We start from the raw sequence: 72,089 nt of genomic DNA on the forward strand, positions 1-72,089 counted from the left end.
CTCGACCATATACAGTACCCCAACCCCCTAGTCTTTTCATGACTTGAAGACAAGTAAAGAGCTTCAGTAAAATAGTAGTAGTTGGTTCTTAACTAACTTGTAAAACCATGATGTCGGTATTTGGTAATTGTCTTATGGAGTTTTGCAAAGAAACTTTGTATCTTTGGTTGTAACCTTACACATATAATAGCCCTCTACCTCGAAGAACATAACAACAAAGAGGTTTGAATGATTTGATATAAGGCCTGACTAGGAAGTTGTCTTTTGTTTGATACTCATCTCCTTCCTTTTACCTTTTCCCTTTTAACTTTTATAACTTATTTTTTGACTTATGAATATGTAGTCGAGCATAACCTTGATTTTGTACAATTCCTTTAGTAACTATTGGAAAAAAATCACTTAAAGATACTATGTTTTTCCAACTATGTTTAAGTCAGAATTCTGCATGAAGATATTAACCACTAGATGCATAAAAAAAATAAACCTAGCACTTCAACTTGATGTAGGGAAAATAAAATCAGAACTGGTTGGCATTTTATAAGCTCAATAATGCATATCAAAATAAGAAGAAATGAGGAAAAGTCTAGAATTGTATGATGATGCAAATTTTCTACTTTGACCTAATGCATGCAAATGAAATTAAGGATGCAAGGGATAATGCATATTTTACAATTCAAATGAATGTAACAATAAATGGGATTAAAGAACCTATATTATATAGTGGAGAAAAGATGAAAAAAAATAAAGAAAACATTCATGAATTACTAGATATATGCCTAAAATTACTGCATATTAACAAGAATTCAAAGAATCTAAAGTCACTAAGAAATCACTGCTCACTAAACAAACAAGTTGTAGAGACAACTATCAAAAGAACATGTGTAGAATTCGAAAAGCAATGACAACAAATGAAACTTCAATATTGCCAAGTTACTAGTTAACAAACTAGATATGATTAAGTTAACCTTGAGTCGTATCCCAACAAATACAAAAATTATTTTCAACAATTGATTTTTATAAAATTTTGCACGTATGGTTAATAAAACAAAATGCAAATACTAAAAGATAAAAATAAAAATATAACCTAATGGGATTAATGTTTAAGATTAATATGAAAAAAGATATAAATGTGAATTTGATAGCAATAAATGAAATATCAAATTAATAAAAGACTTTAAAATGATTATAGTAAAATAAGCTAATTCCACTGCTTTTCAAAAATAAATTCATCATCATTTTTTACTAATTATTGTTCAATTGGTTATTATTTTTTATTTCAAATTAATTAAATTAAATCTTAATAGATGAAGGTGTCTCCAAAGTATACCAAAACCCTAAAATGCTATCTTGCAACAAACCCTAAAAATCCTATCTTAGTTGAAGGAGAGCTTGACATGAGACACTCTAACTTTTAGAAAAACTCTTCACTCCTAAAGTGCCATGTGGAAAACCACTTTAGCAAAAGTTTCCCACTAGGAAAATAACACATAGCCACTAACTTTGTAAGAAAACTCTTTACAAAGAGCTTATCATGTAGAAAACTAGTTTAACAAAAGTTCCCCACTAGAAAAAGGACGCATGGCCACTACATTTGTAAGAAAATTCTCCACTAAGATCTTACCTTGTGGAAAGTCACTTTAGCAAAAGTTCTCCACTAGGAAAATGATATGTGAACACTACCTTTCTTAGTGAAATATCTTCACTAAGAGCTTGCCATGTGACCTATAAAACCCGGGAAAAGATTAAGAATATTTATAAATAATATTTGTATGAATTTACCATAGGTTAAATGTGTTGGGTGAATGCATGTAATACTATATAAGTGATTGTTAAATTTTATGATGTCGGAGAGTTACCAAAAGAATTAAAAAAGGGTTATATATTAGTTTTTGCGATATATATTGGTTTGAGGCGCCCTGGCCTAATGGTGGAAGCACTGGTCCAGGACTCCATGTGTGGAGACCCACTATTCAAACCCTGCTTGGAACACTTTAGCAATTTGGGATTTTATTTGTCAGTTTTGCGTTGCTAGACCTGTTTGGTCCATGGCTTGGGCCAATGTAGTAGGGTTTTGCATAGTTCGTTTATGTAAGGTGGGAAGTGGTCCAAAACATTAAAAATAAGTTATTTTTTTTTTTAGGCTCAATATGGTGAGCATCATTAAGTGCGTGTACTTTTAGGCTCATGGGCCAAAAGATGACAAATTTAGGCCTAGTTAGATGTATAAATACTAAATTTTTGAGGGTTAGTTTCATAATTAAAACCTTGCCACCTTGAGGGAATTTTCATAGAAAGAGAAAGGGCTTTTAGGTTTTTCATGCTAAGGTCAAGAAGTTGAAGGGGTTGGAGGTTAAGTGTGGATAAAGGTTTGCTTGGAGTAAAGGTAAGGGGAGCTAGCCCTTAATGTCTATATTTGAGAAATTATGTGTGAGTGCATTTCTCTTTTATATGGTGTGTCTGCTGTGAAGGGGATGATATGCATCATGTGAGTCATGTTAATTGTTTTCACCAAATGTCATTGTGTTACATGTGTTTTGTGGAGTTATGTTCATCCTTGTATTCGTAAATTATGATGAAAGATTTTAGGGTTTTTAAGTTAGTATAAGATATTTTATAGGGTTGTCGGGTTGTGTATGTGTAATGCGATGTTGATATATATCTTATTATAGTTGATTTTCATGCATCTTATGTTGTTGTAATGATGTTTTATGACTGAATTGTTCAAGATGCTTTTTTATAGGATGACTTCATATATTATGAGATGTTCTTGATGTTTAAGGTGTTCTTTTACAAGCTGGCTGAGTTGTCCATGGTGTTTGGCCCAACTGGCTACGTTATTCATGACCGAGATGTTTTGGACCTTAGTTTTGAGGTCTTAGAGCTCAAATTTGAATGTTTTTGATGTTGCTAAGTTGTTTGAGGTGTTGGCTGGGTTGTTTGTGGTTTGGCCGAGCTGTTTGTTTGAGTTGTTTGGGACCTCAGTTTCGAGGTTCTAGAGCTTAAATTAGGACATTTTTAGAGTTGTTTTGGGGGTTCTAGATGTTGGCCGACCTCCTAGAGATATTGGTCGAGCTGTTTGATGTGTTGTTTGAATTTTTTGTGTTTTGTTCTATTTTTATCGTAAACTTGGGAGAACATTAACATGGACTTTGTCATGCGTCCTTAGTGGGTTCCACTTTAATCTCAACAAGATTACAACTAAGTATTAGCACCACTCTTGGAACACCGAGTCATTCTTGGTAACACCTCTTATGCTGACTAGTTGAGTTGTCTAAACAACTCCTGGTAACCCTAGTCAATCTTGGTAACACTTGTTACATTGACTAGTATGAGTTTCACCAACTCCCGGTTTCCACTAGAAATATTCAACCTAGTTAAGTTTCATCCTGATGGCAACTCCTTTAAGGATTTTCCATCCAAAGAAGTAACAACTTAAACTAAGACTAAAGAAAGGGAAGTGGAATAAGAATTCTAAAGTTCTTTCCTTATCTAAGTCTTAGATGGATTTGCTTTGCTAAATAACATTTACATTGTTTTGTATGTCACAAATAAAGGTTGGAAACCATGCCTATGCATCCTAGGAGGCTTGCTAAGCTAAAGGAAGCAAAGGAGGTCAAAAATGGAGAAGAAAACATCATTTCCGGATTGCATCCAGTGGCTTCCAGATTGAGACTGCAAGGCAAAATTGCCTTCCGGATTGTGCAGGGCGCCTAGCCACAGCCTTCCTAAGCTCAACCATTTTTGACAGCTTTTACACTTTTAAACACGTTTTTAATGTGTTTCGTTTGAGACTGGTAGCCTGAGCTCTGAAGCGTACCTAACACTCTTCTTTTGTGATTAGAGAAGCTTAGCAAGGCCTGAAATGGAGTCCTCTCTTCACCTATAAAAGAGAGGCTCTCCCCTTTGTAATTTCCAACTTTGAATTTGATAAAGAAATGTGTTGAGAATTCTCTAGGTTTATCTTTCAGAGTTCACTTCTTTGTGCTTATTCTGCACTCCTCCTCTAGCTTCCTTCCCTTTTGGAAGACTTTCTGAGCTTGAAAAACCTCATACACTCACCAAACCTTCGCTGAACCTTTCATCAAACACATGGCGTGCACCTCCTTTTCCTTCATCAATTCATTCTGTTGTGTCACTTTGAGTCATGGAGCTGCTTGAGCTTGGCGCTTGGAGCTTGGAGCTTGGAGCTGCTTTCATCATTTGGTAGTCAGAGCCAACACGTCCACGCTTGTCTATAGAGTTAAGTCACGTTTTACTTAGTTCTTCATTTCTGTCTTGTGTTGTTCAACATTGTTTATGTTTTGATTTTTTTTTCTCACTTCTGTTTCGACTTAAGTTCGTGTTGTTATTGTTGTGTGTGTGCTTTCACCTTTCCTTAGTGATTTTTGTGCAGTTTTCAAGTCTGTCATTACGTGTTTGATTCTGTTCAGCTTTCATTTTTCGTTTTAATTCGTGTTCAGTGCATTTGCTAGCTATATATTGATCATATAAAGCAATGAAACATTGTCTAGCTTTGATCAAATAAGCTTAGAGCATTGATCGAGAGTTTCCAGTTTGCAAAACCTGCATCGAATTTTTCTCAGAATAGACACAACGGAATGAAGGAGTGAAGAATGTTTGTGGTAGTCATCAGTATGACTACAATCAACAGCCACCTAGAAGACACCACAATCATAGGGATCATCATATGGAGCCTAAGCTTGATCTTTCCCCCTTTTATAGCCGAGACAATGTAGAGGAATATTTTGAGTGGGAGATGAAGGTGGAACAAATTTTTTACTACTACCACATTGATGATGCTAGAAGGGTTACCTTAGCAACTTTGACCTTCCAAGGCGCAACTTTATATTGGTGGACATCTTTGATCAGAGAACAAAAGATGCGACAAGAATACACCATCCATTATTGGAATGAACTAAAGGTGGCCTTGCATCGAAGACATGTTCCAGCATATTATGCTTGGGAGATCATGGACAAGCTCCATAGACTCCAACAAAGAAACATGAGTGTCGAGGAATATCGACAAAAGATGGAGTTACTCATGTTACGGGCTGAAATTAAGGAAGAAGAAAGATTCACCATAGCTAGGTTTCAAAGTGGTCTCAACTATGAGATTCGTGATAAGGTAGAACTCTTACCTTACTTCAATCTGAATGAATTTGTTCAACTATGTGTGAGAGTGGAAGAGTAAAATAGAAGAAAAGCTTCCACTAAAAGGAATTACCTACCACCTCATCTGAGTATAAGAAAGATCCTAAGAGGGAGGGTAGTCAAATGAGGTATGAAGAACCTCGAGAAAAAGAAAGAGAAAAAGAGAAAGAGAGGGAAAGAGGAAAAGAAAGAGAGAAAGAAAGAAATACCTCTCACAAAGAATCTTCAAGGGAAAAAAAGGGGTAGAGAGACCAAATGTTTTAAGTGTGGAGAGAGGACATTATTCATCTGAGTGTCCTAACAAAAGGTCTACTTATCTCTTAGAACATCAAAGTGAAGATGAGGATTCTTCTATTGACTCAGATACTTCCATATCTGAGGAACAAGCCTTGCCTGGAGAATTGTTATTAGTAAGAAGACTTGTTGGAAGTCAATCTAAAGAACTAGAACAATCACAATGGGAGAACCTATTCTGAACAAGATGCAAAATTTTTGAAAACCCTTGTTCATTAGTTGTGGATAGTTGTTCTTCTTGCAATTGTTGTAGTTCTAGAGTGGTAGATAAATTGGCCTTACCTACTATTCCTAATCCTAAGCCTTACAAGCTTCAGTGGATCAAAGAGGATGAAGAAATAATAGTTAAAACATAAGTAACCATACCAGTATCCATTAGTAACTATGAAGAAAATGTTTTATGTGATGTTGTTCCAATGGATGCTGGGCATGTATTACTTGGTAGGCCATGGCAATATGATCATAACTTCAATCATGATAGTTACACCAACAAAATAACTTTTCTCCACAAAGGAAATAAAATCACATTGATTCCTCTTACACCTGAACAAGTGAAAGAGGATGAAATAAAAATGAAAATTGAAAAGGAAAGAAAAGAAGAACATAGGTTGGAAAAGCAACCTTCTCAAGAGAAGAAACATGTATACATTTTGTTAAATTCTTCATTAACAGATAAATACCTTGACTCTTCTTTTCAAAACCATCACTTTTTTTTATTTCATCATGGGGAATGTTCAAAACAAAGTGAAACCAAAAATAAATTAAAGGCCAAGACTCTTTCTAATAAAATTTTTTTCAAAAGGCTTTCATCTTGTCTACTTATCTTTGCATACATATTCTTAATCATACAAATTTTTGCTATCTTTTGTAGATATAATTTTGATTCAGGAGGAAAACAAAAACCAGAGTTGTGCTTCTTTCTTTCTTCCCGATTTGAGGACAAATCGTTTTTAAAAAGGGAGGGAATGATGACAACTCCTTTAAGGACTTTCCATCCAAGAAGTAACAACTTAAACTAAGACTAAAGAAAGGGAAGTGGAATAAGGATTTCTAAAGTTCTTTTCTTATTAAGTCTTAGATGGATTTGCTTTGCTAAAAAATATTTACATTGTTTTGTAGGTCACAAATAAAGGTTGGAAACCATGCCTATGCATCCTAAGAGGCTTGCTAAGCTAAAGGAAGCAAAGGAGGTCAAAAATGGAGAAGAAAACATCATTTTCAGATTGCATCCAGTGGCTTCCGGATTGAGATTGCAAAGCAAAATTGCCTTCTGGATTATGCAGGGCGCCTAGCCACAACCTTCCTGAGCTCAACCATTTTTGACAACTTTTACACTTTTAAACACGTTTTTAATGTGTTTCGTTTAAGACTTGCAGCCCAAGCTCTGCAGCGGACCTAGTACTCTTCTTTTGTGATTAGAGAAGCTTAGCAAGGCCTGAAATGGAGTGCTATCTTCACCTATAAAAGAGAGACTCTCCCATTTGTAATTTCCAACTTTGCATTTGATAAAGAAATGTTGTTGAGAATTCTCCAAGTTTATCTTTCAGAGTTCACTTCTTTGTGCTTATTCTACACTCCCTCCTCTAGCTTCCTTTCCTTTTGGAAGACTTTCTGAGCTTGAGAAACATCATACACTCACCAAACCTTTGTTGAACCTTTCATCAAACACATGGCGTGCACCTCCTTTTCCTTCATCAATTCATTTTGCAGCGTCACTTTGAGTCATGGAGTTGCTTGAGCTTGGAGCTTGGAGTTGCTTTCATCACACCCACTCCTGGTTTCCACTAGACAATCCTAGTAACATCTGTTACATTGTCTAGTAGGCGTTTAACTCAACTGAGTTAATCACCAAGTGTTTGAATTCTCTTCATTCACTCCTCTCACGAGCTGATGCATCTCAAATCACATTTCATTTTCATTCACAGTCTCGAGACCTCAACATCTTCTCTCAAGAGTTCCTCCGTTCGCGAACCACTTCGTCATCATAATAGCACCAAAACCCACCTTTGCAAAGCTTTCACTACCTCGCGAGTCTTCAACCTTCGTACCTAGGGTTTCTATTATCCACTAGGTTTTCCACCGGTCCATTAGTCAATCGTAAATCCTCTGCTAGGGTTTCTTCCTTCTTTCTCCTTTTACTTCGTTTTTAACCGATTAAATCCACCTTTGCCCCAATTAAACGCCTTTCATCCGTTTGTTCCTCATCTCTACCAGTTAATTTTACTTTTTCCACCTATTAATCAGTTTACCTAGGGTTCCTTCATCATTTAAGGTTTTGCACCGTTTATTTTGTCTCCAACCACCAAACCTTGATCTTACTCCAAACAAACTTCGAGCTAGGGTTTTCTACTGTGTTCCTTCGAATCCGCTCTCTATCTAGAGCTCTCATTTTTTTCACTGCGTTCTTTGTTGAGGAAGCTTCTAAGAGCCTCAATCCAGCTCACGTAGCTCTAATCAACCTCTTCTTCGAGTGTTCTTCCATCACTTCAGAATGTATAATCATTCAGATTATTTATAAGTCTTAGACGATAACTCTCACAAAGATGATGTTTTTACAATACAACTCAATGTAATCGACATTGTAGGATTCTCTCTCTTATTACAATTGTAAGCTTATGACTCCATGAAGCTTCGAAGTATATTCTTAGCGAATTTTTTTCTTACACGAGTAAGAGTTTTTCTTTGACCTTTTCAGTTTTCGTGTGTTTATCCTTCTTGTTCTTCTTTCCAAGGATTCTTCTATTTATAGGCTTCATAGGAAAAGTTCTGTTGGACAATGCTTGTCTTTAAACCTCGGATCTTCATAGCATTTTTATAGATAGCAGCCATAGGTTGATGTCAATGTGTTAAAGCTGACATGTTTTTTGCAGTACTTTATCCAAAGTAGATTGTACGATCTCCTTTGCACGACTTTTTATTGAGAGAACATTCCATGAATGTTGATCATGATGGATCAGGTGGATACTCGTAATAGGCATATGCACAAAGTAGAGTAGAAATGTGTGCTACCAGATATGTCCTTTTTCTTATTACTATTTTTTTTGAAATGTTGTGCATTTAATGCTTTACATTGCATGTTGAAAAACAACTTTGTAAATTGTTTAAGCAGTTTTGACAAAATACCAAGTATTGATTCATAAGGATTTCATCGTTTAGCCTTTACCAAACGTTTACTTGACAATGCTTCATTTAGTAATCTTTCTTTAGTGTGAGAGCGCATTTAAGAAAGTTTTTTTCAACATAATGTTTTTAGAGCATTGTTTACAATTTTAGCGTGTTTACCAAAAACATTGTGTATCACATGTTGGATTATTTTGCAAGCTATTGAAGGAGTGCATTTAGCAAAGATATCATTTAATAATGCGTTTGTTGTCATGATAGCACATTTACTAAAAAAGCATTTGATAACGCATTTATTGAATTATCATGCATTGACCTTCTCATAGTAATACATCTTTTAATAGTATGTCTACTATTAATAGGATCATTTGGTCCTAGCGCGTTTACTGAAACTTTTTCTTTGTTTAGTAAGATGTTGTAACACATGTTTCATACATGTCTTTCATTCAACAATACTATTTTTATAGGAATTACAATTTGTCAAATACTCATTTCGCTTATCATTGTTTGTTAAACTTCAAAAAGTGTTAGGCGGTGTCTTATAAACGATCTTGTCTTAACAAATCTAAATTTGCAAGAACAAGAGAATTAAAGATGCTAGAAAATAAACCGCACAAGAAAACTTAAAAGAATGAACATTTCAAATAATTGAATAAAAAACTAAAAAAGATAGATTTTTTTTTCAAATAAGAGGAGTGTATAGTGAACATGTTCGAAGAATTGAAATTAAGTACAAGGAATATTACTCAAAGAACCTTTCCGGTCTCTTTGTGATCTTGGAGGCAAATTGCGCAATCTTCTTGTACCCAATAAAATCCACCTTCTCTTAGTCGCTTTGTGTTGACGATGCTGAGAAGAATCTACCTTGTTCTTGAACTTCTTCAAGACCTTTTGAGGAGAAGAGATGAAGACGAACAAAAGAAAACTAAACTCGCTCCAAACCCTTCTTCTCCTCTACTCTAAGAATGAGGAAAAATTACAAAAAAAAAGGAAGAAAAAGGTAAATAAAGATGTTGCTTGTGGTCCCAACTCTATGTCCAAAACACCTCATTTTTTTATGGAATTAGAAAATAAGGAAATCTCTATCTCCAAAACGCCCCCTTTTTTTATGGAATTAGAAAATATGGAAATCTTAAGCGTAGGTCGTGACTTCAAGCCAATGAACATGTTCAATGCTTTTGATTTGGTTGGTTTTGTCTAACACCACTTGTAGCTAGCTCAAGACCTCCAAGCATCATGGGTCCGCGTTGCATGTTTCACTATGTTTAATTAGGTTTCCAATAGTTGTGTGTTGTGGGCTCAAGAGCACATGGGTCAACACCTTGAATTTGCCCAAATAAGCCTCCTTGACTAGGGGCCTATTTGCAAGAATTAAAAATTAGAGAAAAGTTAAAGTCTAAATTGTAAAACATGGAACTTATCTACACAAAACTCAATTTACTCTATATTTTTATTTTTCAAAAAGAAACAAGAATTATAATTTAATTGAAATTTCACAACTTTTTAATTCAAATTTTAGAAAACTCAAATATTTATACAAAATCTAAAATCTAACATAATTCTAGAAATTTACAAACTAATTTAAACTAAAATGAGATTTTTATGAAGGAAAAAAGAGAAAAAGAAGAGTGTTAACGGTCTACCCACCACTTGTAAATGGTTGAAGATTTGAATAGTAAATTTATATGCTTTAACCATTTTGGGTTAAGATAACTTAGATTGTTCTTGAGCTGCCAAGCATTATCTTGAACTAAGGTTCCAGTGGCGACACCACCACTTATCTTGGGTTGCTTATTATCCCAAGTGGTGCGACCACCTTGTGTAACACCCCGTAGAGGATGCTACCAAATTCAACCATTCTCGAGCTAAGATAGCTTAGAGTGTTCTTAAGCTCCAAAGTCTTATCTTGAACCAAGGTTTAAGTGGTGACAACACCACTTATGTTTGGTGACTTAGTAGCCCAAGTGGTGCAATGTTAAATCTCTAAATTTGCCTATTTTTCTTTGTTTAGAAGGTAATTTTAGTTTCTTTTAATTTCTTATTTTCTAGAATTAGGATAATTTTTAGATTTTTCTTTAATTTTAGAGTTTTGTAAAAATAGTGTTTTTTTCCTTTTTAGTTAAATAAAATAGGTTTTTAAATAATTAGGCAATTTCTCTTTTATAAAAATATTCAGAAAAAAATAAATAATTTTTTAGGCTTTTATCTTTTCTTTTTGTTGTTTAAAATCCTATTTTTTTCTACAGAACAAGTCTTCGGCTGATTGGGCTGAAATGGAGCAAAGTGGGCTCGCAGTGGCTGAATAAGGCTTGGCGTTGGAATGGGCTGAAGCCCTTTTAGAGTGAAGTTTAATGAAACGCAACGTTTCACACTGCTACAAAGAGGCAAAGCTGACGGGGTTTTCTTTCTCGAGTTCATTCTACGCAGGGAGGCTTAAATCAATTTGGGGCTTTCTCCCAACTCTTTCACTCATGGCCAGGGTTCTTGCGAAAAGAGAAGAAGTAGAGCAGAACCAGACGCAAGCTCCAAGGCCCAACGGAAGTAGGCCCAGAAACTGATCGGACCAGAATGCTGATCGGATTGAGAAGCGGTTGACGGTTAAAGAGAAGAGAGGTTAGAGTCAGTTGAAGATTGATTCGAGAAGCTTCCAAAGTTGTAACTGATTCTTCCCCCTTTCTTTCTTTTCTTTTTCTGCCTTTGAACTTTCCCTATAAAATGGAGGTTTTGTAACTTTGTAAAGCACGAGTGGTGGGTGACAGGCACCATTCTTAGGTTTAGACATGTAGTGGGTGACAGACACTATACTTAGACTAGGTTTTTACAAATTCTCGCTTTAGTTTTAGATTTACTGTTTTCATAGAAGTAGAAACTTTGATATTTGCTTCGCTGGGGTTCTTTGATCTCTCAATTGGGTGACAGACGATGGAATCTTTGACTCTGGTATCTGTACTTTTGATTTCCAGTTCTTAATGAAAATTGCTCTTTCTAATTTCTTTTCAATTTACGTTTCTCTCTGCACCTTTAAATTTCCAACACTGCTATTGTTTGATTTTTATCTCTTACCTTTATGTTTCTCGCATCTATTTTGTTCAATTTGATTTACTTTTCTGAATTTACGTTTTGCTTTGATATGTTCATTGAGTTTTGGTTGTTCTTGTTGAACGTGGTATAGGATATTTTCATTTGGGTTGTGTATTGTAGATAGGTTCTAATATCTCTGGTTAAAGCTGTAATTCTGAGTTAGATGTGCATAGAATTGGATGATTGAATGAGCATTACCACTGTAAGTTCTATGAACTAAAAAGACCCCAAAGAGGGCTTAACTTTTTAGAATGTCTTTCTGAGAGTAATTGAGATTCTTTGTCCAGTCTAATGCACATTTGCTCCGGAATTTTGCTTTTATGTTCTTAGTTTTGTTTCCATTTGAATTTCTTTGTATCACTGTTGAGTAGATGTTAGGTTAGTTTGAATGTTGATATCCCTTGTTTCCTTTTAATTGGTTCTGTTATATAAAGTTTTATATTTGTTAAATTGAGTTCTTTTGATTTCTAGATCATGTATATAGATAGTGTGCATTTAGCATTTATGTTCTGTTTGCATCTATTCCTAGTTTTCCATTTTAGTTTCTTTTGCTTATTTTAGTCATTCATAGATTTAGGTTTGGATTCTGTCATTGAATTGCACGAGTAGCAGTTTTCATTAGTTTAGTTTTCTTTTTATTAGTTGCTTAGTAGTTTAGTTTCCGTTTCATCATAGTCATTGCTTCATTGGCATTGCATTTTAATTGATACACATATTATTCCTTCATTCCAGCTTAGGTTCACATCTGTATTATGCATCAATCTATATTAATTATCATGCATTGCTTAGTCTTTTAGTTTCTTTCTTTAGATTTAATTTTTTCCCCCACCTAGTTTTAGATAGTTTTAGTAAATAAATAAAATAGGCTTAATTCTACAATTCTAGCTTAACAAGTACCAAGTCCACGGATTAGACCCTAGGTTGCCCCTATACTACATTAGTGGGGAATTTAGGTTTGTTGAGATTTTAGGTGACAAAAATTTGTTCAACATGGAACCACCTTTTTGTAACACCCCATAGAGAATGCTACTAAATTCCTTTGTAAAATTCATGAATTTCAAAAACTTTTAATTCACAACTCTTATAACAACATTAAAGTGTAACGTAACACTTAACTGAAACAAATATATTTATTGAATCCTTCAAAATAAGTTCCAGAATACATAATCTGATTTATTATCAAATAAAGAAAACATTATCTTCCCACTACGACCTTATGCTTCTCACTTCTGTGCATCCAAACCTTCATTTGCACTAACATATGCTCCCATAAAAAATATGATCATCGTAGTCACATACACACATACGCAAGGTTTTTAGCTAATCATAAACAAAACACCAACTTTCAATAAAATTAAAACAAATTGGATACTATCTCTCTCAAGATATTACAACCCAAGACATTATATCATATATTAATTCACAAACTTGGTTATCTCATACCAAAAATCGCATGCTCCTATGTGGTCTCAACGCTGGATACCAACAACAACAAATTTCTCGCATGTAGTTTACCACCCAAGCCAGCTCACCCTAAAGCCAAACTAACTCTTCCTTCATTCTTCCTTCATACTCCTTGGAGTCTTTGAATAGAGTATACTTCGCATTACTCTTATTTTAGTAATTCAGTGAAGTCTAACCTGGTATAGCTTCACCATGTCAACCATTCTCCAACACTCTCCCAGAGAATTTACATGTGAGATCTATAAGGTTTGCCCAAGCTTACACCTAAAGACTTCAAGGGATCCGTCCCTTCTTCTTGAGACACACACACTTCCAATGCAATAATCACATATTACCTAATTTAATCTTATCCAATCATCCACATATATTACCATCATACCATAAAACATTGCATAGATTATACCATTTAAATAACTCTCAATATTGGATTTAATTTATTTTACGTTCATATCTATTCATATATTTATATTTTGTTTTTATATTTATATTTCATTTTTATATTGTTTTACACAACTATATATATAAATTGTACTCTCCTTATTATTGAATAAGATATACAATTTTCATCCTTTCTTTTCTCATAACATGATATTAGAAGAAAATCAATTATTGATCACGTTCTTCCCTAACCAATTTTGTTACTGTCAAGATCTTCATCTTCTACCTTTCAATCTTGGCTTTCCTACAATTTCTTCTCCTTCTATGGCTACTCCTTTGTTACTCTCGCATCGTTATGTTTCATGTTTGGACTTTACTTTCTAGGGTTTTCAATAAGAAACAATTGGGTGCTTTAATCACTCGTAGCCCTAGATTGATTTTGAGGAATTTGGAGGAGTTTCTAGAGGTTCGAGTTGTGCAATTTTTGTTCAATTTGAGGTTGTAAAATTCAATGGCTTCTGCAGTTGTTTCTGTTAGGATATTTATCCTATTTTATCATCATTATAGTGTGTCAAGGGTTACCCTATTTATCATGATTATATTGTGTCTAGGATTACCCTATTTATCATGATTATATTGTGTCTAGGGTTACCCTATTTATCATGTACTTGTGTATCAATTTATTCTAATAAATAGAAGATTGTGAGAGGGATCAATCAAGCCCTCAAAAATTATTTCTTTTCAATCTTAAGTTGGTATCAGAGCGGGTCGATCCTGGTTTCTGTCTCGTAATATATATCTGTCCGGCACCACAGTTCTTCGTCGCCCGTCGCTGCCTGCCGTCGGCCATCGTCAACCGTCGGCCACCGTCTTCCGTCGCCGGCCACCGTCCGGCCACCGTCGCCGCCGGCCACCGTCGTCCGTCGCCGGCCACTGCCCGCCGTTGCCGGCCACCGTCGTTCATCACTGTCACAGTTTCCTTCGTCTAAACCCTTAGGGTTTTCTTGTTCCTTGCTAGTACTATTTGTCTTCTTCAAAAATGGCGTCTTGTAGTACTCTTTCCTTCTCTAGAAGTCCATCAATTACCTCCGAAAAGCTAAATGGAAAAAATTATCTATCATGGTCTGCTGCCGTTGAAATGTGGCTCCTTGGCCAAGGGCATTATGACCACCTTGAGCGAGATGGAAGCCATGTGCCTACTGAAAAAGCTGATCAATGGAAACAAGCAGATTTCCAGTTGTGTGCCTTGTTATGGCAATCAGTGGAACTCAAACTTTTTGTATCTTTGAGGGCTTTCAAAACTTGTCACTCCTTTTGGAAGAAAGCCCAAAGCATTTATGCCAACGATATTCAACGTCTCTATGACACTACGAACAAACTTGCATCTCTTAAAATGGCAGACCATGATATGGTGTCCTTCATGGCTGAAGCCCAATCTGCTGTCGAAGAACTTAGGATGTTTTTGGAAGTAGATCCATTAGAGGATATAAAAAAGAAACTAGACAAATTTTACATGGTGTTGCTCCTTCGTGCCCTACATCCCGATTTTGATCATCTCAGAGATCAAATTCTAACTAGTCATGAGGTCCCCTCTATGGAAACATTGACCACTCGCCTTCTGCGTGTCCTGGTATCTCAAACTCAAGAAGCGCATGAACTAGTGGAACCATTTGTCATGGTTGCCACACGAGGAAGAGGAGGACGTGGCACTAGAGGAGGAGGACGAGGAGGTCGGGGACGTACTCAATGCACATATTGTAAAAGAATGGGTCATACTCAAGAGATTTGCTACTCCTTACATGGTTTCCCTTCCAAAACCGCCAATATTTCGAAGACTGAAACTTCAACTTCGAAAACTGAAACCTCCACTTCTATGTTTTCTGAGGAAGAATATCAAGAGTATTTAAGGTTAAAGTCTAACAGCTTGGCACCATCATCTCAATCTCCCAATACATCAACAGCCTGCGTTTCTCAATCTCTGGAATGTCAAAATTCATGGGTAATTGACTCAGGTGCTTCTGATCACATTTCTGGTAATACCTCTTTGTTCTCATCTATTTCCTTTCGAGAAAAACCTCATTTCATAACCCTTGCAAATGGATCTAAAACTTCTTCCAAAGGAGTCGGTCATGTTTCTTTGTCTCCCTCCCTCAATCTCAACTCAGTCCTTTTTGTTCATAATTGTTCTTTTAATTTAATTTCCTTAATTTAATTTCCTTAAGCCAGTTGACTAAAATGTTAAATTGTTCAATAACCTTTGATCATAAATCTTTTGTTATACAGGAGTGTGGTTCGGGGAGACAGATTGGAGAAGGATATGAAGCTGGCGGATTATACCATTTTGGATCTCGTCCAAGGGTGTCGTGTGTTGCTGCTCCTAATCCTAAAGTGCTACATGATCGACTTGGCCATCCTCATTTGTCCAAATTAAAAAAGATGTGTCCTGAACTTAGTGGTCTCCAAACCTTAGAATGTGAGTCATGTCAATTAGGAAAACATGTTAGATCTTCCTTTCCTAAAAGGTCTCAATCAATATGTAATTCTCGTTTTTCCATCATCCATTTTGATATATGGGGACCTAGTCGTATCTCCTCCTTTGGTTTTAGATATTTTGTTACCTTTATTGATGAATATTCAAGATGTACTTGGGTTTATCTTATGAAAAATCGTTCTGAATTGTTAGCTATCTTTACATCCTTTTTGAATGAAATCAAGAATCAATTTGGTCAAGTAATAAAAATATTAAGAAGTGATAATGCAAAAGAGTATTTCTCATCCTCCTTTTCTGCCATCTTGAGTTCCCATGGTATCTTACATCAGTCTACTTGCCCTCATACACGACAACAAAATGGTATAGCAGAACGAAAAAATAGACACTTGGTTGAAACTGCTCGTACCCTTTTGCTTGATGCCCATATTCCTGTCCATCACTAGGGGATGCCATTTTAACTGCATGTTATCTTATTAATAGGATGCCCTCCTCCTCTCTTGATAATAAAGTCCCTTTCTCCATTTTGTTTCCTAATGATCCTCTCTTTCATACATCTCCCCGAGTGTTTGGCTGTGTATGTTTTGTTCATGACATGTCTCCAGGTCTAGACAAAATCTCTGCTCGCGCTCTCAAATGTGTCTTCTTAGGCTATTCTCGACTTCAAAAAGGATATCGGTGTTACTCTCCTGAAACTAAGAAGTATTACATGTCTGCCAATGTCACATTCTTTGAACAGACTCCTTACTTCTCTCCATCTGTTCAGGATGTTTCTATCCTCCAGCAGGTCCTTCCTATTCCAATGGCTGAGTCAAATAGCTTCACTGTCTCTGTCATTCCAAGTCTTGATCACAATCCTTCTACACATGTTTCTTCACATACTGAGATCATCCCACATAGGGCCCCAATGGATAGTCCACCTCCCCAAGACAATGGTGAATCTCCTACTTTAGATTCTTCTCCCTCGTCACCTCCTCCCACGCCTCCTGGTGCAAATGATTTAGCATGACCTATTGCCCTCAGAAAAGGTACTCGTTTCACTCGGAACCCTCATCCCATTTATAATTTTCTAAGCTATCATCGATTGTCGTCCTCCTATTTTTCTCTTTTATCCTCAGTGTCCTCTGTTGTTATACCCAAGAATGTGAAAGAAGCACTACATAATCCTGGATGGCGACAAGCTATGATTGTAGAAATGCAGGCTCTTGACCACAGTAATACTTGGGAGTTGGTGCCCCTTCCCCCAGGAAAAAAGGCGGTTGGTTGTCGATGGGTGTATGTAGTTAAAGTTGGCCCTGATGGTGAAATTGATCGGCTCAAAGCTCGACTTGTTGCAAAAGGTTACACTCAGGTTTATGGTCTTGATTATTGTGACACTTTCTCTCCTGTAGCCAAGATGACTACTATTCGTCTCTTCTTTGCCATGGCAGCAATTCGTCACTAGCCACTTCATCAATTGGATATCAAGAATGCCTTCCTACATGGTGATCTTGAGGAAGAAGTTTATATGGAGCAACCTCCTGGGTTTGTTGCTCAGGGGGAGTCTGGTATGGTATGCAAATTGCATCCATCTCTATATGGCCTCAAGCAATCCCCACGTGCTTGGTTTGGAAAGTTTAGCTCAATTGTTCAAAAATTTGGGCTAAAACGCAGTGAAGCAGACCATTCAGTTTTTTATTGTCATTCTTCTCTCGGGAAATGTGTTTACTTAATAGTATATGTTGATGATATTGTCATTACAGGAAATGATGCTGTTGGAATATCTCAACTAAAAGAGTACTTGTGTAGACATTTTCAAACCAAGGATCTTGGAAGTCTCAAATACTTCTTAGGCATTGAAGTAGCGCAATCAAAAGATGGAGTTGTAATCTCCCAAAGGAAGTATGCTCTTGATATATTACAAGAAACAGGCATGATTGATTGTAGACCGGTAGACAGTCCCATGGACCCAAACCAGAAATTAAGGACAGAAGAAGGTGAATTATTCTCCGATCCAGAGAGGTATAGGAGGCTAGTTGGCAAACTGATTTATCTCACTATTACAAGGCCAGATCTATCCTTTGCAGTTGGAGTGGTTAGTCAGTTCATGCAGGCTCCATGTGTTGACCATTGGAATGCTTTCATTCGCATTCTAAGATATGTAAAGAAGGCTCTCGGGCAAGGATTGTTATATGAAGATAAAGGAAGCATTCATGTCTCTGGATATTGTGATACAGATTGGGCAGGGTCACCTATTGATAGACGGTCTACAACAGGATATTGTGTTTTTCTGGGAGGAAACATTATTTCATGGAAAAGTAAGAAACAGAATGTAGTAGCCCGATCAACCGCGGAAGCCGAGTATAGGGCAATGACATCATTAACATGTGAACTTATATGGGTGAACCAATTCCTTCAAGAGGTTAAATTTTGTGACATCCATACTATGAAGATGTATTGCGACAATCAAGCTGCTCTCCACATTGCATCAAATCCAGTGTTTCACGAGAGGACTAAACATATAGAAATTGATTGTCATTTTGTTCGTGAAAAGTTGTTGACCAAAGAAATATGTACTGAGTTTATTGGGTCAAACGATCAACTCGCAGATGTATTGACCAAATCATTAAGGGGTCCTCGGATTGAGTTTATTTGTTTCAAGCTTGGTACATACAATTTGTATGCTCCAGCTTGAGGGGAAGTGTTAGGATATTTATCCTATTTTATCATCATTATAGTGTGTCAAGGGTTACCCTATTTATCATGATTATATTGTGTCTAGGATTACCTTATTTATCATGATTATATTGTGTCTAGGGTTACCCTATTTATCATGTACTTGTGTATCAATTTATTCTAATAAATAGAAGATTGTGAGAGGGATCAATCAAGCCCTCAAGAATTATTTCTTTTCAATCTTAAGTGCTTCTTCTTCTAATAATTCTCAGGTAAGTCACATTCTTCAACTCTAGGACTTTCTCAAGAGCAAATTCATGGTCTATTGACACTTCTTCCTCAATCTAATCTCATAGTCACACATTCTACCGGTATAGTGAGTTCTCATAATGTTTTCACTTCTTGTCAGGATCAAGGTAATATCTATTCCCAATGGATTCTAGACACAGGTGCTACTGATCATATATCCAGTTCTTTGTCTCGTTTTATTTCTTATCATAGAATTTCACCAATTACAATATCACTACCCAACAAGAACTTTTCATTTGCTCTTTTTTCTGGCACAGTTTCTCTTGGCCCACACCTTACTTTACCTAATGTCTTGTTTGTTCCTAATTTTTCGGTCAATCTTATTTCGGTCACAAAGTTAACTAAATCTCCATCTCGTAAAATTACCATTTCTGAATTTTCATGTGAAATACAGGACAAGTCAACCCTGCAGATGATTAGGAAAGCTGAAAAAAGAGATGGCTTGTATATCATGATAGTTCTTGCATCCACATCCCTTGGTTCACCAACTTATATTACTCTTGAGAATTATATTGCTTGGTCTACAATAAGACCTAACTCTATAGATATTTGGCACTCTAGACTAGGGCATCCTTCTTTTTCTTGTTATATCAAATTACGTAACATGTATGCCACTTTACCTGATACAAAATACACTCACTGTGATACTTGTCACTGTTCTAAGCAAAGAAAATTACCTTTTCAATTAAGTACTACTATTTCAAAAGCTCCTTTTGATTTAATTCATGTTGATATTTGGGGGCCCTATTGTATCTCTTCTGTTGGTTTCAAATATTTCTTAACTATAGTGGATGATATGTTTAGATATACATGGATTAATACAAGATCACAACTTATTCTCTTTGTTTCTTATATCAAAACACAATTTGGCATTGATGTAAAAGCTATTAGATCAGATAATGGTAATGAGTTTGCAATGACAAATTTTTATAGACAAAAAGGGATAAACATCAATTATCTTGTGTTCAAACACCTCAACAAAATGGAGTCGTTAAGAGAAAACATCAACACATTCTCAATGTTGCTAGATCTTTAATGTTTCAATCTCATTTGCCCATAATTTTCAGGTCTTTCACTGTTTGTTATTATGTGGAACTCATTAATATTTTACCTTCCAAAGTTTTGATATATTTTTCTTCATCTCAGCTGTTACACAATGTTAAATCTGACATTACTTACGAGTTTTTGGCTCATTTTGCTATGCTTCAACTCTTGAAGCTCATAAAACAAAATTTCAACTGCATACAAGAAAATGTGTTTTACTTGATTTTAAAAAAGGAGTGAAAGACTACCTTTTGTTAGATTTCAACTCTATGGAAATTTTTCTGTCAAGGAATGTAATATTTTATGAAAACATATTTTCTTTTCTTACTAGTGACAACACTCACCTATTGATACACAAAATTCTTTAGATTTTGTCACCAAAATTTTTTTATCTCCATCATCTCTTTTCTCAAAAGTTATTGATCAACCCTCTTTACCACCTACATCTTCTCCTTCTATTGTTTCTGACCCTGTTATTTTTTCTTCTCAACCTGTTTTTGTTGAACCTGCCACTGCTATTCTACAAAGGAAATCAACCAGGCCAAAACATAAACCATCTTATTTGCAGGACTATCATTGCAACATGTTATCTACTTCTTCCACCACTCAGTCATCTATGGGTACCTTATATCTTATCTCTTCATATCTCTCATATGATGCATTATCATGTCCTCATAAATCATATGTCATTAATCTTTCCCAAGTTAGTGAACCTAAAACCTATAACCAAGCCATCAAACATGATTGTTGGAGAAATGCCATGGATCAAGAAATTGCAGCTTTAGAAAATGCCAAAACTTGGGTTTTGACTAATCTTCCTTATGGAAAGCAACCTATCGTATGTAAATGGGTATACAAAATAAAGAGGCATGTTGATGGGAGTATTGAACGATACAAGGTAAGGTTAGTAGCCAAAGGCTACACACAACAACAAGGCTTAGATTACCTTGAGAATTTTTCACCTGTTGTCAAACTCACAACAGTAAGATTGGTTCTGGCTTTAGCAGCTTCAAAAAATTGGTATTTACATCAATTAGATGTAAATAATGTCTTTTTACATGGGGATCTAGATGAAGAAGTATACATGTCTCTTCCTCTTGGCTACAAAACTGAAAAACCAAGGCAAGTTTGCAAGTTGTTGAAGTCTTTATATGGACTCAAACAGGCCTCTAAACAATTGAATTACAAGTTAACAACTACTTTACTCTTTTTGGGCTACATACAATCAAAACCAGATTATTCACTTTTTGTCAAAAGTGATTCTGCTTATATTACCATCTTACTTGTTTATGTAAATGATATAGTCTTGGCAGGTGATGACATCCAGGAAATTCAAACTGTGAAGACTCTGTTGAATGCAAAGTTTAATATTAAAGACCTAGGCCAACTCAAGTATTTTGTAGGCTTAGAAATTGCAAGATCTCAACAGGGCATTAATTTGTCACAAAGGAAGTATGCACTAGAGTTACTAAAAGATGCAGGATTGTTGGGATGTCAACCTGTTTCTACTCCCATACAGCTAGGCACAAAATTTTCCAAGACAAAAGGGAAACCCTATTCAGATGTACATGCCTATAGAAGACTTCTTGACAGGTTACTATATTTAACTAACACAAGACCATATTTATGTTTCGTTATTACTCTCAATCAATTTCTTTCCAATCCTTTGGAAGATCACTATGCAACAGCAATAAGGATCTTGAGATATATCAAGAATAATCCAGGACAAGGATTATTCTTTCCCTCCAACACAGAACATGATCTCAAGGCTTTTAATGATTCTGATTGGGCTGCTTGCCATAACACTAGAAGGTCTGTGGCTGGTTTTAATGTGTTCTATGGTGTATCATTAATCAGATGAAAATCCAAGAAGCAAGGTACTATATCTAGATCATCAACCGAAGCAGAATATAGAGCCTTAGCTTCCACAATATGTGAAATTCAATGGCTTTTGTATTTGCTCCATGATTTGAAACAACCTCTACCACAATCAGTTCCTCTGTTTTGTGATAATCAATCTGTTATACAAATTGCACAGAATCCAGCCATGCATGAGAGGACAAAGCATATTGAAATTGATTGTCATCTCATAAGGGATAAAGTTCAAGCTGGTGTAATTAAACTCCTGCCCATTTCTACTTCAGCGCAACTTGCAGACATTCATACTAAAGCTTTGCATCCAGCACAATTTCAATCTTTGTTGTCCAAGCTAAGCATTAAGGATATATATGCTGCCGCTTGAGGGGGTATTGGATTTAATTTATTTTACATTCATATTTGTTCATATATTTATATTATGTTTTTATATTTATATTCCATTTTTATATTGTTTTAAACAACTATATATATAATTTGTACTCTCTCTTTATTATTGAATAAGATATACAATTTTCATCCTTTATTTTCTCATAACACTCAATGCCTCTAACTTAACACACAATTGTACCAAAATTTCCAAACAAATTTATCATCATAAATAAAAAATAGTAATCATCCATAACATATCTCTAAGTACATATCTTCAATCAACGATCCCACATATCAAACTAAAGAATTATATGTTACATATTAGTTATCAAAACTTCAACATAATCTAATAGTTAACAAGAAACTCAAACTTATCAAAGTTGTCCAACGTTACAAAAATTTGTAGTCATCCGACGATTAGTTTTTTCTCTTCCAGCGAAAATCAGATAAAAATCACCATTTTCTTGTCTCTGAATGACAAAAGCCCTCGCACTAGTGTAGAAAAGGCCTTTAATGTCACTCTTTGGACGTCCGACCCTCGAATATCCCACGTTAAAAATGACTGGTGGCACTTCTATAAATAAGTTAATGTTGTTGACGTCCGACCGGGGTGGTCCCCAACGTCTTATCTCTTTATAGACGTTCGGGCCCCTATGTCGTATGTTTGATGGTGGCAAAGAATACCAAAAGTTCGCAGCGTAGACGTCCGGGCCCCTATGTTGGACGTCTGATGTCTTTATAGACGTTCGGGCCCCGACACCTAAAGACGTGAAAGGTAGGTGAAAAGGTACCCTGTTCCATTTATTTTAGACGTTCGGACCCCTATGTCGGACGTCTGATGGTGGCAAAGAATACCAAAAGTAATTTTATTTCGCAGTATAGACGTTCGGGCCCCTATGTCGTACGTCTGATGTCTCTATAGACGTCTGGGCCCCTATGTCAGACGCCTAATGACCTGATAGGTAGGTGAAAAGTTGCCATGTTCCATTGCTTTAGACGTTCGGGCCCCTATGTCGGACGTCTGATGTCCCTACAGACGTCCGGGCCCCATATATCGGACGTATATAGCCTCCGCCAAAATTATTTTTTAAATACACATAGATGTTCGGGCCCCATATGTCTGACGTTTGATGTCTCTATATACGTATGATGGGGGAGGGCCCCGACGTCTAAGGCTGTTTTATTACATTTGCGCGAACTCAGGACAGTTATGCACACTATTCATCATCTTCCTCCTCGCAATTTGTCTCGTGGCTTTGCATTTTCAGGTTCGTTTATTCTCTTTTGGACCGTTTAAACTTACTTTTACTCCGATTAAATTAGTCTTTGATGGATTATCTTCCATTTGAACCGATTAAAATGAGTTTTCGCTATGTTTTGGTGCAGTTTTGCTCGTTTCCTTAGACGACGATTTCTTGCGTTTTGGGCAGCGTTTGTTTGCGTTTTCCACTCCTCCAATTCCAATTCCTCCATTACGTTTGTAATCCGTTAAGAAGGTTAGCATTGTTGTTTAAAAGTTTGTCTATGCGTTTTATTGGCTTTTCGGTATGTTTGTTTTTGGCATTTAGATATGTATGTTATTAACTTTTGAATATGATATTATTAGCTTTCGAATTTGCATGTTGTTGACTTTTGAATTCACATGTTGTTGGCTTTTGAATATATACATGTTATTGACTTTTGTGTATATATATATCAATCTTTATATTCCGAGTTGAAGTATGAAATTTTATATTTAATGACAATACAAGTGATAATCTCTAAAGTTGTCAATCTTTATATTTCAGAAAAATCTCAAAAAATAAAAAAATTAAGAATTATTGGAAAGTTGAATAGAATATTTTCTACCATCAGATATATGTTAAATAATATTTAAATTAATTTAAAAGTATATGAAATTATTGTTATAACCGCTAACAAATACGGAGGCAGTACAAACCGACCGGAGTAATTCAGATAACCTATTATTTACGGGAGTTGCTCCCTCCACCACCATCAACCACTCCCTGCACCTCTCCATACCTAATTTGTCCTTCTATAAAACGGATGTCAACATTCGTCTCACCTTCAACGGATGTTGACATCCGTTAATAGATGTGCCACATCCGTTTAATAAATTTTTAAAAAGTATTTTATTTATTATTTAAATAATAATATATACATTAAATTAATAATAATTATTTTATTAAATAAAATAAAATTAATTTATAAATAATTAAATAATAATTTTTAAAAAATTAAATAACATATATATATATATATTAATTTAAAATATAAAAAATTAAAAACAAAAAAACAAAAAAAAGACAACGGATGTTGCCACATCCGTTTAATATATTTATAACAAATTTTTTAATTATTATTTAAATAATAATACATAAATTAAATTTAATAATAATTATTTGGGTTAAATATGTTTTTAGTCCCTAAACTATTGGCCGTTTCTGGTTTTCGTCCCTCTTTCAAAGTAAGGTACAATTTGGTCCTCATTCTTTTCGAAAACGTTCGTTTTAGTCCTCGAAAACTAATACCGTTTAAGAATTTGGTCCTCATTTAGCAACAAAACGAGGACTAAAACCAAAGTTCTGAGGACTAAAACGAACGTTTCGAAAAGAATGAGAACCAAATTGTACCTTACTTTGAAAGAGGGACGAAAACCAGAAATGACCAATAGTTTAGGGACTAAAAACATATTTAACCCTAATTATTTTATTAAATAAAATAAAATTAATTTATAAATAATTAAGTAATAATTTTAAAATAATTAAATAATATTTATACATTAATTTAAAATAAAAAAATAAAAAAAAAACTAAAAACCAAAAAAAAAATGCAACGGATGTCGCCGTTAATGGACGTGGCACATCCGTTTTAATATATTTATAACAAATTTTTTAATTATTATTTAAATAATAATACATAAATTAAAATTAATAATAATTATTTTATTAAATAAAATAAAATTAATTTATAAATAATTAAGTAATAATTTAAAAAAAATTAAATAATATTTATATATTAATTTAAAATACAATAAATTAAAAAAATAAAAATTAAAAAAAAAAAAACTCAACGGATGTGGTACATCCGTTAAAGAATTTTTTCTTCAACAGATGTTGACATCCGTTGAAGAAAAGAGGTGGGGGTGTAGGATATTTTAAAATATAAAGGATAGTTTTGAAATTTTATAAAAATGTAGTGGTACAGGAAGCAAAGTGGGGTGGTGTAGGGAGTAACACCCGTTATTTACGAGGGAAGCCCACATTGAATACTTGCATGCATGTTGGACAACAGCCAAACCCAAACTTGGCACTTGTTTGCCTCTAACGCGCACAACACACCAACTCTCTGCACCACACCTGCACGCCTTAAACTTTCAACATTGCTTACTTCTTTTCATCTTACAATATAATTTTCACTCTATCTCGTAACCTACTCTGTTTGAAGTTGAATTGCATTTTTTATAATTATACGTTATCTGTAATAAATTTCTCAATTTTCATATTAAATTATGTGATACATGGGCTAAAAATTTGATGATCACGATGAATTAATGGTATTAGCTGAAGTCAAACTCTTAGAACTTTAAAGACCAGATAGAAGATCAAATTGGTCACTTTCAAAAATGTATACTGAAATTTAAAATATGGGAAACAAATTTATCCCAATTATATTTAAGGGTGAAAATAAAATTAAACTAAAATATGAAAATGAAAATTAAATTGTCATAGTTATATAAGTTGTAAGAAAAATAATATTATTCTTGTCATTGTTTGTCAGTATTTATGCGCTGGACAGTCGAGGGCAGAATGAAACCTGTTCCTCATGCAAAACCTCTACGCACCATGTATCATGTACGTGTCAAGAAAAGCAGCCCTCACTTTTCTCTATAAGACCACCTCTGACACTGTCTCTCTCTCTCTCTCAGTAACGCGAATACGCAAGTCCTAATCTTTCTCTAGAAAGACTTATTATTCCTGATCTTTTGCATCTTCTTCATTGTTACTCAAAACTTCACCATCCATCATGAGTGTTCGCACACAAGCACCCCACCATGTCCAGGTCCACACCACAACCCAAAGCTACGAAGCTGGTGTCGTTCCTGGACCTCGATATGAGCGTGCTGGTGTTCCCCCACAGTTTTATGAATCTGGAGGTAAGACTGGTTCTTACCCTGCCGAGAGAGTTCCCTCCGCCTCCCAGATCCTCGCTGTTGTCTTCGGCCTTCCGGTCGGTGGCGTCCTCCTTCTTCTGGCCGGACTTACTCTGGCAGGAACTTTAACTGGGCTGGCGGTGGCGATCCCGCTTTTCATTCTGTTCAGCCCAATTCTGGTTCCAGCCACCATGGTAATCGGGCTGGCAGTGGCGGGGTTTTTGACGGCGGGAGCTTTCGAGCTGACGGCTGTGTCGTCGTTCTCGTGGATCTTGAATTACATCCGGGAGAGCCAGGGGCCAGTGCCGGTGAACCTGGCGGTAGCGGCGAAGCATCAGCTGGCGGATGCTGCAGAATACGTGGGGCAGAAGGCAAAGGAAGTGGGGCAGAAGACAAAGGAAGTTGGGCAGGATATACAGAACAAGGCTCAGGATGCAAAGGAAAAGAGTCTGCAGGAAGCAAAAGATGCAAAGGAGATGAAGAGAACACCACTAACAGCAACAGCCACAACAGACTTAGTAATGTGATATGATGCGGTTTATGTTCGGAAATAATAATGTACCTCTTGGTTTGCACTTGTCAGTGCTGTGTCTTCAGTTATTGTATGTAGGTCTGTTTTTTGTTGTCTGGCTTGGTTTGTAGTTTTTGTTGTCTAGCTTGGTTTGTAGAGGGATGTACTTTGGTTCATGCCATATAAAGGGGTACTACTAGTTGCCATTCTGGTGTATATGGACGCTGGAAATGTGTTCTGTAGTTCTTCACTTCACTGTTGAGTTCAATGTGAAATTTGTTTTGCCTTGGTTATCGCTTTCTTTCTTCTAAAACAACGATAATTTTAAACAGATTTGTTAATTATTTTAGCATAATAAAAATCAAAGCACGTACAGATTCCACCTAAGAAAGTTTTCTTAACTGCATAGCACTTTAACCAGAAACCCTTTAGATTTGCCACCAACATCTTTTCAGCACAAGCTTTGAGATGCAGAAATATCAATTATTATCCGGTCAACCTTGAACTAACAACCATAATCTAAGACTGATGACTTTTCGGGCTGAGTTTTCAGGCCGAACTTTTTCTGGACCCATTATTTCAGGCTGTGACTGATCACCCTGACCGGCCGAGACGTTGGACATTTCCCCGTGACTCACCATTCTGATATGACCGAACGATCGATCATCTTGACTAAACGGTAACAAAAAGACTGTTAATGCTTATTAAAATATGGTTGGGCCATGTTAACCTTCCATTTTTCTTTTTTTTTCTTTAATAAAATTTCTTTTTCAGTTTTAATTAGTTTCTAAATTTTTAGAATTAGGTTTTTACTTTTTTATAAATATTTGAGTTTTCTGAAAAATCATTTAAAAAGTTGTTTTTAGTACTGTTTTGATATATATAATAATCTTTATTCCATTTAGAAAAATAAAAATTGGAAATATAAAAAGTTTTTTAGATAGGTTCCACCAATGGCTCGGATGGACTTCAGTCTAGGAAAATGTCTCTATCCAGACCAATAAAATAATAAAAATATAAAATAATGACACATCGTCTGTTGTCAAAAAATTATTAAAAAAAGTTGTTAAAATATCATAATCCAATTTTCTATAGGTTAACTCTCAAGCAGACCAATCAATCCTTGGTACAGATTCTCAGCTCCTTAAAACAAAAACATTTTGACACCCATTGTAAGACCCGAGAACGAGAGAAGAAACCTTATGGCAACCACAAGGAGTATGGCAGAGTAACCAGATCCAGCAAAGTTAGTTCGAGAGATGCAGAAACAAATGCTAGAAATACAAAGAAGGTACAGTACAAAAACACTAAAAATAGAGCATACTGTTGGGCAGAGAGAACAATCCACCCGGTAGTCAATATCACTTACTCATGATCCTAGAGGGAGAATGGTCAGATAGAAGAGTAAGGCAAAACAGGGTAGGAAGCAAGTAGTGTTGTAACTAGGACCACCTGTTCGGTCCAAGAAAATCAGGCAAAGGGTTTGCACCGTTCACGACTATGATAATGGAGGCACCAATGCTAAAAAAGATGCCCCCGTGTTTGAGAAATATGACAAATTAACCGATCCGAACGAGCATATTTAATCCTTTGTAAATGCAATAGTTTTTTACTCATCCAGCAACACGGTATGGTGCAAGGCATTTTCTGTCTCTAAAATGGAAGGCATTGGCATGGTGTATACATTACCACTAAATACATTGAATTACTTCAACACCATACGAAATCTGTTTAGCCAATAGTATGCGTCCAGACAAGTTCAAAGCCTTACTTATCTTACATTGATAAACATTAAGCAAGGTAAGGATGAATCGCTAAAAGACTTTACAGACCGTTACAACAAGACCGTTCAACAGGTAAATGAGGTGAGTAAGGAATTTGTACTGAATAGTTTGTTAATAGCCTTGAGGGCTGACCCATTTGTCGATAGTATGTGTGCCAGACCCCCAAAAACCATGTGAGTTGTAAGAAAGGGCAGTTTAATTCATACGTATAGAGGAGATGCACATTTTTCGCAAGGGGCAACAAGACAAGGCAATTGCTTCATCCGTGTAGAGGGAACGAAGGGAAGGTAAGAAGTCGTTCAACCAAGGAGATGTAGGAGGTGGTCTAAAGCCTAGGGATCTTCCCAAGGAACCCAAGTTTAACTGGTATACACCGCTAATCACTTCAAGGGCCAAGATTTTGGAAGACCGCTAAGTAAGAATCCAACCCTAAGAAATGCTAACAGTAGGAAGTATTGACGGTACCATCAAAACCTTGACATACTATCAGGCAGGACATTTGAGGAAGTACGTGAAGATGAGCAGATGAGCGAGTGGAGAAAAATCCTCCCAAGTAAGGTATGTTAAAGACAAAATCATTTACAAGCCAAAAAGCTTTGATGCTTTGAAGTTTAATCAAAAGCTTAAAAGATCTTCCACGCAAGATCCGCCACAAGAGTTAATGTTTTAAACTTTAAAAAAATTCTTCCGGATAGTGATAAAAAGCAGCCCTAACGGACAAAACTTAGCCACGTTAGCTTGTTAAAACGTGTTTAAAATGTGAAAGACCCTAGAGTGTTCTAGGAAAAAAATGTCTAATCAAAGAACATTCAATGTAGTTAAGACATTAAACAAAATAAATTGCATTCAGTGATGGAATTTACAATGGGCGACATCCTCAAGCATCACAAAATTTTCAAGAAAGGAAACCAGACTAGAAAGCTTACGAAATTAACAAGGCCGTAGTTGATTTCTTGATACAACAGCCAAACAAAATTGTCGCGGGGTGGGAGAGGAAGGAAATATTCAGTTCAATGAAGAAGTGTTTGGGGTTGAGATCCAGCTTCAGCGTCATTACCACCATTATCAGTTTTCAACTTTGAATCATTATTAGGTATCCAAAACGTGAGAACACTTGAAGCTGCAGCGAACATGGCTCTGCGAGGCGCCCACTTCAAGCACGAAGGCACGCCAATAGAGCTGCTCCAACTTGCCACCTGCATGGAAGAAAACCAGATGCTTGTCATATTTCGCGCTAATACATTGATAAAATATAAAATACTGGTTTAAAGTGACTTCTTTTTTATTCACAAATTATGTACCCTGCCAAATAATGTTGTTTTGAAGTTTATTAAAGATAGAGAATTTACTTTTTTTACAATGCAAAACAAATGTATAAATAGTTTACCTACTTGTGACTTAGGACTTTTACTGATAATTTTTATGTATAAATAAATGTGATCTTCAATATTACATATTTTTATTTTCTTAGTATACTTTGATTTGATCCCTTCATTATTGTATTTGTTTTTCTTTTGAATTTTATCAAAAATATTGGTACAAATTGCAATCTCTTAATTTTAAGCTCAATCTTTTATTCTCATCTATTTTTATTGGAACATTACCCTAAACCATAAAATTGTAATCTCTTAATTTAAGCTTATTTTATTTTCTCGTCTACTTTTTATTGGAACATTACCCTAAACCATAAAATTGTAATCTCTTAATTTAAGCTCATTTTATTTTCTCGTCTACTTTTTATTGGAACATTGCTATGTGTTGTACTTATGAATTGAATTTAGAACTCTAGTTTTGTCCTTTGACTTTACACTTACGGTAGTAAGTATAATATGATACTATACGATACGAATCTTCACCTACACGATACGAATCGCTTGAAGACTCGTTTTGGCTCCTGTATCGTGTTCGTATAGTACGATTCGATCTCCAAATTGCATGAATCGCCCCGAATCGTAGCATTCATTGGTAGAGATGTTACTCGTTGTGGCACCGCTCACGGCTCTCTTGCTGTAGCGACTCTCGCGACGGCGCCTCTCGCGGTGACCTCTCGCTGCCTAGCGGTGCAATTCCTCCAGTGATGAGCGAGAAGAAGCCGAAAGACATTGCGACAACAATGCGTCCCTCGGTGGCTACTCACGGCGACGACTCTTATGTCATCAACGTATCTGGCGCTGTGGCAGGACCTCAACGTTAGTCTCGTGTGTGTACGTGAGCAAGGATAGACAACCCTACGACTTTTAGTGGGTTGGAATTTGAACCCGTTCTTAACCTAAAATTTTAGCCCATTTTGTTTAAGACATTTTAAAGCCCAATTAGTAAATGGTGACTAGCTCTAAAATTACTAATACACAAAAAAAAAGGGTGACTCTGGAAATTATGAGCACCTAACAAAATTAAAAAAGGAAACTCTAAAAACTGCCACTACACTAAAAACTGTCATCTTTCTTACTCTCTTTGGCACAAATATTTATCAACACATTCTTCTTCTTTTTTCATTTAACAGAAGAGTTGGGTCATGCATCCTGACCCAATCCCGTTAGACGTAATTAACTGATACAAATTTGTAAAAAATTAATAGTTACATATTTTAAAAAAATTAAGACGATTGATTCCTGATTATTAAGTATAAATTTATATAATTGATTATATAAATTAATATAAATAAATATTGTGCGGTATGCAATAGACCTACAATACATTCAACAAATATACCTTTCTATATGGTACTATATGGTATCATAACCACATTAGAGTTTCGATCTTCAATATCCAGTTTTCTTTTTCTTTTTCATTTTTTTCGGATCACTACAGAACCAGTATTATGCCTTCCAGATTTCGAAAAAGAATACGTTGGAGTATGACACGTCAGGAGTTGGAATTGGGGCAATTTTAATGCAAGATGGAAGACCTGTATCGTATTTCAACAAAGCCTTGAGCTTTAGAACGTATCAAGGTCATCATATGAAAGGGAGTTAATGGTTGTTGCTTTAGCCATTCAACATTGGAGGCACTACTTAATATGGAGGAAATTTAAGGTTTACGACCAAAAGAGTCTTAAACAGTTTTTGCAGCAGCGAATTACAAATAAAATTCAACAAAATTCCGTCACAAACTTTTGGATTTTAATTTCGAGATAGTGTACAAACCTAGAAATAAGAATAAAGTGTTGATGCTTTGTCAAGAAAAGTTGAGGAATCAGAATTGAAGAGTATGATATATACCCCTGTTTGGTTGGACTGCCAATAGCTGGTGACAAAAGTGCATGAAGATAATAAGTGGAGGAAAGTGATAGAGGAGTTGCAACAAGGAAACAATGATAAGGTCTCCACTGGGCTAATGTACAAGTGTGAAGTTCTTCTATACAAGAGAAGATTGGAGCTTGCTTAGAATTCCTATTGGATCCCAAATCTGTTAGAAGAGTTTCATGCCTCCCCCCAAGCAGGGCACTCAGTTTCACACATTTCACGTATAAGTGTGGAGTTTCTCAAATTTGTCCAAGCCTGTGATACTTGTCAAAGGCAAAAATACATCTCTACATCCCCGGGAGGACTATTGTAGCCATTCCCAATTCCGGAGACTTAAGCATGGACTTCATTACAAGATTACCGAGATCTAGTGGATTTGAAGCTATATTGGTAGTTGTAGACTGTTTAACTAAATACACCCGTTTTGTGCAATTGAAGCATTCTTACAGTGCTGTGATGATTGCTGAAGCTTTTGTGGAAGTAGTGAGGCTCCATGGCATTCCTAATTTAGTGGTGAGTGATAGGGACCCGATGTTCATGAGCTCATTTCGGAAGGAGTTTTTCAAAATGCAGGGTACTTCACTGAAAATGAGTACAACATATCATCCTCGATAAAATGGACAGACAGAAGTGACTAAAAGATGCCTTGAAACTTATTTGCAATTTTTTATTACGACATGGATACCATGGGCAGAATTTTGGTTCAACACCGCATTTCATGACTCAATAGGTACAGTGCCATTTGAAGTTGTTTATCGGCATCAACCCCAAAAATAGTGCAAGTTGTACCAAGGGAAGTAAGAGTAGAAGTTGTTAAAAGAGAGCTCATGGATAAAGGTGAAAAGGTGAAGCTTTGAGACAATTGAAGAAGCTTTTTTCGAGGGCACAACTTAGAATGAGGTTGCAGGCCAATAAACATTGTACAGAGAAGAGTTTTCAAGCATCTGCCGAGGGCACAACTTATTAATCTTGCTATTATAGGACATGATCTATCTTTTTAAAGTTGTTTGTTAGTTAGGTCATACATCATCCTTTGTATTGATCATTGGAATATTATCATTCAAATTCTAAGATATTTTAAAAAGACCTCAGGACAAGGTTGCACTATGATGTTAAAGGAAATATCCAAATCTCCAAGCATTGTGATGCTGATTAGACAAGATCCACCATTGACAATTTCTACTACATGATATTGTGTTTTTCTTGGAGAAAATATTATTTCTTGAAAAAACAAGTAACACAATGTAGTTTCTCTATCAATTGCTTAAGATGAATGTAGGCCAATGACATCTCTTATTTGTGAACTTATATGGATGAAACAATTTCTTCGACAACTAAACTTATGTAAGATTTAGCATCCATGAGAACTAAAAACAAAAATTCACTACCACTCTATAAGACGACAAAACATTGTTTCATTCCATTTAAGAAAAGTTGTTGTCCAAGGAAATTTGTACGAAGTTTGACGAATCCAATGATCAAATTGTAGATGCGTTAATAAAATCATTAAAAGGACCTCAAATTGAATTTATTTGTTGCAAGCTTGGTACATGAAATTTCTATGCTCATGCTTGAAGGACACTGTTAGAATAGGTTTTAAATAGATTTTATTGGAAAATTGTTGTGATGTACCTATGAGTTGTACATATCTATGCATCTAAGACTCTAGTTTTGTCTTTTGATTTTCAGTCTTCCCTCCACTCATTGTATCAAAATTCTATTAATATAAATGAGAACATAAGAGAGGTTATTCAAAGTCTCGCACCTTGGAATAGAAAATTTGTGTTTGTGACATTTTATAGAACTTACTTATCTCCTTTAGGCCATAGTCGACCCATCTGCCAACGAGGCAACCCGTCAGCCTTAGCCGACTAAGCTTAAGAGAAGGTAGATTTATTCAATAGGCTTCTTCTGTATCTGCAATCATTAAGTAAGCCCTGAGCAAAATGTCACATCACTTTGAAGATCTGGACACATGACTGAATAGGATACACACACTTTATGCACCTTTGGAGAAGCCAAAATCAATGAAGAGTCGTGGCATTCATTGAACCATTATGTCTTTGAAAAGGTTGGATTTTTTTTTCCTATCTTGATTTCACATTTGCATTCTGAAGCTTTCCATACCTTAAATCCACTTGTTCTTCGAATTACTCGTTAGTATACACAGATGATCAATTTTTTGCGTGTTGGCTTTATTCATGTAGAGAAGAGAAGTATATAGCAAAGGCTTCTGCATCTTGTCATTTTATTTGGCTAAAAAAGTTCCTTAAAGAACTAAGACTTGAGGAAGTAACAAAGATATCTCATTTGTGATAACCATGTTGCTCGTCATATTCCCTTAAACCCAGTATTTCACAAGAAGAAACATATTAAGATAGATTGCCACTTAATTCGAGATAAAATTATATCTAGAGACATTATGCCTCGATTTGTTAACCTCAATGATCAATTAGAAAATATCGTCACTAAACCATTATGGGGTCCTAGGATTGATTATATATGTACCAAGCTTGGTGCATATGATTTACATGCTCAAACTTGAAAGGGAGTGTTATATACATTTTGTATGAGCTTGGGTCGTTATCATCAAGCTGAAGAGAAAAAGTTTTGATGATGTCTCAAAGTCAAGTCTCAAATGCTCTTGTTGCAAGAAGATCTTCATGAAGACTTGTTTTGTATTAAAGCTTTTGTAATTTAGTAGATTTATGTATAGGATGTGGTTTATCTTTGATTCTATGTATTGTTTGCCTTAGGTTGCGTTAAAATTCGTTTTGAATCAGAAAACCTCGTTTTATACTCAAGATAATCGATTATCAACTTGTCATAATCGATTATCAATAATCAATTATGACTTGCCATAATCGATTATCACGAGCAATTATGAGAAATTTTTAAGCAAGTTTTTGACTGTTGCGCATTCACTAACTACATAATCGATTACAATAGGTGGATAATCGGTTATCACACATTAATTAGCTGACAAAGGATTTTTAAAAGTATCTTAAGTGAGATCTCTATAAATTGGATTGGAACTCTCATTCTAAAATACAAAATACGTTGTATTCAAAATTCTTATATGTTATGTGCTATGATAAGTGTTCTAGGGTTTGTGTAACCCTTGTGCTTGTGGCTTTGAGAACTTGGTGCTAGCATAGAGCAAGAACTTTAGCAGGAGTTGTGATTGAGTGTTGTTGTTACAATTGAGTTAAAGCCTGTCATCTTTTGTGAAGATTCAAAGGAGGTGCTCATCCTTCGTGAAACATTCGGAGAAGGTGTTCATACCTTGTGGGTTTCAGGGAAAGTGAGTTTGATTTCTTGTAGTAACAAAAGAGGTGTTCTAAACTTACACTGTTATTTTCTTTGTGATTATAACCATTTGTTGGTTTGTGATAGTGCAGCGTTAATTCTCGTTTGAGATTAACAACTGGACGTAGGATCTGTGTGATCTGAACCAGTATAAAAATCACTTGTGCATTCTCTCTTCCTTACTCTTTTATTTGTTTAAATTGTTATTAAGAAATTTATATTTTCGAGAAAATTATTAAAGGTATTATTTGCAATAAGAAACCAATTCATCCCCTCTTGGTTTGTTGTACATGCTAATCATTCCACTGCACCACTCTAACAATTGGTATCTGAGTTTGCTTTGATAGTTATTCAATTTTTTTTTTTCGAAAATGTCTAAACAATATCAAACATTTGCACAGGATGCTTCAATTTACAGGCCGCTTCTTTTTGTTGGGAAAAATTATACTTTTTGGATAAGAATGCAAATATTTTTAGAGTATGTCAATATAGGTATTTGGGATACTGTTGAAAATGGTCCATATGTTCCTACTATTATTGTTAATAACGTGCAGTAACCTAAGCCCTATGCCCAATGGACTCTTGGTGAGAAAAAGAGGACTCAATATGATGTTAGGGCCAGAAATATTATTTCATCTGCTTTAACCCTTCATGAATTTTATAGGATTTCTGTTTGTAAAAGGAAACGTAGAAATTTTAAGAGTAACTCATGAAGGCAAGCAGAAGTTAAGCGTGCTCGAAAGAACTCTTTAGTCAAAGAATATGAGATGTTCTGGATGAAACACTAACAAACAATCCACAATGTTCAGAATCGTTTTACACACATTGTCAATCAACTATCCGGTTTAGGTAAGAATTTTGACATTGAAGATCTAAATATTAAAATTCTAAAATCTTTGAACAGGACATGGCAACCAAAAGTCACGACCATCACAGAGTCACAAAATCTTGCAACCATGTCTATGGCAGCTCTGTTTGGTAAATTAAGAGAACACGAGATTGCACTTGAAAGGTTGAAAGAAGAAGAGGATCAAGGAATAAAAAGAAATATTGCTTTTAAATTTGAGGTTTGCAATAGCAAAAGCGTTAAAGACAATGATGATTCTGATTGCGAAGATCTAGACTAATTGATAAAAATGCACACAAAGTTCATGAAGAACAAAGAAAAATACAAAGATCGCAAAAAGAAGAATCAAGGATCCTCCTCAAAATTTAGGTGTTACGGTTGCAGAGAATTAGGACATATCAAAGCAAATTGTCCAAATAAAGATAGAAAATTCTCCAAAATAAAGGACTGGGAAAAGTATAATTCAAGCTTTTCATCAAGCTCCGCATCAAGCATTTACAACTTTAATAAACAAGCAAATATTTGTTTAGTGGACGACGATATAGCTAGAAGCCAAGTAAGTACCTCTAGCGATTCTGATGATTCTGATGATATAGATTTTTACAAAGATGAATTGCATGGTATATTTAAGGAATTAGTGCGAGAATCAAAAAAACTAGATCTTGCTCATAAGAAATTAAAAATTGACTAAAGAATTAAAATCAAAATTTGAACATATGCTTGAAAAAAATGAAAATTTGAAAAATAAAATTTTCTATTTAGAAAAAGAAAAATTTGTTAGTAATGATGAATGTACATCTTGCATAAATTTGAATAAATTACAAGAAACAACCCATGCTGAAAGTAGTAAAAATAATTCAAACCTTAAAAAGATGGTTACAAATGTTCCTAAATATAATTATAATTATTACGATTATAATTATAATAATAAAATTAAAAATGTTCCCAAATATAATTATAATTATCATGATTATAATTATAAAAATAAAATCAAGTATGTTCCAAAATATAATCAAAATTATTATGATTATAATTATAAAAATATAAATAAAATTAAATATAGAAGAACCCGTAGAGTTTGGATAAAGAAAAGAACTACTTATAAGAATCCAAATGTTGTTACTTGTTTCTATTACATGAAAAATGGTCATACATCAAATAAATGTAGAATAAAACGTTATGGTGTTCCAAATGGAATATATACATGGATTTCTATTATAAAATAACCTGTCTCTAACTTTAAAGGACCCAAATAAGTATGTTTAGGAACCAACATATTATTTTTCTGTTTTGTAGGTTATTTCAAAATTAAGGAAGAAGCTTTTGGGTGTACACCAAAACTTTGGTAAAGTATGGTTTGTCAAATTAAGGGAGAGTTTTTAACATGAAAAGAAAAATTTGATAATTTTTTTTAAACTACTTCTCTTTCTTCCTTAAGGTTTCAAATTTAGGGACAATTTAATTTTGCTTAAGTTATTTAATAAGGAGGATTACTTCTTTAGACTCTTTTTATTTATTTGTTATGATTTTTAAATTTTATGTATTTACTATATTTTGAATTATGCCTCCTGGTTTCCCTTTATAGTAAGGGGAGAAAATATTTAATCATACATAGTGCTTTTTAATAATGATAAAAAAGAAGGAGAAATATGTATTAAAAGACTTAATTTAATTATATTTATCTCTTGTCTGCTAATCATTTTTCTTTAAGTTATGTATGAGGTACATATTAGTATAGGTTACAAAAGAATGTAAATCAAAGAGTTTCTGATCATCATCAAAAAGAATGAGATTGTTAGCATAAAGCTGAAGAAAAGAAGTTTTGAGGATATCTCAAAGTCAAGTCTCAAGTGTTCTTATTGCAACAAAATCTTCATGAAGACTTGTTTTGTGTTAAAGCTTTTTTAATTTAGTATATTTATGTATAGGATGTGGTTTATCTTTGATTCTATGTATTGTTTGCCTTAGGTTGCGTTAAAATTCATTTTGAATCAGAAAACCTCATTTTATACTGTTGATAATCGATTATCAACTTGTCATAATCGATTATCAATAATCAATTATAACTTGCCATAATCGATTATCACGAGAAATTATGAGAATTTTTAAACAAGTGTTTTACTATTGTGCATTCACTAAATACATAATCGATTACCATAAGTGGATAATCGGTTATCATACGTTAATTAGCTGACAAAGGATTTTTAAAAGTATCCTTGAGTGAGATCTCTATAAATTGGATTGGAACTCTCTATAAATTGGATTTTTAAAAGTTTGTCATCCTTTTTGAAGATTCAAAGGAGGTGTTCATCCTTCGTGAAACATTCGGAGGAGGTGTTCATCCCTTGTGGGTTTCAGGGGAAGTGAGTTTCATCTCTTGTGGTAATAAGAGAGGTGTCCTAACTTAAATTGTGTTATTTTCTTTGTGATTGCAAGAGTTTGTTGGTTTGTGATAGTGAAGCATTAATTCTCGTTTGAGATTAACAACTGGACGTAAGGTTTCTGTGATCCAAACCAGTATAAAAGTCACCTGTGCTATTTTTTCTCTTCCTTACTCTTTTATTTGTTTAAATTATTATTAAGGAATTTATATTTTATGAGAAAATTATTAAAGGTATTATTTATGATAAGAAACTAATGCACTCCCTCTTGGTTTTAGTTGCAAATGGTTTTAGTTGCCCATCAATAAAGCAGTTCCGTTTACCAATTTGAAAATTTTGAGGGTAAATTATAGGGAGCTAAATATAAGGTCTATTTTTGTGTATATTTTACCAATTTTAAATTTATATGTGCATGTTTATGACAATATAGAATGAAAACATATTCAATGGGCATACTTAAGAAATGCTCAAAACCGAACCGCAGACATTTGGTATCTATGCATCATGTTGGGCCTACAACACCATCAGTTCAATTATTCCATTAATGCAACAATAACATGTCTACATTTTTTAATTATAGATGAGGGTTCAAACATCTCAAATTGAAACCATCGTTTTAGAATTAAATAAAAAATTATGTATACCAGAATCATATAATAGTAGAAAATAGGGAATACCTCATTCTTCGTCTGAATACTCCAAGCATGCATGGTTCCACCTCCTGAGCCTAAGACATCAAAAATAAGAAATTTTATATTCTTTATAACTCAAGGAAAATGTTAATGGTAGAAGAAACGTAACTTAATGTAGATGCAGAGTATCCATTATATATGAATCGACAATAATTGACAATAATTTCGTTTAAGAACCATGTATGATATATTACAGATCACATTTCTTATGGACTACTCTTGAGCTCAACAAAATTCAATAAGAAAATATAAAAGGAAAGCATAATTGAAAATAAAATGACATTTCTCATTTACTGATCTAACAACTTCTGCAGTTTGACCAGTCATCAACCTGATATTAATCATAAATTTCTCTTATCAATTGCCTATAATCACTTGAGAACGAAAATGAGAAAGAATGCTCAAGAGACTAATTCATCTCTTAGCTGATTCATGTATTTATAAGAGTCCTTACTCAAAAAATATCTGAAAAGACTACACAGGAGACAGAAAGTATTAAAAGAATAAGCTAAACCATTCTAATAAATTAACCTATCTAATCAAGTTGAAAAATTCTAACAGTTCTCCTCTAGTTGGATCATTAGATTTGTAGGTCAAATTTGAGCAGACCATCAATATGTGTTTTGATTAGCATAAACAAATATTAATTAATAATCTTAAACTAAAAAACAGAATCTATTGTATCATCTGAGCATGCATCATGCTTAACATATATATGTTGTACAATTACATAGTTTGTCCGGTCTTTCCTTCCTTTTAATTTTAAGACCAGACTTTGCATATGATAAACTTCGAAACTTGTCAGAAACATGACTTGTTAATGCATCTGTCTCAATATTTAATTTAAAGGATATAACACCTGATATATTTATTCGTCTATGCCAGGATTTAAAGAGAAATGAGTGTCAAGACATCACTATATTAATCACATGCAACATTTCAAAATATCATAAAAGAAAGAAGAAAATACAAAATAGTGGAGGACCAAACCTTAGCCACTAATTCTTAACCCTTTAAAGGGTAGTTAAATGTAACTCTTACAAAGACAAACGACACGAACAAGAATATTTGCAGTCAAATCTTGAAGTTAGAAAACATCTCTCAAGTCTACACATCAAAAGGTACAACCCAGAAAATATGAAAGCTCTAAAAAGCTTGTTCAGTCAGTGCTACCCATTTTCTGCTACAACAATGAAGTGAATAAAGCGGAAAAAAGGTAAGCAGGTGCCCTGCCAAGACTACTTAGGGGCATAGTCTATCAAAAAAAGGATCAAGTGGAACAGAATTTAATGTTCATCTTCAAACTCAAGCAAAGCACTTAATACATGTTGGAGATCCTAGATCAACTAGGAATAAGGCAAAATTATAATATATAAATAGAGTACAATCATCACCTTACAAGCAGGTCTTGTGAGGTTCAATTAAGCATAAACTCACTAAGATGGTGTCAAAACCTGTCCTAGTCAAGTTCTTTGGGCTATTATGTTATTGCTATCAGACTCCTATTAGACCATTCATAGATGTCTAATCTCACACTTGAAATGTTCCTTTCTTGGGGTGAGGGGGTTTGTTGGAGATCTAAATCGACAAGTGATATGCCAAAATCATAATATATAAGTAAGATGCAAACCTCTCCTTACAAACTAGTTTTGACAAGATGAGTTAGGCTTAAACTTACTTTTTAATATGATATTAAAGTATATCCTAGTGAGGTTTTTCGAGCCTATCATACCACCCCGCTTTCAAGGCACTGTCACACTACCCATAGATCTCTACATCAACACTCAAGATGTTCAGTCTTCAATGTGGAAATCCTACATCATCTTATATAAATGGAGGCAAAATGACTTTAGTCAATTAGTGTTGTATGATAAAACTCTTTCATTGGCCAGTTGGGGTTGAGAATTGCAACACCGTGATCTAACTCCTAATTCCCTTTTTTTCATGTTATTAAGCCTTTTTAGAATTTTATTCTTATATGACCAACTAAGAATAATTTTACAAAAAGATCTTTTGTCCATGACCAAAAGTGATGGAATATTACTTTATGTACTTCCAGTAAGGTAATGAGGTGGAATCAAACCAAAGTCAATTTAGAGGCTTTGAGTTAGTGAAAGCACAACCCTAGGTGTTCCTCATGAGTGTTTTTTTTTCAAATTTCTTGTTGTGAAGCCTATTTATGAATTTGTCTCAACCTTTGAAGATTGTGAATTCTTGGTGCCGGTTAAGAAGTGGACTTTAAGCTTAACTCAACCCCACAAAACTGACTTTTAAGATGAGGTTTATACTCACTTATATACTATATATTTACCTTATCTCTAGTCAATGTGGGATTCCAACACACCCCTCACGACGAGGTATATACATCTCGAGCGTGAAACTAGACATTAATGGGTGATCCAATAACAGTCCGATAGCGAGTGGAAAATAACGCCCAACAAACAATAAATATCGTTAGGATAGGATCTAACCTAGCTCTGATATCAAGTTAAGAAGTGGACTTTAAGCCTAACTTTCAATATTTTTTTCCTCAAAAGAACATTAGGCTTTAAACAAAGAAACATTGATGCCTACTTAATTTAGAGTATATATGTGGTTAATTTAGAGTATATATTTGGGTGGTGTTAGGATATTTATCCTATTTTATCATCATTATAGTGTGTCAAGGGTTGTTAGATATTAAGATGTGTGTTTTTGTTATTTGGGCTTAGTCTATTCTGTATTAGGGCATTGGCCCATATCTTACAATATAAATAAACTACCCTATGTGTATGCTAAACACAAAAGGGATATTTTCTCCCAATCTTCTCTATTTCTCATATGGTATCTAGAGCACAGGAATAGTTCCAGTCAACTCCACGGTCTCCGGCACCTATCACTGTCGCCGTCGTCACCGCCGCCGCCGTCGCAGCCGCCGTCGCCGCCGCCGCCGGAGTTCCAGAATCGACCGGCGACCACACCATCGGGATCGTCTCGGCCGGGCGACCACCGTCGCACGAAGATCGCGGCGATCGGAGCACCCACGCGCCGCCACGCGCCGCCGCAAGATTCGCCGCTGCCGCCGCTGCCGCCGCGCGTGCCGGCGCGTCGCCGGAGCTTTCCGCCGCCGATCAGCACCGCCGTGATCGCCTCCTCGCCCTCTTTCCGGATCTGTGGTCGTTGCGTCAATCGGAGCACTTTGAATTTTTAGGGTTTCTCCCTCTCTATGGCGTCTTCCTCGTCTACAAACACCTCTGTTGGTGGCTCATCTTCTGATCCCTCAATATATACCAATTATGTGAATGTACACTTGTCCATTGACAAGTTAGATGGCACAAATTATGCAACATGGGCGTCCGACATCAAACTTTGGTTGAAGAGTCAGGGGTACTTAGATCATCTTACTCAAAATGTGACTATTGCTCCCATAGATGACACTTCCCGCTGGATGAAAATTGATGCTCAGTTATGTATTGTTATAAAGTCCACCATTCACTCCTCACTGAAACAAATGTTTCGATCCTATGAAACATGTTCAGAAGTATGGGCACAAGCGAAGTTGTTATACACCAATGACACTCAGCGTCTTTATGGTGTTTGTCAGGACCTATTAACTGTTATTGGTCCGCGCAATCCTGGTCCCATGGCAGATTATTTGGGTAAAATTCATGCCCTTCTTCATGACTTTAATGATATATTACCTCCTGCTTCCACTCCTGCTGAAGAATTGGAACAACGATCAAAGTTCTTCATGTTGTTGGCATTATACGGACTCTCTGATGATGTTTCTCATGTCCGTGATCAGATTTTGGGTTCTCCTGTCATACCCAACTTTACTTCTACTTGTTCTGCTCTTTTGCGTATACCGAGCAAACCCGTCACTGAGACATCCTCCCATACTGATGATTCCTCTGTTATGGCTGCTCAACGTGATGATCGAAGTCGGTCTCGCAAGCCAAGTAAAGGACGTCCAAAATGTGACCATTGTGGCAAGTTAGGCCACAAGATTGATAAATGTTATGCTCTCCATGGACGTCCTCCTCGATCTGTAGCAATGGCAAATTCTGATCCACCTCCCCGATCACCGTCTGCAGACCATCCTACTTCATCTAATACCATAGACAAACCTGCACTCTTCAACGAATTTCTCAGATGGTATGAGGATCATCAGCACTCTGGTTCCACTACATCTGCATCTGTTGCACGTACAGGTACACCTTTTGTTGGTCTAACTCACTCTCTCGGACCTTGGGTCCTTGACTCAGGCGCCACTGATCACATCACCGGTAACAAGTCTTTGTTTTCTTCCTTGTCATGTCCTGATAATTTACCCTTGGTAACAATGGCTGATGGGTCTAGAGTCTCATCTCATGGTATTGGTACTGTTAATATTTTTCCATCCATATCCATTGATCATGTACTTTATGTCCCTGGGTCTCCCTTCAACTTACTGTCCATTAGTCGTTTAACTCGCACTCTTAATTGTGTTATTTCATTTACTAAAGATTCTGTTTGGTTGCAGGACCGGAGTTCGAAACACATGATTGGCACAGGATGTGAGTCTCATGGCCTTTATCATCTTCGTCCTTCTCCACATGTTGGCGTAGTCATGGAGTCACCATCCCTTCTTCATGCTCAGTTCGGTCATCCTAGTCTTGCCAAACTACAACAACTTGTCCCGAGGTTGTCCACATTATCAAGTTTGTCGTGTGAGTCTTGTCAGTTAGGGAAGCATACTCGTAGTTCCTTTCCTCGTAGTGTCTCACAACGGGCGTCGTCTCCCTTTTCATTGGTTCATTCTGACATTTGGGGACCTAGTCGTGTTAAGTCCATTTTAGGTTTTCAGTATTTTGTTACTTTTATTGATGACTATTCCAGATGTACTTGGTTGTTTTTAATGAAGAATCGTTCTGAGTTGTTTTCTATTTTCCAATCTTTTTTCAATGAAATAAAAACACAGTTTGGGGTTTCTATTCGACATTTACGTAGTGATAATGGCCGTGAATACCTTTCTCAACAGTTTAAACAGTTTATGGCTTCTCATGGCATTCTTCACCAAACCTCATGTGCTTATACCCCTCAACAAAATGGGGTGGCTGAGCGCAAGAATAGACACCTTATTGAAACAACTCGTACACTTCTGATACACGGTCAAGTACCCTCACGCTTTTGGGGTGATGCAGTTCTCACAGCATGTTATCTTATCAACCGCATGCCATCTTCCGTCCTAGATAACAAAATCCCTCATTCTATCTTATTTCCTCAAGACCCTCTGCATCCATTACCTCTTCGAGTTTTTGGGTCTACATGTTTTGTTCATGATTTTAGTCCTGGTCTTGATAAGTTGTCTCCTAGATCTCACAAATGTGTCTTCTTAGGATTTCCCCGGTCACAAAAGGGCTATAAGTGTTTTTCCCCATCTCTCAATCGTCATTTTATCTCTGCTGATGTCACTTTTGATGAGTCTTCTTTTTACTTTTCACATCTATCTTCTAGTTCTGTACCTCTCCCTGTTACTGTTGATATTCCTCTTGTCTGTGATCCTCCTGGTGATACTCCACCCCTTTTGTCTTCTCCTTCTTTAGACTCTCATTCACCACAGGCTCATCCTTCACCTCCACCACTTCAGGTTTATAGTCGCCGTAATTGCCTACCTCATGACTCACTTCCGGTGCCGCCTCATGTGTCTCCTCCGGCTCCAGCAACTGAGTCTGACTTGCCTATTGCCCTCCGTAAAGGTATACGCTCTACCCGTAACCCTTCCCCCCATTATACTGTTCTTAATTACCACAGATTATCTCCATCATTTTATACTTGTCTCTCATCCATTTCTTCTGTGTCAATTCCCAAATCTGTGGGTGATGCCTTAACTCATCCTGGTTGGCGTCAAGCTATGATGGATGAATTAAGTGCCTTACAGGAAAGTGGAACTTGGGAGCTTGTCCAATTACCATCTGGAAAGTCTGTTGTTGGTTGCAGGTGGGTGTATGCTATCAAGGTTGGTCCTGATGGTACAATTGATCGTCTGAAAGCTCGACTGGTTGCCAAAGGCTACACACAGATTTTTGGTTTGGATTATGGTGATACTTTTTCTCCAGTGGCAAAGATGACCTCTGTTCGCCTATTCATTGCCATGGCCGCTCTTCGACAATGGCCTCTTTACCAACTTGATGTCAAAAATGCTTTTCTCAATGGTGATTTGCATGAAGAAATTTATATGGAGCAACCGCCTGGCTTTGTTGCTCAGGGGGAGTCATCTGGATTGGTATGTCGTCTTCGCAAATCCTTATATGGCCTAAAACAGTCTCCTCGGGCCTGGTTTGGTAAATTCAGTTGTGTTGTTCAACAATTTGGTATGTCTCGCAGTGAAGCGGATCATTCAGTGTTCTATCGCCACTCGAGTGCTGGATGTATCTACTTAATAGTGTATGTCGATGATATTGTTCTCACAGGAAGCGACTATCTTGGCATCTCTCAGATGAAACAACACCTTTGTCATCATTTTCAAACCAAAGATCTTGGCAAACTTCGGTATTTTTTGGGTATTGAAGTAGCACAATCCAGTGATGGTATTGTCATATCTCAGAGGAAGTATGCGTTAGACATCTTGGAGGAAACAGGGTTAATGAACTGTAAATCTGTTGAGACACCTATGGACCCTAACATCAAACTCCTACCAAATCAGGGGGAGCCTTTCTCAGATCCTGAACGGTACAGAAGACTAGTTGGTAAATTAAACTATCTTACTGTTACGCGTCCTGACATTTCCTTCGCAGTTAGTGTGGTGAGTCAATTTCTAAACTCCCCATGTGAAGACCATTGGGATGCAGTTGTTCGCATACTGAAGTATATTAAAAGATCACCTGGGAAAGGTTTGCTATATGGCCCTAACAACGATACAAAAATCGTTTGTTATTCAGATGCTGATTGGGCTGGTTCCCCTTCTGATAGGAGGTCTACTTCTGGATATTGTGTCTCTATTGGTGGCAACCTGATATCTTGGAAAAGTAAGAAGCAAAGTGTTGTGGCAAGGTCCAGTGCAGAAGCAGAATATAGAGCTATGGCATCAGCTACTTGCGAGCTTGTGTGGCTTAAACAATTGTTGAGTGAATTGAAATTTGGAGATGTCACTCACATGATACTTATATGTGATAATCAAGCTGCTCTCCATATTAGCTCTAATCCTGTCTTCCATGAGAGAACCAAACACATTGAAGTTGATTGCCATTTCATTCGAGAAAAAATCATATCCGGAGATATCAAGACTGAGTTTGTTAATTCAAGCAACCAGTTGGCAGACATATTCACTAAGTCCTTACGAGGACCTAGAATTGATTATCTTTGTAACAAGCTTGGAACATATGATTTATATGCTCCAGCTTGAGGGGGAGTGTTAGATATTAAGATGTGTGTTTTTGTTATTTGGGCTTAGTCTATTCTGTATTAGGGCATTGGCCCATATCTTACAATATAAATAAACTACCCTATGTGTATGCTAAACACAAAAGGGATATTTTCTCCCAATCTTCTCTATTTCTCATAAGGGTTACCCTATTTATCATGATTATATTGTGTCTAGGATTACCCTATTTATCATGATTATAGTGTGTCTAGGGTTACCCTATTTATCATGTATTTGTGTATCAATTTATTCTTATAAATAGAAGATTGTGAGAGGGATCAATTAAGCCCTCAAGAATTATTTCTTTTCAATCTTAAGTTGGTATCAGAGCGGGTCGATCCCGCTCTGGTTTCTGTCTCGTAATATATATCTGTCCGGCGCCATAGTTCTTCGTCGCCCGCCGCTGCCCGCCGCTGCCCGCCGCCGGCCACCGTCCGGCCACCGTCAACCGCCGGTCACCGTCGCCGCCGCCGGCCACCGTCTGGCCACCGTCGCCGCCGGCCACCGTCGTCCGTCGCCGGCCGCCGTTCACCGCCCGCCGTTGCCGGCCACCGTCGTCCATCACTGTCACAGTTTCCTTCGTCTAAACCCTTAGGGTTTTTTTTTTGTTCCTCGCTAGTACTATTTGTCTTCTTCAGAGATGGCGTCTGGCAGTACTCTTTCCTTCTCTGGAAGTCCATCAATTACCTCCGAGAAGCTAAATGGAAAAAATTATCTATCATGGTCTGCTGCTGTTGAAATGTGGTTCCTTGGCCAAGGGCATTATGACCACCTTGAGCGAGATGGAAGCCATGTGCCTACTGAAAAAGCTGATCAGTGGAAACAAGCAGATTTCCAGTTGTGTACCCTGTTATGGCAATCAGTGGAACCCAAACTTCTTGTATCTTTGAGGGCTTTCAAAACTTGTCACTCCTTTTGGAAGAAAGCCCAAAGCATTTATGCCAACGATATTCAACGTCTCTATGACACTACGAACAAGCTTGCATCTCTTAAAATGGCAGACCATGATATGGTGTCCTTCATGGCTGAAGCCCAATCTGCTGTCGAAGAACTTAGGATGTTTTTGGAAGTAGATCCATTAGAGGATATCAAAAAGAAACTAGACAAATTTTACATGGTGTTGATCCTTCGTGCCCTACATCCCGATTTTGATCATCTCAGAGATCAACTTCTAACTAGTCATGAGGTTCCCTCTATGGAAACATTGACCACTCGCCTTCTGCGTGTCCCGGTATCTCAAACTCAAGAAGCGCATGAACTAGTGGAACCATCTGTCATGGTTGCCACACGAGGAAGAGGAGGACGTGGCACTAGAGGAGGAGGACGAGGAGGTCGGGGACGTACTCAATGCACATATTGTAAAAGGATGGGTCATACTCAAGAGAATTGCTACTCCTTACATGGTTTCCCTTCCAAAACCGCCAATATTTCGAAGACTGAAACTTCCACTTCGAAAACTGAAACCTCCACTTCTATGTTTTCTGAGGATGAATATCAAGAGTATTTAAGGTTAAAGTCTAACAGCTTGGCACAACCATCTCAATCTCCCAATACATCAACAGCCTGCGTTTCTCAATCTATGGAATGTCAAAATTCATGGGTAATTGACTCAGGTGCTTCTGATCACATTTCTGGTAATACCTCTTTGTTCTCATCTATTTCCTTTCGAGAAAAACCTCATTTCATAACCCTTGCAAATGGATCTAAAACTTCTTCCAAAGGAGTCGGTCATGTTTCTTTGTCTCCCTCCCTCAATCTCAACTCAGTCCTTTTTGTCCCTAATTGTCCTTTTAATTTAATTTCCTTAAGCCAGTTGACTAAAATGTTAAATTGTTCAATAACCTTTGATCATAAATCTTTTGTTATACAGGAGCGTGGTTCGGGGAGACAGATTGGAGAAGGATATGAAGCTGGCGGATTATACCATTTTGGATCTCGTCCAAGGGTGTCTTGTGTTGCTGCTCCTAATCCTAAAGTGCTACATGATCGACTTGGCCATCCTCATTTGTCCAAATTAAAAAAGATGTGTCCTGAACTTAGTGGTCTCCAAACTTTAGAATGTGAGTCATGTCAATTAGGAAAACATGTTAGATCTTCCTTTCCTAAAAGGTCTCAATCAATATGTAATTCTAGTTTTTCCATCATCCATTCTGATATATGGGGACCTAGTCGTATCTCCTCCTTTGGTTTTAGATATTTTGTTACCTTTATTGATGAATATTCAAGATGTACTTGGGTTTATCTTATGAAAAATCGTTCTGAATTGTTAGTTATCTTTACATCCTTTTTAAATGAAATCAAGAATCAATTTGGTCAAGTAATCAAAATATTAAGAACTGATAATGCAAAAGAGTATTTCTCATCCTCCTTTTCTGCCATCTTGAGTTCCCATGGTATCTTACATCAGTCTACTTGTCCTCATACACCACAACAAAATGGTATAGCAGAACGAAAAAATAGACACTTGGTTGAAACTGCTCGTACCCTTTTGCTTGGTGCCCATATTCCTGTCCATCACTGGGGGGATGCCATCTTAACTTCATGTTATCTTATTAATAGGATGCCCTCCTCCTCTCTTGATAATAAAGTCCCTTTCTCCATTTTGTTTCCTAATGATCCTCTCTTTCATACATCTCCCCGAGTGTTTGGCTGTGTATGTTTTGTTCATGACATGTCTCCAGGTCTAGACAAACTCTCCGCTCGCGCTCTCAAATGTGTCTTCTTAGGCTATTCTCGACTTCAAAAAGGATATCGGTGTTACTCTCCTGAAACTAAGAAGTATTACATGTCTGCCAATGTCACATTCTTTGAACAGACTCCTTACTTCTCTCCATCTGTTCAGGATGTTTCTATCCTCCAGCAAGTCCTTCCTATTCCAATGGCTGAGTCAAATAGCTCCACTGTCTCTGTCATTCCAAGTCTTGATCACAATCCTTCTACACCTGTTTCTCCACATACTGAGATCATCCCACACAGGGCCTCAATGGATAGTCCACCTCCCCAAGACAATGGTGAATCTCCTACTTCAGATTCTTCTCCCTCGTCACCTCCTCCCACGCCTCCTGGTGCAAATGATTCAGCATGGCCTATTGCCCTTAGAAAAGGTACTCGTTCCACTCGGAACCCTCATCCCATTTATAATTTTCTAAGCTATCATCGATTGTCGCCCTCCTATTTTTCTCTTTTATCCTCAGTGTCCTCTGTTGTTATACCCAAGAATGTGAAAGAAGCACTTGATCATCCTGGATGGCGACAAGCTATGATTGCAGAAATGCAGGCTCTTGACCACAGTAATACTTGGGAGCTGGTGCCCCTTCCCCCAGGAAAAAAGGCGGTTGGTTGTCGATGGGTGTATGCAGTTAAAGTTGGCCCTGATGGTGAAATTGATCGGCTCAAAGCTCGGCTTGTTGCCAAAGGTTACACTCAGGTTTATGGTCTTGATTATTGTGACACTTTCTCTCCTGTAGCCAAGATGACTACTATTCGTCTCTTCTTTGCCATGGCAGCCATTCGTCACTGGCCACTTCATCAATTGGATATCAAGAATGCCTTCCTACATGGTGATCTTGAGGAAGAAGTTTATATGGAGCAACCTCCTGGGTTTGTTGCTCAGGGGGAGTCTGGTATGGTATGCAAATTGCATCGATCTCTATATGGCCTTAAGCAATCCCCACGTGCTTGGTTTGGAAAGTTTAGCTCCATTGTTCAAAAATTTGGGCTAAAACGCAGTGAAGCAGACCATTCAGTTTTTTATTGTCATTCTTCTCTCGGGAAATGTGTTTACTTAATAGTATATGTTGATGATATTGTCATTACAGGAAATGATGCTGTTGGAATATCTCAACTAAAAGAGTACTTGTGTAGACATTTTCAAACCAAGGATCTTGGAAGTCTCAAATACTTTTTAGGCATTGAAGTAGCGCAATCAAAAGATGGAGTTGTAATCTCCCAAAGGAAGTATGCTCTTGATATATTACAAGAAACAGGCATGATTGATTGTAGACCGGTAGACAGTCCCATGGACCCAAACCAGAAATTAAGGACAGAAGAAGGTGAATTATTCTCCGATCCAGAGAGGTATAGGAGGCTGGTTGGCAAACTGATTTATCTCACTATTACAAGGCCAGATCTATCCTTTGCAGTTGGAGTGGTTAGTCAGTTCATGCAAGCTCCATGTGTTGACCATTGGAATGCTCTCATTCGCATTCTAAGGTATGTAAAGAAGGCTCCCGGGCAAGAATTGTTATATGAAGATAAAGGAAGCATTCATGTCTCTGGATATTGTGATGCAGATTGGGCAGGTTCACCTATTGATAGACGGTCTACAACAGGATATTGTGTTTTTCTGGGAGGAAACATTATTTCATGGAAAAGTAAGAAACAGAATGTAGTAGCTCGATCAACCGCGGAAGCCGAGTATAGGGCAATGGCATCATTAACATGTGAACTTATATGGGTGAAACAATTCCTTCAAGAGCTTAAATTTTGTGACATCCATACTATGAAGATGTATTGCGACAATCAAGCTGCTCTCCACATTGCATCAAATCCAGTGTTTCACGAGAGGACTAAACATATAGAAATTGATTGTCATTTTGTTCGTGAAAAGTTGTTGACCAAAGAAATATGTACTGAGTTTATTGGGTCAAACGATCAACTCGCAGATGTATTGACTAAGTCATTAAGGGGTCCTCGGATTGAGTTTATTTGTTCCAAGCTTGGTACATACAATTTGTATGCTCCAGCTTGAGGGGGAGTGTTAGGATATTTATCCTATTTTATCATCATTATAGTGTGTCAAGGGTTACCCTATTTATCATGATTATATTGTGTCTAGGATTACCCTATTTATCATGATTATAGTGTGTCTAGGGTTACCCTATTTATCATGTATTTGTGTATCAATTTATTCTTATAAATAGAAGATTGTGAGAGGGATCAATTAAGCCCTCAAGAATTATTTCTTTTCAATCTTAAGTGGTGGAAACCTCACCTTACAAGCCGGTTTTGTAGAATTGAGTTAGGTTAAAAGTCCACTTCTTACCAGTGACAATCACTCACTGGTTAGACCTCTTCGTCCACTACAACTATTACATAAGATACACTTGCCTTGTAACACACTATGCACACACCAAAGCGCCACCATGTCATTGGAGACATCACACAAGATTTGTTCTTATGTGCTTGGGTGAATATTACAAACCACCAAATTTGGTGGTCGACAATTTGGATATCTTAGAAGTTTTATATTTTATTCTATCGAGATATTTTAGGAAGTTTCTGATTTTATTCCTATTAATTTTAATTTTGTATATTGGTGGTTGCATCTTATTTTTATTACTAACATAATCCCACGGTATGAGGAATTTGTTTCCCATAATAGATTGTCCTTATTTCCTCAATTATCCAATTAATGTATGTATGTATGTTAGATGTAAGTAATAAGATTGAACAACAGAGAAAATATTTTCTGAACCTGAGACAGTATTAGAGCTCTTGCATTTTATGTTTCCCTAATTAACATAAAACGCAATATATCTATCAATATTCAACATAGTATCTAGAGCTTGAGATGTTTTGAGAATTTTTTTCGTCACCTTTGCCACGTCAATCATTGTCGCCGAAGTCTCAATTTAGACCGGCAACCACACGGTTTTGATTGTCTTGTCAGGCAACCTCCACGCCATAAGAATCGCTGCCATCAGAGAAGCCACACTCCCTCACGCACCACTCAAAGTCACTCCTTTGTCTGTTTCACTGCCGCTCATGGTAGCGCATCACGACCACTCTCCAGCAACCATCACATACACCGAGATCACTTCTTCATCCGCTTTCTGGATCTAGTCTGTTGATCCAATCTGACTTGGTAGTCTTTACTAACTACGTCAATTTGCACTTGCTCATTGATTTGTTAGATGGCACTAATTATGTGACTTAGGTGTCAAACATTAAACTTTGGCTTGAGAGTCAGGGGTATCTTGATCATCTTACTCAAAAAGTGACAAATATTGCTCCCAATGACTTTTCCGTTGGAAGAGAATTGATGCTCAGTTATGTATGGTTCTCAAGAATACCATTCAATCTTCTTTAAAACAAACGTTTCATGTCTACAACACATGTTCTGAAGACTGAGAACATGCCAAATTGTTATACACCAAAGATACTCTGCATCTTTGTGGTGTTTGTCACAATCTTATTATACACCAAAGATACTCCACGAAATCAGGACTCCATGGCTGCTTATTTAGGTAAGATTCGTGCTCTTTTTCATGAATTTTATGAGTTATTACCTCATGCCTCTACTCCTGCCCAAGAAATAGGACAATGGTCCAAGTTCTTCACAGTATTGGCTTTACATAAACTTACTGATAAATACTTTCATATTTGTGATCAGATTTTGGGTTCCCCTATTATACCCAATTTAACCTTTACTTGTTCCACCATTCTGCATGTGCCATGAAAACTATCAACGATACATCTATTTCTGCCAATGATTCCTCTACTTTGGCATCTCAACATGATGATCACAATTGCTCTCACAAGCTAGGAAAAGGGTGTCACAAGTAGGACCATTGTGGCAAACTAGGCCACAAGATTGGTAGTATTATGCATTACATGGTTGTCCTCCTTGATCTATTGATGTTGCTAAAACTGATTCTCCCTCACAATCATCTACTATGAATCCTCCTCCATCTGATACCATCAATAAATCTACTCTCTTCAATGAATTTCTTAAATAATGTGAGGATCATGAACCCTTCAGTTCCACTACTTTTGTTGCACATATAGGTACATCTTTTGTTGGTCTGACTCAATCTTCGTCTACTCATGAGCCATAGATCACATTACTGGTAACAAATCTTTGTTTTCCTTTTTACCCTCTCCAAAAAATTGACCTTTTGTTACAAAAGCTAATGGGTCCAAGGTTTTAGCTCATGGTGTTAGGATTGTTAGTCTTTTCCTTTTTTATCCATTGATAATGTTCTTTATGTCCCTGGGTCTCCTTTTAACTTATTATCCATTAGTCGTCCAACTCATTCTCTTGATTGGGTTATTTCTTTCACAAAAATTTTTGTTTATTTCTAGGACCATAGTTCGAGACAAGTGATTGGCCTCCATCTCTCCTTCATGCTCAACTAGGTCATCTCAGTCTATCCAAATTGCAATAGCTTTTTTCCAAGTTGTCTGGTTTGGTGTGAGTCATAATCTAGCCAAATTGCAACAGTTTGTTCCAAGTTTATCCAAGTTGTCTAGTTTGTTGTCAGTCATGTCAATTAAAAAAACATAGTCATGGTTCCTCTCCTAGTAAAGGTCTCACAATGTGCTTCGCCCCTGTTTGCCTTAATTCACTCTGATATTTGGGGACCTAGTTGTGTTAAGTCTAATTTAAGTTTTCAATATTTTGTTACTTTTATTGATGATTATTCCAGATTTACTTTGTTATTTTTGATGAAAAATTGTTTTGATTTATTTCATATCTTTCAAACCTTTTATAATGAAATTAAACTCAATTCGGTATTCAAACTTTGCTAAGTGATAATGGTCATGAATATCTTTTAAATTCTTTTAAACAGTTTATGGCTTCTCATAGCATTCTCCATCAAACTTCTTGTACTTATACACCTCAACAAAATAGAAGTAGTTGAGCACAAGAATAGAAATTTTACTAAAACAACTCACTTTTTTAATTCATGGTGAATTTCTTAAACATTTTTGAAGTAATGTTATTCTTATGCATGTTATCTTATTAATTGTATGTCGTCTTTTGTTTTAGATAATCAAATTCCTCATTCTATTTTATTTCCTCATGAACCTATCATCCTTTGCCTTTGAAAGTTTTTGAGTATACATGTTTTGTTCATAATTTTGGTCCCGGTAAGTTATCTCTGAGATCACTCAAATGCATCATTTTAGGATTTACTCGATCACAAAAAAGGTTACTAGTGCTCTTCTCCTTCTCTCAACCGATATTTTGTTTTTGCAAATGTCACCTTCAATGAGTTTTCTTTTTCTTTAAGGGTCCTTCTTCTTCTTATGTGTCTCCATCTACTACAGTTAATATTCTTGTTATATGTGATCCTCTTGGTCCACCATCAGATTATCCTCCTCCATCAATGAAGGTTGTCCTGAAAGGGATGGTGGCAACAATGAAGCTTGTTGTCTAGGGTTTTGGTGTGCGCAATCAGAGGTCGCACCCAAAATTTGAGAATGTTGATACCATCTTATAGTTTAGGGTAGAATCATTTTTTGATATATTATGCTGAGAATACAATTCATATATACAAGGCTGGAAATCTATTTTAGGAAGTATAATAATAGCACCTAGACAACTGAATCCCTATGATTAGGTGATATCCCTATTATACACTGTAATTATAATCTGCTAAATAAGGAAACAATAAAACAAATCCTGACAGAAATAATACAGCTAATAAAACATATTCTAACATATAGGATTAGCTGCTTATTTCTATATAGGAATAGCACTTTGTAATTATAATTATAACTATAATTACATCAAATAGAAATATTGTTAGTTCAACCAAAACCACAAAACACAAAACTAATACCATATTTTAACAAAAGAAAATAGAAGAAATTAACAAAAACATGTTTTTCTGCATACCAACTGGTAAATACAAACCAGGAAATGAGATGCAGCGAAAAAGAAAAGTTTTAAAAAGCTAAATTGTGAATAGATGAAATGTTAATACCTGCCACCATGTATTTCCCATCTGGGGTAAAAGTAGCCTCTATAGGAGTACCAGGAGATGCTTCCAAACTAAACCCACAACGCTGCACAAGTTAGAAAACTATCAACTTCCACATATTTTGAACAAACACACTATTGAATAAGGAAAATGTAATGCAAAAGATTCAATGATCAAAGAAGTTAACCTTTTCTCCTCCATATGCATCAAGAATATAAATATTGTTATTAGTAGTAGTTAAAAGCATTGATTTGCCATCATTACTGAATTTGATATCACAAACTTCAGCTGTGTCACCACCAACTAGAAAGGTGTCAAATGGACCCTACACCAATATGGGGGCAATGTCAAAGTTGTGGAAGTTAAGAAAATCATGGAAAAATTTAGATAAAGACCACAAATACAAAACCTTGTCATAAGAACGAGAATCGAATAATTTAATAGCCCCCCCTTCCATTGCTACAGCAAAGACAAGGCCTTGTTGGTCATATGCCACAGCAGGTCTACCACGTAGACGTAAGATGCCCTGAAAACTATAAAAGTGAGCATAAATCATAATTATCTCTTACAATTTTTGCACGGTGCACTGTGAAATTATTAACATTTTGAAGCTCAAACATGGGTTTAAATCACATGTGCACTCATGGTTGCATTATGGTTGCAGCATGTCAACTGAGTCAATGCAATTGTAGTGGTTGCCACAACCAAGATGTTAAGTACTGAAAGAAGAATAAGTCAAAAAAGTGGCCTGTTTTCTAAATATTTTACCTAGTAATTTTGTCTTATATAGGATATTCACCAATATAACTAAGAATCTAGACAATATTTTAATTGTCATTCAACACTCAAATCAATACTTTAAATCTCTCCCTCCCCCAAAAAAGAAAACTACCAACCTGGCAAGCATTTACTCGAAGATCCCATATCCTGACACTGTGGTCTAGAGAACCAGACATGAAGCTATCATTGATTGGAGACATGCAAAGAGAAACAACCCTAAAGAAAGTATAACAAAGGTATTAACATAATCAGAATCATAGACAAATTATTGTTCTGATTGCACATGAAAATAATTTATCTATGCTCCTATTGAGTTCAAAAAAAGGGAGAGGCAAAAGAAAACTTACTTTAGATGCATCAGTAGCACAATATAAACATTAAAAAACGTTTAAAAAATTTAAAAATAAAATAATATAACCATCCGCCAAAAACTGAAAACTATTTATATATCATTTGTATGTATGATATAAGAAATCATAATCTTGGTGGCCATATATAATTCCAAGCATCTGCTTATACAAATAATTATAAACAGTAACCTTAGTCCCAACTACCAGAGGCCAAATATGTCCCAAAACAAAAAGAAAATGATAGAACAATAAGAAATAAGAATTGATTTCTGCCTAAAGTGTAGCAATTAAAAAAAAAAAGCAGCTAGTTTTCCTTCTGCAAGGTAAAAGAAGAACATTTATCTACATTCAAACCTAACCTCTGTGTGTGCCCTTTGAAGTATCTTATGCATCGGTTATCATACATTGATAAGTATCGCAATGATTCTGGAAAAAATAGAATAAGAAGTCAATAACTGCAATCATAACTTGTAGTTGCAGACGAGTTGCAACTTGTCAATTAAAATGGTTTTATAGAGAAGCCCACCTCCAGTAGACTCCAAATTGTATTTTGAAGAGCATATAACAGAGCTTGGATGATGAGTAAAGCATATCCTATCTGTACCATGTTTCTTATGAGAAGTAGTCTTCAGCAACCTGGAATTCACGGTAAGATGCATAGAAAAAAACTATTCATGTATGAAGCAGAGTAAGTAAATCATATAAACTGGATCATTTATTAAGCAAACCATTTCACAGGGGAAAAAAGGAAAACTTAATAGGTATAATTAACTGTGGGCAAAAGTTTACTGTATTAACAAATTAAGCTTATGCAATAAAGCAAATGTCTTTTCTGGACAAAACGAAACAAAATTAGAACTAAAATGGTGCTTGGTATTTGATTCTATCTTTCTCTTTTCTTAATCTCGAAGGACTTATCATTGTAATACAATTTCGAGAAAATATATAACATTGTAAGAATGTTCTAGGAAAATGTATGTGGTAGTTATTTTTGGGCGGAAGGTCGTGTAGTTACATTTAAGTAGAAAGGTTAAGCCGAGCAATTACATATTTTATTAAATTAGAAAATTATTTTTATTTGTTAAAAATAAAATGGTCTAAATTAAAAACGACACCAAAAATAATTACAAAATGTGTATCCACTTTACATAATAGTATAGATGAGATCGTTAGTCAGGCGACCAGTTTTCAGCTAATAGAATCATAACGGTCAAGATACTAAGACTTGTTGAAAAAACACAAATGTTAATAAGAATGACAAGAAAGATACACCAATTATCAAATAGTAACCAAACACAAAAGCAATTGTTTACAATAACCATTGGGTCCTTTCTAGTGCACACAGTTGCAACCAGTCAGCCATTTGCTCAGTTAAGAATATATTCTCAACAACAATTAAAATCACCCACCATTAAGTAAAAGAAAACAACTAGGAAGCAGTGACACCTCATAGCATGTCAATATGTTAGACACTTTTCAAACAGAACACTTGTCAAACACACCTTCCACACATGTCCAATACCCCTCAAACTTGTCGCAATTAAGAAAAATGATTAGGATCAAACACATATTGGACACCTCTTGATGAAACTTGAACAAAAGTAGAAAGAGTGAACCAACACCATTTATTGGCTAAACACTTTCTAGATAATACTGTCATACAAAGGTAAAACGAAATAAAAAATCAACTTATCTTTATATTACAAGGCTCATAATATTTTTTGGTGAGGTTAATATCCATAGAACTTAACAAGTTCTTTGAATTATTAAGGGTAAGATTTGCTTCTTTCTCATAAAAGTAAACTCACTTGGCATTAGCGATGTCATAAAGTCGAACTGAGTCATCCTCACTTGCCGTGACAAGTAAATCATCCTTTCGATGGAAATCAATGGAATGTATCTTCCCACCCTGGAAATACAAAGATAGTTAAGCATTGCAGAAAAGGCACAGTTACGATGAAGCCACCATTTCCACACCAAAAACAACAAGAATATAAGATAGAAACTGATTGAAAGAACCCAAGGATTTGTTCCTCAAAGATATTAGACTCGTTAAACCAAATTACTCACACTTTAAATCAAATAAAAATAATATAAAATATTAGTTTAAAAAGGAAAAGCTCAATAATCTCAGTAATTTGATCCAAGAGAACAACGGCAATAAGTTCAGATAAAAGCGTAAGGCTGGATATATGAACAGAAGGTTCCGTAATAGATTAATGAACCCTAACAGAAATGTTTTTCCTTGCAACGAGAAACGCCTAAATGTGACTGAGGGCACTAAAATGAAGTGAAAAGAATGAAATTGAAAGGGAATAGAAGAGTTACGAATTCGGAGAAGACGGCTCCTATGGACATGCAGCGAACCAAATCATCGTCAAGCTCCGTAAGCGACGACGTCATCTTCGCCGAGCAAAGTATCAACAGTGTGAAAGGGCAGTAACACGGCAGAACAATCCGTCGTCTCTTTTTCACAGTTCTTTAACTGGTGGTGGGACAGGTTGGGATATTCCTCCACTATTTATTAGTAACTTCAAGAAGCACCCGGTCACTATATTATATATATATATATATATATATATATATATATATATATATATATATATATATTTATATATATATATATATATATATATACATATATATATATATACATATATACGCGTGTTTTTTTAGTTCGTACATCTTAGCAATATGTATCAAGTTTTAGTAGTCAAAAATACCTTTATATATCATGATTCTAAGTTTTAAGGTTAAAGGTATTTTAATAATTTTCATTCTCAAAACTTAAAAAAGAAAAAAGAAACCTCTCAACCCCTTACTCACCTCTTTCATTCTTTTCTCTTTCATCTCTCTTACTCTAACATTTTCTCTGTCATCCCTAGTGTAGTCCCAATTGAAAAAATCAAAAACATTTGTCGTTAAACAATCTTACAAAAAATGATTTTATAATGAGTTTTCATTTTATAATTTTTGTCTTATCTAATTTTATCCAATTTTCACAAGCATAAAGGAATTGGTAATTGACCTGGAAAAAATCAGAATTACTCGCGGTTAAACAATTTCTTACAAAAAATGATTTTATAATGAGTTTTCATTTTATAATTTTTGTCTTATCTAATTTTATCTAATTTTCACAAGCATAATGATGATTCAACATATGCAGATGATGAAATTAGAGAGGTTAGTGAAGATAACGGCAAGTATTTCTAATTTTTTCAATTGAAACTACACTAGAGATGACAGAGAAAAGGTTGAAGTGAGAGAGATGAAAGAGAGAGTGTTGAGAGGAATGAGAGAGGTGAATAAGGGTTTCGGGGGTTTCTTTTTTTTTTAGTTTTGAGAATGAAAACTATTAAAATACCTTTAACCTTAAAACTTAGAATCCATGATATATAAGGGTATTTTTGTCTACTAAAACCCGGTACACATTGTTAAAATGTACCAATTGAAAAACAGGCGTACGCGCGTTAGCAAACCCCTATATATATATATATATATATATATATATATATATATATATATATATATATATATATATATATATATATATAATAATAATAATAATAATAATAGGTGTTTCAGTAACATTTGTCTGATGGTCGGTTGTCCTTCCTTGCTATGCTCCGATCGGCCAACTCTTCAAGTAATCATTCCCGATTGGTGGTTGACCTGCAGAAGACACTCTGACGCTCAAGTCAGATATGTTTCATAAAGAGGTCTATATTTTATTAGGATAGAAGAAGATCCTTGTGGCTGACATGTTGTATTATTTATAGAGTTTGTGGCAGTCAAGTCCATTGATTAGTTATTAGTGCAGTATAATTTTAGGGAATCAAACCCAATAATCAATAATTAATATCGTATATTTGTAGAGCGTAAGGTAATCTGACTTATTAATACCTGATAATTGCCCATGAATGACCATTAACTCCGATCGATATATTTCATATAGTACATAAGCCCCCCAAGTCCGAGCAAACTCTTTATTAAAATAGGTGCATAGGGATTATTTTGAGCTTTAAAAGAGGTCGCTCACGTTGTATTTAGGGAGTCTATCTTCGATGTTTTAAGTCTTCATTGCTCTATGTAACAAGAAGCAAACTCTAGGGTTCTCTTTGGATCCTGAGACTGAACAAAAAATGCTAAGAGTTCTCTTTGAAACTTTTTCCTCTCCAAGAGATTTTCACTCCAAAAAATATGCTTTTAAATAAAGTAAACGCTTCAATATTTATTTTTATAATGAAAAGGCATTGGAACCTGACAAAGCTGAACCTGTTGAGTAGTTGACTGATAAGAGTTCTTTTTAGAACTTCCTGCGTTGAGCGGGGATTTCTGAAGCCATTTTTCTGACTTTCCCCCGAGCGGCTTGAGGCAGGAGTCATTTTTCTGACTTCCTGCATTGAGCGGGGATTTCTGAAGCCATTTTTCTGACTTCCCCCGAGCAGTCCTGAGGTATGAGTCATTTTTCTAACTTCTTACGTTGAGCGGGGATTTCTGAAGCCATTTTTCTGACTTCCCCTCGAGCGGTCCTGAGGTAGGAGTCATTTTTCTGACTTCCTGCGTTGAGCGGGGATTTCTGAAGTCATTTTTCTGACTTACCCCTGAGCGGTCTTGAGGCAGGGGTCATTTTTCTGACTTCCTGCGTTGAGCGGGGATTTCTGAAGCCATTTCTCTGATTTTCCCCGAGCGCTCTTGAGGCAGGAGTCATTTTTCTGACTTCCTGCGTTGAGCGGATTTCTGAAGCCATTTTTCTGACTTCCCTCGAGTGGTCCTGAGGCAGAGTCATTTTTCTGACTTCTTGTGTTGAGCGGGGATTTCTGAAGCCATTTTTCTGACTTCCCCCAAGCAGTCTTGAGGCAAGACTCAATTTTCTGACTTCCTACGTTGAGCGGGGATTTCTGAAGCCATTTTTCTGACTTCTTCCGATCGACCATTATAACCTGACCAAGTTGAGGTCTGAACCTTCTTGCGCATAATATTTTATAATTTAAATTTAAGAGTCGTTAGAACCTGACAAGGTTGAACACAGCTCTGAACCATCCTGTGCATAATATTTATAATTTAAGAGTTGGTAGAACCTGACAAGGTTGAACGCAGCTCTGTATCTTCCTGTGCAGGATATTTTATAATTTAAAATTAAGAGTTGGTAGAACCTGACAAGGTTGAACGCAGCTCTAAACCATTATGTGCATAATATTTTATAACTTAAGAGTTGGTAGAACCTGACAAGGTTGAACGCAGCTCTATACCTTCCTGTGCAGGATATTTTATAATTTAAAATTAAGAGTTGGTAGAACCTGACAAGGTTGAATGCAGCTCTGAACCATCCTGTGCATAATATTTTATAATTTAAGAGTTGGTAGAACCTGACAAGGTTGAACGCAAGTCTGTACTTTTCTGTGGAGGATACTTTTACTCACAAAAATATGAGTTAAATAAATATATTATAATTTGTAAATTATAATGAAAACTGGAACCTGTCAAAGTTGGATGTACGGCTGAACGTTCGTGAAAGTTCTCAAAACAAAAGTCATGCCTTTAGGAATTATTACGGAATTTTTTACTCTTGTTGCAAAACCTGGTGTTGATCCAAATAGCGATGTCGAGACCGAGTGCGTGTCTGGTTCTTCATGGCTTCATGGGGATGTCGCTCAGCCCCATGGTGGGCGCCAAAATGTTTCGGTAACATTTGTCCGAGGTCGGTTGTCCTTCCTTGCTATGCTCTGATCGGCCAACTCTTCAAGTAATCCTTCCTGATTGGTGGTTGACCTGTAAGATACTCCGACGCTCAAGTCAGATATGTTTCATAAAGAGGTCTATATATTTTATTAGGATAGAAGAAGATCCTTGTGGCTGACATGAGTTGTATTATTTATAGAGCTTGTGGCAGTCAAGTCCATTGATTAGTTATCAGTGCAGTATAATTTTAGGGAATCAAACCCAATAATCAATAATTAATACCGTATATTTGTAGAGTGTAAGGTAATTTGACCTATTAATACTTGATAATTGCCCATGAATGACCATTAACTCCGATCGGTATATTTCATATAGTACAGTAGGTAACAATAAGAACATATTTTTTAATTAAAAATAACCATTCAATTTTATGTATTTTTATAAACATATTCATTTTTTACATTTTTAAATTATATTATTTTAATGAAAATAATGAAACAAACATGGAGAAGCACTTACGTTTGCGGTAACTTATACTTCTCCGTCTTTGGAACACACCTAGTTGGATGTAACAAGGTTTCGAGGGAATTTGGGCATATTTTAAATATGATAATTTTCTAATTATGTGGGCTAACTTAGACATTTCTAGCAAAATTGATTAAACACATTGTCTAACATGGAAAGGGATTGATTCTTCAAATCAATCATTACTTAGTAAGGGAAAGTAATTGACGAAACATCTAATACCATCGAACTTGAATATATCAAAAGGGTTACTTAACATCCATACATTACATCTATATATTAAAAATTTAGAAGTTGGGGGTTTCTTAAGTTTACATCAAAAGATCTCAAAACTTAAACATGAAAGGAAATAAAAGATCTCTAGGTTCCACTTCAAGCCTTCGACTCATCTTCCACTTCTGCACCAACCTCTACATTATTCTTTGTTTTTGTGTAACACAAAATCAGTCAAAGCCATATATACAAACAAAAGGGTTAATATAAAATAGAACATAACAACTCATTAACATTTCTCATGTTCGTTTCACCAGCTCTTTACCATTTATCACTATAAACATATTACTATGTTTAAATGCATATATCATGAATATATTTTTAAAAGCGATAGTGAATTGAGTCGAGCATGTCTTAGAAACATTACACCTGTCACACCCAAGGTGGATTCAAGACAACATGTGTGGCCCTACTAGCCACATATGGGCAAGGTTCTTGGTATCCTTGATTTCATGTATTGTATGCTTTAAAATTTGTTTTGAAGTTAGAAAAAATCTACAATAATCGATTAACACTTAAGATAATCGATTATCACAAAGAGGTTTTGAAAGTAGTTAAAACGTTGTTGTCTCTAGAATAATCAATTACCAACTAATGATAATCGATTATCCATAATCGATTATAACTTACCATAATCGATTATCACAACTAGCCGTTGGAGTTTTTAGGCATGTTTTTTGTCGTCGTGCATTCATTAAATATATAATCAATTACCATAAGTGGATGATTGATTATCACGCGTTAAATAACTTTCAACGGATTTTTAGAGGTATCCTTGAGTGAGATATTTATATATTGATTTAAGATTCTTATACTAACATAAAAAAATAGGAAATTCTTATCTAATTGATTGTGTGTTATGATAAGTATGTTCTAGGGTTTGTGTAACCCTTGTGTTGTGGCTTTGAGAACTTGGTGTTGGCATAAAGCGAGAACTTTCATTATGGTTGTGATTGAGTGTTGTTGTTGTTGCTAAGTGAAGCCTATCATCCTTTGTGAAAATTCAAAAAAGGTGTTCATCCTTTGTGAAAATTTAAAGGAGGTGTTCATCCTTTGTGAAGATTCAAAGGAGGTGGTCATCCTTCGTGAAGCATTCCGAGGAGGTTTTCATCCCTTATGGCTCTTAGAGGAAGTGAATTTCATCTCCTGTGGTAACAAAAGAGGTGTTCTAAACCTTAAACTTGTTGTGGTAACAAGTGAGATTTGAGATTTGAGAAATTGTCACAAATGGTCCTTTTGTTCCTACTTTTTTATTAACAATTTCTAAGAACCTAAACCTCGTGATCAATGGAACGCAAACGATAAGAGAATATCCCAACAAGATGTAAGGGCTCGCAATATAATATCATATGCTTTAACTGTTGATGAGTTTTACAGAATCTCAATGTGTAAGACTGCTCAAGAAATGTGGGAGGTTTTAAGGACACTCACGAAGGTATTGATGATGTTAGAAGAGTTATAAGGAATAATCTAATCCAAGAGTACGAGATGTTCTGCATGAAGCAAGGGGAAACAATAATAGATGTTCAGAAACACTTCACTCACATTATGAATCATCTCATTGGATTAGGTAAGTCTTTCGATACTGATGAATTAAATATAAAAATTCTTAAATCGTTGGACAAGTCTTGACAACCAAAGATGACCGCTATAAGTGAGTCACAAAATCTCAATTGTACTTCATTGAATATCTAATGAAACCTTCTAAATTAACTTAGAGGAGAATTGGACGTAGCCTTAATAGGTGAACCAGTATAAAACATTGTGTATGTTTTAATATGTTGATAAACGATGTAGTCTATTAACTTCTCCTTATTCTCTCTGATATTATGGTTTGTGCTACTTAAGACTACTGCCTACGTTCAAACTTGGATACGTTGTATTGGCCAAGTAAACAATCTCATTAGGTCAACATTTACTAACCAAGTTTACCAACTAATAAGTATCACATACATCAAGAGTAGAAGGCAAGATGCGAAAAAGCTACAGAAACATTATTTAACCCCCCTTCTAGTGTTTCCCCGCACCTTCAAGACATGGCAACAACCCCGAGGATTATCATTAGATAATGTTATTGGAAATGTCACAAAAGGGGTAAGTACTCGAAGAAACTTAGCGAATTATTGTATGACTGTGGCTTTAGTTTCATAGTTAGAATCTAAGAACGTAAAGGAAGCTCTTCAAAATATAGTCATTGTAACAGTCATAAGCGGCCCTATTTTGCATCTATTAAGCATTTAAAGTCTGGTTAGTATTTATAGGGGTCCATAATCGATTGTTATCTCATACTTTATGACTTGTATGCATTCTAGTTCACAATTGAGAATATAAAGGGGTAGATGTCTCAGGAGAAGCTTTTCAGAGTACCTTTGATTCCATGTATTGTATGCTTTAAAATTCGTTTTGGAGTCAAAAAATCTCTGCAATAATCGATTAGCACTTATGATAATCGATTATCACATAGAGATTTTGAAAGTAGCTAAAAACTCATTTTGTTTTTAGAATAATCAATTACCAACTAATGATAATCGATTATTCATAATCGATTATGACTTACCATAATCGATTATCGCGACTAGCTGTTTGAGTTTTTAGGCATGTTTTTCGCCATTGTGCATTATTAAACGCATAATCGATTACCATAAATGGATAATCGATTATCATGCGTTAAATAGCTTACAACGAATTTTTGGAGGTATCCTTGAGTGAGATCTTTATATATTGATTTAAGACTCTCATTCTAACATACAGAAATATGAAATTCTTATCTGATTGCTTGTTTGTTATGATAAGTGTGTTCTAAGGTTTGTGTAACCAATGTGTTGTGGCTTTAAGAACTTGGCATTGACATAGAGCGAGAACTTTCACTAGGGTTGTGATTGAGTGTTGTTGTTGTTTCTAAGTGAAGTCTGTCATCCTTTGTGAATATTCAAAGGAGGTGTTCATCCTTTGTGAAGATTCAAATGAGGTGTTCATCCTTTGTGAAGATTTAAAGGAGAGGTGGTCATCCTTTGCTAAGCATTCGAAGGAGGTGTTCCTCCCTTGTGGCTTTCAGGGAAAGTGAGTTTCATCGCTTGTGGTAACAAGAGAGGTGTTCTAAACCTTAAACTTGTTGTTTTCTTTGTGATTGTAATAGTTTGTTGGTTTTGTTATAGTGGAACATTAATCTTCTTTTGGATTAACAACTGAACGTAGGATCCTTGTGATCTGAACCAATATAAAATTCTCTATGTAATTTTCTTTCTTCCTTACATTCTTTATAATTGTTTTAAATTATTGTTGAGGAAATTAAATTACAAGAGAAAATTATTAAAGGCACAATTTGCAATAAGAAAGAAATTCACCCCCCTCTTGGTTTGTTGTTCACGCTAACCATTCCGCTCCACCGCTCTGACAAGTTACAAAGATGATTTGGTATTACCACGACCATAAAGTTCAATTGATGGTATACCCCCTACCCATGACCAAACACTTTCGAGAAGAATTGAAGTCATATGTGGAAGATGAGCCTAGACTCTATCTCTTGGGCCATCTTGGTCCGTATGAAGCTTTTAGAGTAGAAATAATTTTAGGCCTTGTATTTTAGGCCAAGCACTCTACGATTTATTTTGGGCTTTGTACTATGGGCCTAATAGTGTAGGTTTTATTTTGGACCTTTGTATTTTGGGTCAAGTAGAATAAGGTTTTGACCACTTAAGTCAATAAAGGGTCAAGGCCCAATATTGACCCAAGTGGGACGTCCAAGGACCTAGTTTGACTAAGGGGTCAAAGTTTTAAAGCTAGCTTAGTGGATAAGGAGGTATGAGACATCCAAGCCATGTGTCCTCTTCTCATTGGAGAGTTTTCCTCATAGTTAGTGTCAACATGTCACTTTAGGAACGTAGAGGATTCTCCATTATTAGTGGCCACATGTCCTCTTCCTAATGGAGAGGATTTTTTCCACATGTCCGCCTCCTACTGGAAAGAATTTTCTTCTTGCTCTCTAAGTTAGCCAAGGTAGGATATTTAGGTGTAGCTTCTACAATTTGGAGACACTCTTAGCTTATAAATAGATGTGTCTCCCACTCTTGTATTCCTATTTGATTTATGCTGCTATTTGTATGTTATACTACTAATATTAGGGCACCCTAGGTTAGAACAACCCAAGTAGCCTCCTCTAGCTACATTCCTCTAAGAGTTGGCCTAACCTCTCTTAGTAGTGGTGATAGTGTGAAAAGTACCTTGCTTTTGCTTTTTTACTTGTGCTTTTTTTTGTACCTCTTTTGTTACGTTTTCTTTTTGCTATTTTGTCTCTTGTTTTTCTTGTAACTTTCCGGAACATAAAGCACATAAACAAACACCCCAAATCTAATTTTAAAGATGCCTTTAAAGGTGTATAAGGTCACACACACAAATGGTAAAGAAATCCTACTAGAATCAAAAATATTGGCAAGAAACTAAAAAATGACATGTATGAAACCTAACTCTAGGAATTTTTTGATGAACTAACAACAAATAGGAACTCAAATATTCAAAGAAAAAGAACTCAAAGGTTCTCAAAAGGTGCGGTTTCAAAAAAAGACTTAAACATATATTTTTGGAGATTTTTTCAAGGTTACACTTGGAAATAAAGACATGTAAATGGCTAAACATGATTGTATACAACATGGATGAATTCAAAAAATAAAATGACACCAATCACACAAATATAAATGAATAAAACAGTGGAGAATGACTCAAAAACCGAAAAGGCACATCAAACAACAAAAACACATGAAAAACCTAGTGGAAAAGATTAATGGTTCTGAGATTAGAGCAAACTAGAACCACACATAAACACATAAACACATAAACACATAAACAAAAGTGGTAATAAGATCATGACAAGTAAGAACAACACATAAACACATAAAAAAATATGAGTTAAATATGTTTTTACTCCCTTAACTATCATGCGATTTTAGATTTAGTCTCTCTTTCAAACTTTGGTACACTTTGATCCTTGTCCTTAAGGAAATTATAATTTCTCGTCCTCCAAAACCAACGCCGTTAAAATTAGATTGAGGTGGCTAACGGTGTGTCACGCTGTAAACTTAGAAACTCTCCCTCTCTCCATAACCACCACCAGTTCAACTTCTTTTTATCCTCCATCAGCAACGACGCTAAGAAGATCAGTTCTTTTCTCCCTCCCTCCGCCACCAAACATCCTCTCTCCTCCTCCCACAGGAAAAACTGTCGTTACGCCAATGTCTCATAAAAAACAGAGTCCCTAACCCATAGACCTGCGGACCCGCGAACTCAAGGTTATGCAATTTTCGCAACCCGTTCTTCCTCATTCTCTTTCTTCCTCGCAAACTCTTGGCTTTGCCATCTCTTCCCCTTCCTCCAAGTCCCGAACCCTAGTTTGCAGCTTCGTGCACCGCTTCAACCTCTTCCCTTCATCAACGCACAATTACTATACCTTTGGTGGCTGAGGAGGACTCTGCTTTCTTGCGATCAAGAAATTTAACAAGTACCGTGTTTGATGCAATAACTGCTAAAAATAGCTCCACCTATAAATCATTGACACAAGATGATTTTGTATTTGGACCAAAGCCAGCCACTATTGGGTAGGCATATCTAAGCAATTATATTAAATGGTGTGAAGTGATGCAGTTATCTTCCTAAAAATTTGATACCTGGCTTCATTGTTTATGTTGTTGTATGACAAATTTGTTCAGATTGCATTCTTGAATAACACAAAAATGGTGGTAATTATTTTTTTTTGTTTTATGAAAATTACATACTTTTAGGTTTAATAGCCAATTTAGTCCTCACTTTGGTTGAAAAATCTCAATTTAGTCCCTCGTTATAAAAGTGTTTTGAATTAGTCCTAACTTTTAAAATAGTGGGTCAGATTGGTCCTTTCTGTTAAATATAAGTTAACAAAATTAATGGATGATGATGTGACACAACTTAATGCTAACGAGGGACCAATCTAACACATCAGCTTTAAGCTGTGTCACATCATCATCGATTAATTTCGTTAACTTATATTTAACGAAAGGGACGAATCTGACCCACTATTTTAAAAGTTAGGACTAATGTAAAACACTTTTATAACGAGGGACTAAATTGAGATTTTTCAACCAAAGTGGGGACTAAATTGGCTATTAAACCCATACTTTTACTAGTTGACTTTTGTTGGTCATTGGGACCTTATCTATTTACAGGTTGATATTGCAATTTTTATATATTTACTTTTCAGGTAAGTGGTATAGATAAGCTGCATGTGTATATCTTTATATAAGGAATTTTTGTGGACCAGATGTGTGGACCAGATGTGTGTTGATAGGTTTGACGTAATACATAAAGCACATTTTTGTATTTCAGATAGTGAAAAATGGGATGCACTGCCACTGTGTCCTTTATTTAAGGCATCAAGCTATGCTAATAATGTAGGAAGCAACCAAATCCATCTTTTGCGGACATGTTGTGGAAGGTCTCAGCAATATTATCCATATACTTTTTACTTGATTACATGCAATCAAAACTTCTATTTTTTATGAGACGCCAACGTAGTGACACTTTTTTTTGGTGGGAGGAGGAAAAAGGAGGTTTGGTGGCGAAGGGTGTGAGAAAAGAACTGATCTTCCCGGCGTCGTTGCTATCGGAGGATAAAAAGAAACAGAGGTGGTGGTGGTTGTGGAGAGAGGGAGAGTTTCTAAGTTTACAACGTGACACACCGTTAGCCACATCAGCCTAATTTTAACGGTGTTGATTTTGGAGGACGGAAAATTACAGTTTCTTTAAGGACAAGGATCAAAGTGTACCAAAGTTTGAAAGAGGGACTAAATCTAAAATCGCATGATAGTTGAGAGACTAAAAACATATTTAACCCAAAAAATAAAGATAAGGAAACCAAGGAAACTTAGCTCTTGAAGAACCAAGGCTCTTGATACCACATGATAGCAGCCTCCTTAGCTAAGTTAGGCCAAAACTAGGAGATGTGCATGAAGGGTGTTTCTTTGGAGTTATGGTGCAGAAATGGTGGGGAAAGGTCCAAGATTGACGAGCTATGGTGGTGAAGGGGGTAGAAGCTCACGATTTTTGGTGTGTATGGTGATGGTAAGGTGGTTTGTGATGGCTCCAAGAGAGGTGAGGCCAACTCAAGGAGGATAATACTTTGTCAAGCATCTTTTTGTTCAAAGTTTGTTCGTTAATCCTCAATAAGTGTGAAGTCACTAAACGATCTTTCTTTCCCTTAATGACCTTTCTTACTTCATGCAGTATGGATTAGTTGTATGACTTTTTTTGTATTCTTCTCAAGAGTGAATTGTCGTCCTTTAAACTAAGAGTGTATTCTTATGTTTTGCATTTTACGTTGGCTTAATATTATTATTGGTCCCAATTTTTGTCAGTCTTGTTCGAAATGGTCTTAATTTTTTTAAAATGTTCAATGTAGTCCTAAACATCGTAATTTATGTTCAATTTAGTCATTTTTGCAAATGTCGTTTAAATCGTTAACGATCAAATGCCAGCTGTGCAATTAGTAAATGACATGTTATTTAACTATTCACATGGATTCGCCTTCATCAACCAACAGAGACCCCCACTAAATTTCCTAGTTGGATTTGCCTTCGCCATGTCCACTCGTATGCCAACACCCTCCTTCCTTTTACGTTTTGCATGTTGTTGTTTCCTCAAGGATGAAGGTGATTATGATGATGCAGATGGTTTGCGGTTGTTGTGGTTGGTTTGTGAGAGAGAGGGAGAGAGAGGTTCGAGCATCCATTATGTGAGCTAAAGCTTGAGAAGTTTGGGGATGGAGATGCAGGGAGGTGTGATGCACTCCATGAAGCAACTTGAAGATAAAGATGGAGGTACTTTGTGGCGCACATGGAAAAAAAAAAGAAAGGAGTTACTGGAAGACTAATTTAGAGTTTTTATTATAATTAAAAATAAAGTGTAAAATGGAGATATCAAGTTTCATGGAGGTGGAAGGAAAAAAAAGGTAGATACAGGAAGAAAGAGCCCAAAAGTATATCTAAATTAGAAAAAAGGAAAAAAAACTATAACGACAATTTGATCTTTTCACAGGGAGGTGCGGGTAGAAAATAGGTGGTGCAAGTATATATATATATATATATATATATATTGTGTCGTAGATGAAGACCATAGTACATGTTGCATTCAGGATTGCTGAACCTCGTCATATTGCTACATTCTTGATCTGGTTATATTAAATATACTTGATGTTAGTTATATTATAACCCTGAGAAATTATGGTTTATATATTTTGACATCAAGCAACATTTCTTTTAGGAGAATTGAAGAACTTATAGCAACCATTTCAATTAGTAGAAGTATTTGTTTTAAGATACTTTTAACGTGTACGTAGAATTAAAGTATTTCCTTATATATAGAGATTCTTATCGTAAAGTATATTACTTAAAAAAATAACTAAAAGTTAAAAGTTATTTCAATTAACTTTCATCTTGAAGCTTATTTTTTTTTTTTCATTATTATACTTTATATTATAATATAAATTAAAAAAAATTTATTATCCATTATTATTTATTTTTTGTTTTACATAAATAATTAATTAATATACCAGTCTTTGTATTGAGTGAGTTATTTTTACAATTTTCATGCACCTTAACTTAAAATAAATTTTATATATTACAAATTAAAGCAATTAATACTCCATATATGATATAGTATGAAAATTATATATAAAAAAATAATCTTGATATAACAGTAGTTTAAACTGAAAACTATAATATTCAACTTCAAATATTAAATTTAATTAATACTTATAAAGTGAAATAATTTAAATAAAATTACTTATTCACATAGAAAAGGCATAAAAAATTTAAAAGTAAATGAAAATACTAAAATGTTAAAAAAATAATTATAGTTTTAAAAATATAAAATTATAATTATACAATAATACTTTTTAAAAACCAAATTTTATTTATATAACCTTTTCTTTATATCATTTTAAATTTATCAACTAATTATTATCCTTTATATCATTTTTACATTACCTTATCAAATTAGTTTTATATAACACTTCTACCTTTTCAATTTCAAAAGTTATTAATTTGAAATTTATTGGCTATCAACCATAAGCTAGTTTTGAGAAACACCTATATTTAATTTAATGAGTTGACATAATTATAATTTTTAGCCTCAATATATTGGCCCAGGCAAGAATATTTTTTCTAAATAGTTGTAAACATAAATAATATTCCATCGTTCTCTCATATCTTT

The 72,089-nt window shown here is 35.6% G+C and overlaps 2 protein-coding genes across 4 annotated transcripts; one reads left to right on the plus strand and one right to left on the minus strand.

Moving 5' to 3' along the window:
• Positions 1 to 26,137: 26,137 nt before the first annotated feature.
• On the plus strand, positions 26,138 to 27,188 carry LOC124844691 (oleosin Ara h 10.0102-like). The gene has a single exon (XM_047321679.2). The coding sequence runs from the start codon at positions 26,258 to 26,260 to the stop codon at positions 26,909 to 26,911; it is 654 nt and encodes a 217-aa protein (XP_047177635.1). The 5' UTR covers positions 26,138 to 26,257; the 3' UTR covers positions 26,912 to 27,188.
• Positions 27,189 to 29,474: 2,286 nt separating this feature from the next.
• On the minus strand, positions 29,475 to 58,895 carry LOC124839157 (Transducin/WD40 repeat-like superfamily protein). Of its 3 annotated transcripts, XR_015786859.1 has the most exons (11): positions 58,704 to 58,895; positions 58,184 to 58,284; positions 56,902 to 57,011; positions 56,735 to 56,801; positions 56,142 to 56,241; positions 55,655 to 55,771; positions 55,433 to 55,570; positions 55,249 to 55,330; positions 39,139 to 39,188; positions 33,734 to 33,841; positions 29,735 to 29,875 (listed from the first exon to the last, which is right to left on the minus strand). XR_015786859.1 is itself a non-coding variant. In XM_088116227.1 (10 exons), the coding sequence occupies exons 1-10, from the start codon at positions 58,776 to 58,778 to the stop codon at positions 29,690 to 29,692; spliced, it is 1,026 nt and encodes a 341-aa protein (XP_087972353.1). In that variant the 5' UTR covers positions 58,779 to 58,889; the 3' UTR covers positions 29,475 to 29,689. The 3 variants fall into 3 exon arrangements, 2 of the variants coding, with proteins under 2 accessions (XP_087972353.1, XP_087972354.1); XM_088116227.1 differs by lacking the exon at positions 33,734 to 33,841 and having other exon boundaries at positions 29,475 to 29,875; positions 58,704 to 58,889; XM_088116228.1 differs by lacking the exons at positions 29,735 to 29,875; positions 33,734 to 33,841 and adding an exon at positions 38,942 to 38,974.
• Positions 58,896 to 72,089: the final 13,194 nt, after the last annotated feature.

The sequence above is a fragment of the Vigna umbellata genome, chromosome 5, assembly GCF_029865625.1.
Source record: "Vigna umbellata cultivar VRB3 chromosome 5, Vumbellata_1.0, whole genome shotgun sequence".
Taxonomy (NCBI): Eukaryota; Viridiplantae; Streptophyta; class Magnoliopsida; order Fabales; family Fabaceae; genus Vigna; species Vigna umbellata.

What these genes read in the sequence shown, in the direction of transcription:
- LOC124839157 (XM_088116227.1), bottom strand. Translation starts at nt 58,778, where the DNA reads ATGACGTCGTCGCTTACGGAGCTTGACGATGATTTGGTTCGCTGCATG. An exon ending in ATTCTCGTTCTTATGACAAG is followed by an intron (nt 55,571 to 55,654) that starts GTTTTGTATTTG and finishes ATATTGGTGTAG; the next exon opens with GGTCCATTTGACACCTTTCT. An exon ending in TGGGAAATACATGGTGGCAG is followed by an intron (nt 39,189 to 55,248) that starts GTATTAACATTT and finishes TTGATGTCTTAG; the next exon opens with GCTCAGGAGGTGGAACCATG.
- LOC124844691 (XM_047321679.2), top strand. Translation starts at nt 26,258, where the DNA reads ATGAGTGTTCGCACACAAGCACCCCACCATGTCCAGGTCCACACCACA.